This window comes from Zootoca vivipara, chromosome 9 (genome assembly GCF_965207765.1).
Source record: "Zootoca vivipara chromosome 9, rZooViv2.hap1.1, whole genome shotgun sequence".
NCBI classification, from domain to species: domain Eukaryota; kingdom Metazoa; phylum Chordata; class Lepidosauria; order Squamata; family Lacertidae; genus Zootoca; species Zootoca vivipara.
This window is the reverse complement of record NC_142592.1, coordinates 51,196,591-51,267,377: the sequence shown is the minus strand read 5'-3', so window position 1 is coordinate 51,267,377 and position 70,787 is coordinate 51,196,591. Positions and strand designations below refer to the sequence as shown.

The window sequence follows — 70,787 nt, the reverse complement described above, 5'->3', positions numbered from 1 at the left end:
TACTTTAGAAGCAACGGGGAAGTGTGGGTGTAAGCTTGAGACTTTAAAATGCGGAGGGCAGTCTTGAGAGAACAAACTGAGGGGAATGTGGAGACCTTGAACTGTGCTGCGGAATAGAAAGTATCACTTTAGACAATACATTCCCCTCAAAGCACACTGCCAGAAGGTGCTTAGATTGTGAATTGATGAAAAAGAAACCAGTAAACTGGGTCGAAACGCACATTGTTCAGAACCTCGAACAGAGTGAACCACAGATGCCAGCAATGGGTGTTTTAATTCTGGTTGCACTCTCTTCTCAACGATATAACTGATTACATCAGGCCTGCACAACTCAAATCTCACCAAGTCTAGCTCATCTTACCAGCTATGTTATTGTGACTAATAGCCAAGCCACATGTTTCCTAAATTGCCAAGACTGGGGCCAGAGGAAAAACGGTAGGGATTTTTTAATTTATTTATTACAAACTGCTCCATATGCCTCTTGATTTGCTTTACTGTGCATTCCTACAATAAATAAAGCTGCAACCCTAAAGCCACTTACCTGGGAGTAAGCCCTATTGAATTCAGTGGGACTTACTTCTGAGTAGACATGTACACGCTTGCACTATTAACACAGGCAACATTGCATAAAGTGTTCTATTGAAAAGCAAATGTTACTGGCCCTGCTGAGTAGTGCTAATAATATAGTTGTTCTAGACAGGTATGTTTGACTCCTCGGTTTTATGTTTCATTCATTTTAAAACCTGTACATCATTTCTCACCAGACCATTAGTTTGGGGGTCCCTGGAACTTGCTGTGTAATATTCTTAAATCTGTACAATGAAGCAACATTCTTAAACAGAGGAACAATAACACTATCTGTTCTTACTGGCCGAGGTATATCATGTCTTGCAAAAAAATAAATAGGGGGCTTAGTTTTAAGGATGAATTGTTTAGCTTTAGTACAACACAGTTTTAATACCTCCAGATTGTGAGCAGTAATCCAGAACTAATAAATAATAATGTCCCATAAATCTGTACCCACTTTTGACTGCAGCGCCACAAATTCTGTATTAATGGTCACAGGTTGCTTAATCTGAAAATGCCTGTAATTTTGTAAATGGCTGTACAGAATGTCAGGGTTAAAAACTGATGTCTCTTTCACACAAGGCAAATAATATCAGTTACAAACTCTGTATCCCCCCCCCCCGGTACATTGGTGACCCTCTTTAACATTTCTTGCCTTAAACAATGGGGAGTTGTGTGGCTGGCTTTTTAACACTCGTCTGTCAATAATAGAGCTTGCACAAATCTGGCGCATAGGCTGGTTATGCTATCTTTCAAAGACTTCATAACTACCTATAGCATCTCTGACTCGCTTTGTAGCAAGAGATAGGCATTTCCACAATTGTTCAGAAACAAGAATTTTGTCCCCATTAACATGAATCTGATCAAACTTTTCCTGTTTCTTATTATCAAATGTCCTAGAAGATGTATCAGCCAATACCAGGATTTCATGGCTGAGAGCATAATATATGATCAAATGTTTGCAGATAAGCCCCCAACCCTACAGCCATTGGTTATGATGGCAAGTTGTTGGCCAAATTCTCATGGCAACACTGACCAAAGGTCTGTGATTGGTAGGGTAAAAAACAAAACAAAACCCCACTTCCTATATGTAAGCAAGACATTTTTGCAAGCATTGACCAATGCTAATGCCTCCTTTTTTATTTGGCACACTGGTAGGGTTGCCAGACTCAATAGAGGACAGGACTTCTGTGCCTCTAATTGCCCTGCTCTCTTTTGAGTCTGGAAACCTTAAAGAGAAACCAGCAGACCCTTTGTTTAATTTCCAAGCAAAGGGTCTGCTGGTTTCTCTTTAAGGTTTCCAGACTCAAAAGAGAGCAGGGCAATTAAAGGCACAGAAGTCCTGTCCTCTATTGAGTTTGGCAACCCTACACACTGGCATTCCATTTTAGCCCTAGATGCATATACAACTCATCCCCAGTTTTTGTTACCTTTTTTTTTTGGTAGCAGTGTATCTCAAACACTTGTTTATCGCAGACCCAATGCTACTTCTGTTGACTTTTCAGAGCAACAGTATTTCAAAAGAGGTGCAGTCCTTATCATTTTAAAAAGATTCACGACCTCCCTTTGATCCTCAGAACTCCAGTTCTGTTTGTTATGTTGACATACATAATGAAGAGCTTAAGTGTGCTTTGTCTCTGCCGGATTCGGAATATAGTTTCCCACAATATTTATTAAACATTCACATAAATTTATGAAATAGTTCCTTCTCTGTTGGCTCAAAGTGGGCAACTTCAGGATTATCAAAGTGATTAATGGGACCATTGTTTGCAGAAGATTTTTAGTATCTGATATTTACGTTTGCTATTGTAGAAAGGAGGTGATAATAAGACTGGAACCTCAGTCTTAAACCCACTTTCCTGGGGGGTAAGCCTCATTGAACACAAATAGGACTTACATCTGAGTAGACAGGTAAAGGCCTGTGGACTTAGCGTAACTTTAATAGAACAGTGTTTGGTTGAGCTGCGATAGCTGCAAATATTATCACCTCCTCACTGCAACTAAAAATGTCAGATCTTGCTACAAGGAAAAACCAAATTCTGAGCGCAGGCACCTCGTATTTTGCTTTTCAAAATATATTACACAGTTGCACAAACTAGTTCATCTTACCCAGTCATGACCAAAACCTTCAGAAATTATTTTTAAATAAAAGTGCTCATGATGGAACCTTTGGAGCAGAAAAGCGATCAAGGGACAGAAAAGACCCGGGTTGCTCCTCCACACAGTGGAAGCTCTCAGATTCTGCGGAAACTGGATGGGTTCTACCAGTTGCTATGTAAATGATACCATTCTGCTCCATTTTGCAAAAAGGGAAGCAGTTGCAGAATCCCCAGGGCCTTGCATATGGAGAGAGACCACAGTTTGATAGGACCCTGGCAGTGCAGGATGGCAGAATAAGGGCCGTGGGCACAAGCCAGGTCACTATTATGCTCCGCTGAATGGAATTAAGTCACAACTAACGGACCTCGTTTCGAAGTCCGGCAAGATCAAGGGGTAACCACACCACATTGGGTTGCTGTGTGTGTATATGCTGCACAATGTGCATTTCAATCCCTTGTGAAAAGAAACTCCCTGCATCTAGAAAAGTAGCACATCAGTAGAGCTTAGCCTTTTCCCTGGTATGCTATTTTTCTGCATGCAAGGGAGGCAGTGGGGGCTGGTGTCCACTGAGACTGGTTGGGTGGAAAGGAGGCAGGAAGACAGTAAGTAGAGCCAGAGCCAATGATAAGCAGAGCCACCTGATGCTAACTTTGCACCCATCCTCTTCCTCCCTGTTAGAACAACTCTGAGTCTAAGGAGGAGGAAGCTGACTGGCAGTGCCAACCTTTGGAGTGCTTCTAAGTAGGCAGGGCCAGTGGGGTCTGGCTAGGGATAGGCATATCTGTCAGTTTTCGTTTTTCTCAGTTTTTCGTTTTTCCAATCACATTGCCATATCAGTCTGCTATTTTTCCTTAAAAATAATCCTTTAAGTGTGGATTTTCCCCCTAATGTACATATATTTGTATGTAATTTTGCCTAATATACATATTTTTTGCAGTCACCCCCCAATATAATGGATTTTCACTAAATGCATGCATTTTAATGCACACTTTACTCTGGTATGTGCGTTTTTATACACATTACTTAGAAACCCGCACAGCAAAATTTGAAGACGCTCAAGTCTCTGAGGATGGCTGTGTTTTGGTTTGCAGATCGTGTGACTTGGGTAGGCTCACCTTGAAATGTATCAGATTTCTCCCCCATTCCATGGGCATTCGCCCAAATGGGTCAGCTTCCATGGAAGGGGGGGGGGTGTCCTCTTCCCTATGAAGAAGCAACCACACAAAGTCTTCTTATTAACAGCCTGAAGTTGGGCAAACCAGAAATAGATGAACCTCTTGATTCTGCCAGACCTTTACGCATCTTTGCTTTCAACGGGCCTTAGAGCTGAATCTTATACAGGGCTGTGAAATGGTGGTTCTCCTGTAACTACCATTGTATGTCATGTAGGAATGCTGAAATCACATAGGATGGATAACTAAGAAGTGGATTAGGGGGTAGTATTCATGGTATTCTTCCCGGTGTGACGCCTTCCATCTGGTTGCTACATTATTTGAGGGGCAGGAGCTCTGGAGGCTAGCCCATTGGGGCAAATGGGGCAGTGCCCCAACAACTCCACCTGCCTGTCTTCTTACTTGCAACCAATTGGGGTGGCTCTGCCTCTCATCTGCTCTGACATCAGCTGCTGTTGGTCCCCTTGCCTGTCACCCTTACCAGTTCCGGGGGTGGGGAGGTGTGGGATGGTGCTGTGGGAGGGCCCAGGAATGTATAAGAATATGGCTTTAAATGGCAATTAACTGCTGGACTATGCCATATGGCTTCTGAAAGGAGCGGACGCATGCAGTCTTCTGCTAAAGGAGGAGGAGAATCGAACCGGTTTTAAAAGATATACCGAACTCCATTTGTTGTTGCTTAGTCAGGCAGCCTCGTAAGGTCACTTGCTGGAGAAATAAATGACGACAGAACCCTTTTGGTGAGCATGAATCTTGGCCAAGGTCAGAGCAGTTGATGAAGGATAATAACCCAACAGGAGCAGCTGCTTAGAGCCGCTGGTAGGAATAGGATAGTAAAACAATTTGTTGGAAAGAACCACTTTGCCTCTCCTCACTTTCTCCCCAATAAACTTTTATGACATTGACTTTATTATGACACAGAGACCTTACAAGCCTTTCAGAGACAGGGATTTCGCCCCCCCACCCCTTTGACAGCAATACATGCAAACAATTTGCTTAGAACCAGTGACTTCTACAGTAATAGGAACGACGACAGAGGCTTCGATGCTCTTGATCTCCCTTGCCCTTCTGAAAAAGAGGGAGAATCAGCGAGGCAGTTTCAGGGGTGGTCTCGAAAAAATCCCTTAGGAAATGATGAGGCATCTTTGAACTCACTTTAAGAGTGAATCCCCCCTCCCCTCCAGTTCACAATTTATAGTTTGTACACCCTCCCCCTTTTTTTCTTTTTCTTTTTTACAGGCAGCTGGATCCAAAAACAGTCACACGTGAAAGGTGCCGGTATGAAAATGGAGCTTATGGAACAGAAGCTCTTCCATTTATAGAAAATATTTTAGGAGGAAAGAGAGACAAGAAGAGAGAGGGGGAGGGAGGGAGGAGATGCAGCGCAGGAGAAAGAGTGGGAGAAAGACTCACCTTTTTCTGTACTATATGAACAGGGGAAAGTCACAAGATGAGTCCAGAAAGATGAGAAAACATCTGCAGGGACCCTCCTGCCATAGTTGCCAAGTTTTCCCTTTTCTCGCGAGGAAGCCTATTCAGCATAAGGGAAAATCCCTTTAAAAAAGGGATAACTTGGCAGCTATGCCTCCTGCTGCCCCATGCACTGTGCAAAAGCACCAGAGCTGCTGCTGGTAGCTGCCTATGTGTGTGTGAAGGCAATGCCTTTGCAGACAATGCCCGGTGCATTTGAGCTGCAGCATGCTCCTGATGCTGGTGTGTGGTGGTGCTGCAGCTGCTGCTGCGGGTTGCAAAGCTATCAGGGCTCAAGTCTGCAGCAGGTCCTGAACTCAGCCATGACACTTATCAGAGGAGGAAGCAGCAGCAGCAGGGAGATCAGCTTAGAGAAACTCCAAAACCTCAATAGGCCAGAGCAGGAGACATGGCCAGGATGAACCTCAACACAAGAGCTTCCAAGTCTGCTTTGCACCTTTGGTCTGAACAACAAAATGGCTTGGTTTGCTTCTGCTTCCTGGAGTCAGTTTACTTCGCCTTTGCCTCACTTCATCCCACCTCGCCTCTGCCACTGACTCGCTACGTTCCACCCTGTTCATTAATACCACTTGCCTGGCAGGATCTGGCTCTGACAAACCTGTAAATCCCTCCTCTATCTCTCTTATTAAATCTCATTTTCTAGTGGAGGCTGATTTCAGGCCACCACCCTCCAGCAATGAGTACAGGTTTTGCCCAAGTTCACTTTCTGCAGGATGCTATTGCCCATGGCTCTGCTAGTCTGGTCTGCTGACCTCGATTCAAGACCAGCTTACCAAAAATGCCTGGAGGCATTGGCGTCTCTAAAGCAATGATCCCCTTGCCACAGCAGTATTGAACGCCTGTGCCAGCTCCTATTCCCAAGTGTCTCATCAAGATAGTTGCCCAGTTGCCCAAATGCTATTTAAAGAAATACTGTTCTTTAAATTTGCTATTGGGTAGTGGGCTGCTGGGCTGCACCCGAGAGAGAGAAAACTGTATCTCTAAATCCCCCAGTGCTATGGGAAAGAAGCTGATCCTTCATCTACTCAGGTCACATCCGCACCAAATCATGTGGTAAGCTATATGACTGCTAAAGTGGTATACTGTAAATGTGTTTAAATGTATGGTGTGGATGTGATCTCAATCCTTCTGATCTTATCTAGGGCTGTGTGTCTCCCCCCCCCAAAAAAAACCCCATTGGTCATCAACTCACAAAAAAAGAAATTACATTTGATAATGATCAAAGGGGGAGAGAAATTATCATGGATAGTGAAGAGTTTTTGAGGTACTTATCTCACTTTTGAGGTTGCTTGGGTGTGTGTTTTGAGTGCCTTTAAAAATTCATTCTGCAAGTTCCCCATCCCTGCTTTAGAGGGTGGTACCTGATGGGACAGAGAATGTCTGATGTCCATCAAGAGTCACAAGAGTCTCCTGCTGTCTTTTCTCTATTTAGGTTGTGAGCTGGACCATAAAGAAGGCTAATTGCTGAAGAATTGATGCTTTTGAATTATGGTGCTGGAGGAGACTCTTGAGAGTCCCATGGACTGCAAGAAGATCAAACCTGTCCATTCTGAAGGAAATCAGGCCTGAGTGCTCACTGGAAGGACAGATCCTGAAGCCGAGGCTCTAATACTTTGGCCACCTCATGAGAAGAGAAGACTCGCTGGAAAAGACCCTGATGCTGGGAAAGATTGAGAGCACAAGGAGAAGGGGATAACAGGGGACGAGATGGTTGGACAGTGTTCTTGAAGCTACTAACATGAGTTTGACCAAACTGCGGGAGGCAGTGGAAGACAAGAGGGCCTGGCATGCTCTGGTCCATGGGGTCACGAAGAGTCGGACACGACTAAATGACTAAACAACAACAAGCTGCAGGACCCTGAGATTTCATCAGGGCCATGGGCTGAGGGAAGTACTTAACTCCCCCTTGCCCTGAACTGTTTCCTCGACTTAAAAACTGCTACTAGCCATGGAAGAGAAACAAGATGGGTACTGTAGCTTTATTTGTAACCCTCCACATTTAGCAGGAGCTCCAAATGATGCATTTTGAACTGGGGTCAGGATGGTATCTCTAATAAAGTGCTGCAGTCCTTGTCCAATTCAGTCTCCCCTGCCATTTTCAGGTTTTTTTAAAAAGGCTTTGGAAGATCTGATGTTTCTTTACTGCCATCGTTGCATCCAGATGAAATTACGGCAGCTGGATTTCACAGGCAGCAGTGAGGGTGAGGGCGGGGGTGGGGGGTAGCTGCTGTCATTGTAAGAGTGGCTGGATTTGACTTCCTGCTGAAGCCTGTAATTGATCAGTTAGTATTAATCAAGTAGGTACAGATTGAAAGTATGGGTTTTTTTTTAAAAAAGACACAGAGTCGTGCCCTATGGATTGGACCTCTGGGCAAGCGGCCTTGCTGAAAACCATCGATGCATGTACAATAATGCAGGCAATTTCCAAATGATAAATCATCTGTCTTAAATGCTTAGTCCAGAGAAACTGTTGTCTTCATTAGAAGATGCTCAGCACCCACCCAACCCCCTGGTCTGAAGTGCTGCAGTATTCCATCCAATTAAAAGCCAGATCATATAAGAAAACACCCTGCCTTGCATCCTGAATTAAGGCAGATGGGGCAGCCATTTTGACTCCAGGACAGAAATACTTCTGGCGCCACCCAGCAAAGAAGAAGAAGAGTTTGGATTTGATATCCCGCTTTATCACTACCCGAAGGAGTCTCAAAGCGGCTAACATTCTCCTTTCCCTTCCTCCCCCACATCAAACACTCTGTGAGGTGCGTGGGGCTGAGAGACTTCAGAAAAGTGTGGCTAGCCCAAGGTCACCCAGCAGCTGCATGTGGAGGAGTGGAGACGCGAACCCGGCTCCCCAGATTATGAGTCTACCGCTCTTAACCACTACACCACACTGGCTCTCTCAAAGGATCCATTTTGGGGAATCAGAAGTTCACCACAATTTTTTTAAAAATATTCTGGCAGGTTTTTGTTTTTGTGTCAGGCATTCTGTGCCTCAGTTTCAAACTAGTCTAGGTAGCACAAATCCACTGGTATTCTTCACAAATTTACATATATATATAATCTATTCACATATCTACACAACAGGAGTTTGCTGAGTTTCAGCTTGCCATTGTGATACTCCTGTTACAAGGAATGTCTGCCTGGAACTACCCTTAGCAGGGCACAACACTAGGTGGCGCCATAGTGCAACACTCCCAATGGGGCAGGAGAAGGAAGAATGGGATATGCTTTGCCAGCATGGCTTTGAAATCCAGGTATCTTACTTCTTGGAGGTGCAGGAAGGATAGAAGCAATGCAGAGGCAAAGCTGAGGACCCCAAGGGCAGGTGTGAGACATGCCCAACTGGAAAGCGTATGCCACTTTGACTGGGGAGTTGATGTTAACTGGGAAATTCCTAAACCTACAGCTGGGCAGTTTTCCTTATGAACCAATCTGGCATCATTTGCTTTCAATGGTAGCTGGTGCCTATGGTAGGGTGGAATGAAGGGAGCCGGACAGTAGGGGGAGCCAGAGCCGATGACAAGCAGAGACAATTTGCTGTAGTTTCCACCCTGTCCTTCTGAGTTCTGCAAGGGCCACACTGAGACTAAGGAGGAGGAAGCTGCCAGTGCAATTCACTGGTAGGAAGAAAGTGGGCAGGTTCGGGGGGGACGGGGACGGACGGACGACTAAGGTTGGTGAGTGCCCTATTCATGCAAATGGACTTGCCTCCACTATCGACATTTACGGTTATTGGAGAGACTAGTGAAGAAGGGAGTCCAGGGGGTTATAGAAGGTCAAAAACACAGAGTAATGGTTTTATGTTAGGAAAGTCAGGGCAGGAATTGGAGGCAGAGGTTCTGGGTCCCACCCAGCAGAATGAGCAAGAGGACCCCCAAATGGGCTGGCTGACCACACTTTGAAATGTCAAGCAATGCAGATTAACAGCTAAAGCAGACCCTCCAAGTGTCCCTATTTTCCAGGGACATTCCTGATTTAGAGAAGCCGTCCCGGTTTCTGATTTGATCCCTGCTTTTCCTTAGGATATCCCTATTTTCATTGGAAAAATGCTGGAGGGTAGGGAATTATCTGTCCCCCAAGTCACTGGAAGGCAATCCTGTATAAGGAAGGCATTTCCCCCGGGATGAGCCAGGGTGGAGGGAGGAGGGGCAGAATACGTCATGGATTGGGATGGGGCGGGGGGATCACAGGAAAGAACCATAGCAACGCGTGGCCGGGTCAGCTAGTACTTAATATTTTTATATACTTATGTTGGAAGCTGTCCAGAGTGGCTGGGACAACCCATTGAGATATGTGGGGTATAAATAGTAAAATTATAATTATGGAACGGGACGCCTCTATTATCATCAGAGAAATGTTGCAGGGTATGCTGCCCTGTAACAATATTAAGTGCAGGGTTTAAAATTACTTAACTGCAGTACCGTATGTTTGATTCAGTTTAGCCAGCTATGTTTTTGCGGTGTGGTTTTTATAGATTTTCAGTTGCCTTGGGATTCTTGTTTTAAGGTAAAAGGGCAGAATAACGCCAGTATTAATAACATAGGAATGAGAAAACCCTAGCATTTAGGGCAAAACCCCCAGCATGTGTGGACCAGTGGTGCTTGGGAGGCATCTTAGTCTTCTACATGCAATGCCCAAATGTCTAAAGCAAATGCTGGACACAGTAGCTGCTGGAGGTCAATGGATTTTGTGAGCTTTAAGTGAGATTAAACCAATGGTGGGTCATCGCAGACCATTGAGTAACTACTTTCGCATGTACATAAGCAGAGTGTAATTCTGCAGATTTAGCTAAGCAAAAAAGCATTGCTTTCAATAGGTGGAAATGAAGTCAGAGTTTTGACTTCCCTGCAAAATGCCAATCCCATTTCCAAAGAGTTTTGTAGGACTGGATTTCACCATATAACATGAACTGTGCGTGTATGTATGTATGTATGTATGTATGTATATATATATATATATATATATATATATATATATATATATATAGTGTTACATATTACAGTTGCCACATTTAGACCTTATAATAGAGTAATTTAAGTCACTGCAGCAAAAGAAATCCTCAACAGTCCCCTGGTTTTTACTATTTCATATCAGAAGAGAGAGCAGAAAATTTGTAGAAGATCAAATGACAAATCCACAAAGAAAGACACTAAAGCGATGGAAATTGCTCTGTAAAAATAGTAATGGTTCAAATTAGGTGTCTGAGCTTCCGCTCGGCTCCCGAGAGCTATAAATAATTCAGATCATCCAAACGGGAGGCGTTCTGCAGGTGTGGGGTGGAGGAATCCAGTCTTTTCCCCATACACCCTGCATTGCCACGCAACATTTGTCTGATGAAAGCGCAGCTTTACGCCACAAGCCAGATAAAACCGGCTTCGTCTTACTCTATCCTGTAGTTGTTATTGCTGGATCAATGAGACATTCTTACAAGAGGAAAACGTAGCAGAATTATGTGAAAAGAAAAGTCGCCGCTACCAAGCTTATCGTTCTTTAGTTCTGAGGGCTGGGCCAGAAGATCTTTTCTTGCCTGGGGGAAAGGAGAAGTTGGTGTCCACGTACGGAAGCTGATCTGATTGGCAGGGGGCTCTGAATTCAGTACTGATGATGGGGCAGTTTCCTCTTGACAGCAACAAGCTGGTTTAGGGCAGGGCTGGGGAACCTGTACACCCCCCAACATTTCTCTGATGAATATAAGTAAAGGTAAAGGGACCCCTGACCATTAGGTCCAGTCGTGACTGACTCTGGGGTTGCGGCACTCATCTCGCGCTATTGGCCGAGGGAGCCGGCGTACAGCTTCCAGGTCATGTGGCCAGCATGACTAAGCCGCTTCTGGCGAACCAAAGCAGCGCACGTAAATGCCGTTTACCTTCCCACCGGATTGTTACCTATTTATCTACTTGCACTTTGACGTGCTTTCAAACTGCTAGGTTGGCAGGAGCTAGGGCCAAGCAACGGGAGCTCACCCCGTTGCGGGGATTCGAACCGCCAACCTTCTGATTGGCAGGCCCTAGGCTCTGTGGTTTAGACCACAGTACCACCCACGCACCTCTGATGAATATAGGGACATCCTATTCCACCACATCATCATCTTACTATTTATAACCCACCCATTTGACTGGGTTGTTCCAGCCACTTTGGGAGGCTTCCAACACAGGGGCAGAAAATAAGCTAAGTCACTTGGACTTTTATTCCTCATGATTTTCACGGAACTCACTTTCTATAAAGAACAGCTCAGACATGAGCGTTCATCCCTTGGGGAGGCTGAATGTGGGAATGGGCCATTACAGATCACAGACAAAATGCTCATATTTACTGAAGGCATCTCAAATCATTGCATTTGACAAGTCATGAATGATGGGAGTTAATGAAGGCATGGATTATGGGAGCTGTAGTCCAACAACATCCAGAGGGTGCCATAGGACGAAGATACAGTAAAAATTTACACACTGGGAAAGTTCTGTGCAATTCAATACCTACTATTGCTGGTCTCTGGTAATTGTAGTATTTTATTATTCTGTGGAGTTTTAACTGTTTTGTTCTTCATGATTCTAATTTGCCCTTTCATGTTTGGGGGGGGGGGGAGAGAATAGCAAAAACCTCATTTGTTGGATGCAGTCTACGTACTCTGCAACATACTCAACCTATTCATTAATTCAGCCTCATTTCAACAAAATCCACAGAAAACAAAACCTTTTTTCCCTCCGATTGTCAAGAAATAACTGACCTTTGGTCAACAGACAATAAACTCTTACACTAGCACTATGTCTTGATATTCTCTGTCTCAAAATGGACTAATAATAAGGTTTTGGGACTGACTTAGAGGAAGAGAAAGGGGGGGGGAAGAGAAGGATCTTAACAAGATTGAAATTCCAGCACACCCATTAACACCCATTCCAAAATTAAGGAATGGAGTCATTTCATTCCCCTGCTCCTTCTTTAATCACTAGTCTGCTGATAACCTTTATAATTGTCCATCCTCACAGGTTTGTATTGGCACAAATCAATGAGCTGACAACTTGGGAGAGGGATATTAATTCAGCTGGGGTGGCAGCATTTTTTAATTGTTGAAAAGTAAACAAAATGAGAGTGGCAAGCAACCTTAGATGGATCTCTAAGACTGTGCAATCGATGGGTAGAAAATATGCAAGTGCTGCACCTACCATCTGAAAATCTGAAACCCCAAAGTCCCACCAAGTCTTCTGCTATGTCCTTTACACATATCATATGCGTAGATAGGCCTTGAGGAAGCTGACATCAAGAAGATGCTGCAATCTTTGTAAATTGGTTCAAAATACTTGGGGGGAAAAGCTGGCTCGTGCATCTTTGTTACTGATTTTTTTAAAAAATGAATATTCGCTAATGACTTTTTAACTCTAGTTGATATGAACTTAAATGATTGAAACGGGCTAGGTTTGCTCCTCCTTGCAGACCCATCCAGAGATGTTGCACTGTGTCAAAGCATGGGGACCCTCAGGCTCAGGGGCCAAATGTGGCCCTCCAGACCTCTCTGCCTGGCCCTTTATTCTCTCCCCAGGCCATGCCCCCCTCTATTAGCCCCACCTCCGACAGCTCCATGTCCTCTCCAGGCTCTGCTGCTTGGCTGGAATATATTCTTGAACTGTGGTTGCCTGGATGGAGAAGTGTGTATATGTGTATCTCAGGTCTGTAGCTCCACCCACTTTTGCCTCTGGCCACACCCACTTTTGACATCTGACAACCTTCCACTGGGGGATGTAGTGCTTGGAAGGTTGGCCAAGAAGGAAGGAAACCCTTGAGATGTAAAAAGTTCCCCGCCTCCACACTACATCTTCCTGTACAGTTCATCACTCAATGGATGCCCCTAGGCTAGCCGTACTTCTGCCTTTCTTTTCCCTAGTCTGCCACCTTGTATTGGGATGATTCAGATCTCAGGTCATCTCCCCCACTGCCTCCCCCATGTATCATGTTGCTCCTTTTACTATGAAAATCATTCAGAAATTTATCCCAGATCTTTGGTATGGATGATGAGAGGGACCAAGCACAGAGAGAGAAAGGAAGGAAAGTAAGCAAAGGGGAGGGAGGAAGTAAAGAAGAACAGGCGGAGGGGGGGGGAGGAAGAGAGGTGTCCAATTGTAGAGTCACAACACACCAGACAACCTTTGAGATTATGGGTAAATGGATTTTCATTCTCAGCCTCCAACCTCTTCCACCCCATATGTGTGGAGGAGAGGTTTTCTTGCAAGGAGATATCTGGTGACATAGGGTAGCTTCTGATGGCAATGTATGAAGCATCTTATTTTGATGAACATGAACATAGCAAGAGCCACCCCCCCTCAACATGACCAACACTCCTTCAGAATTCCCCACCTCTCCCCCACAACGGCTTCTTTACCCCATTGTTTTTCATTGACAAAATGGCGGCAACAACAACGAAATCTCCACCAAAGTTCCTCCTGCACAATCACCCCAAAGTTCAACCAACCGCAAAGGCCTGTATCTCCCCTCACCCAACGCTACCCACAATGCCTTCCATCCAGCCCGTGGGTGGAAAATCTCCTGCTGTTCCATAAGCAAAGGGGAAACATTCGCAGAACAAAATCCGGCCAATGAGACTCAGAGAACAGACACATTTTCCTCATACATCCACAAGTCTTGATGCCTTGAGTCACAAACACAGAGAGGATGAGCTGGCAGATGAGCACATTGCAATGTTTGAATTGGCTTTCCTTTTTTAAAAAAACAACAAAAACAAAAAGGAGAGGGGGAGTTATACACACATGTATCACAGCATTTTAGCGAGGTGTTCTCCTGTGATTTTTCCCGCTAGCAGTTCAGCTCTCTCTGTTACGCCTGGATGTAAGGCAGCTGGAAGTTGAAAGCAGCATCACTGGAGCGTCCTCGGTCGCAGTTGTGTTCCGCAAGGTTCTTGATAATTTGCCTTGTTGCTTAAAGTTTAGCGAGGAAAGGGAACCTTTTTTTTTTAATAAAAAAAAAGATGTTCTAGTTCACCCCCTTTTATTGGTAAGTCAGACAAAATTAACAGGCAAGATTTTTTTGTTGTTGTTTAAAAAGAGGAGAGTGTGCAGGAAAAAGGGGGAGGGATTCTGAAGATGGCCTTGAGGAGGTTACATTTTAGAGAGAGGTAACACAAATGTTTGATTTCTGTTTCCCCAATTTGCAACAGGCAAGATTCTGTGTGTGTGTGTGTGTGTGTGTGTGTGTGTGTGTGTGTGTTAGCTTCCTATACAAACTCAGTCATCACATACCCCAAGAAACATCCCTTTCCCAAGCCCTACTGTAACCCACCCCTAACCAGCAGTAGTCAGATGAAACAATATGTTCACTTGACTTTGGGAACTGGGATGCTGAAGATGTGTGTTTTTGTTTGTTTTTAAAGAACTAGATGGAAGAGCAATGGTGCAGAAAAGCTATTTCCACCTCCAGGAGAAAGAACAAGAGCGACACGAAGTCTGTAGAGGAGACGTAGGCGCCATATTGGACTCCACTCTACATTGGCACTGGCATCCGTTTGAGATCTATATATGATATATGTTTATGTATATATATATATATTTATAATATGTATATTGATAGGTTTGTTTGTATCTGTTTTAGCACACTGTCCCATTCTCAGGTCTCGATTTAGGGCAGTTGGTCCTGGGGACAGGTTGAACAGAAGGGGCCAAGGTGCAGAAGAAGCCGGAGATCAGAGTGAGGCCCAGGCCTCCCCATGCGCAAAACATGGACCAGCCGTAGCCATGGCTGATGTCGTCCGGAAGTCCATACAGGTACCGGGGGTATCGGGAGAGCTCAAAGTTGATCCCAGCCACGCAGGTGCACAGCGAAATGATGCAGAAGGTTCCTGCAGAAGGAGAAGAAAAGGAGAAGAGGGGAAGGAAGGAAGGAAGGAAGGAAGGAAGGAAGGAAGGAAGGAAGGAAGGAAGGAAGGAAGGAAGGAAGGGGGAAGAGAAGGATGGAGATGGGTTAGACTTATAAAAAGCAACCAGCTTAATTTGAAGTGTCTTGGTTTGTTATTTTCCTCTCTTTATGTGTCTTCTACTCTCCGTTATTTTGTACCCCATTCCCTGAACCTGCAATATAAAACAGATTTTGTTGTTGCTGCTATACTTACCTGATATGATCCCTGAAGATTACCATATACATTTTTTTAAAAAATACTTGCTTAGTGATTGTTCTTTGTTTGCATTTGTTTTTTCTTCATTCCTTATGATGACACAATGGTTTGACTTGGTTATGCCAATTACTGTTATTAAGCAATTGATCCGATGTTTAGGATGTATTAAAAATCAATAAAAGTGTACCAAAAAAGTGAAGAGCAATCGGTTGTCCACCATGTGAAAAAAGAAAGGAGTTAGGTGAAGCGGCTAGGGAAGCCACACCAGTGTGGAATAGCAGGTAGAGTGTTGAACTACATGGGAGACCAGGGTTCAAATCCCCACTTGCCCATGAAGCTTACTGGGTGACCTTGGACCAGTTACGAGTCACAGTCACACCATAATTTAAAGCACATTCAACACAAAATGCCCCCCCCCAAGAATCCTGGGGAAACTGCAGTTTGCCCCTCACAGGGCTAAAGTTGCCATCACCCTTAACAAACACAGTTCCCAGGAATCTTTGCGGGAAGCCATGCACTTTAAATATCTGAATGCAGGTTTTTAATTTTGTCACTTCTCCATTTGAAGCTTGTTATACAAATGGCACTTACAAAAAAAAATATCAAGGGGGAAAAAACTTGAACCAAATATACCAGAACGTGAGTTGTTGTTTTTTCAGAGCCACAACAGCCAAGGAAGAAAGGCAAGGAGGATTCTCGGCTTTTAAAAAACCGTTACATGGGAGAAGCCAGCTGGGGTTACAAGTTTCCAACAGTCATCCATGAAATAAGGGGTTTTGGGGTAGGGGGTTTAAGGGGTTTTAAATATATGGACTACATGTGACCACAATCTAAAATACCTCTTTGTGGGTGTTGTGAGGATACCATGGAGATAGGGGTGAACCATGTAGTCCACCTTGAGATCCTTGGATGGAAATAAGATATAAATGTAATAATGAACAAACAAACAAACAGACACACAAACAAACAAACAAACACACACACTGAATTTCACTGCAGAAACCCACTAAGATCAGTGAGGTTGATGGGCAAAAGGCACAGAGCCTTCTCTGTGGTGGCCCCATGGCTCTGGTGCTCTGTGCTAATGGATAGCTGGAAGGCTGTCATACTTTGATCATCCCAGAAGACCATGGAGCAGTAGCGGTGGTTAGCCAGTCCCTGGCTACAGAAGCAGGGTTGGATTACCCTTTGCCCTGTTCCCAGTCCCAATTTATGACCATCCCTGACTCTAGCAAGTGTTTTGCCTTTTGTGAGCTATGAAAGCCCCTAATCTGCTTGGCTCTGCTCGGCTGGCTGTTATTTCCCAAATTTAATTTTCACTTGTGGTCCACCCTCGCAAATGAAATCGTAAGTCAACAAAAATATGATTCAGAGATGCTTAGGCTGGTAGCTAGAAGTTCTGACTCCAGGCTCCAGAGACCTGCCTAATTCTCTGCTCCCTGTTGATAGTCTGGGTACATCAGTTTTGCTGTGATAAGGTCCATTGCTTTGTGACTCTGCTCCTAAATGAGAATGCCAGCTCTTTTTCTATCCCCAAAGAGCAGAGGCTGGGATTCCTTTCAATTCCAATTCCCCCAAAGATTTTAGTGAAGGATTGCAGCAAGTAAAATATAAGAAGGAGATAAGGAGCTCTCTTATTAAATCAGGCCAGAATTTCCCCCCATTTGCGGTATACATTCAAGGCAGTATCATGCCACTTTAAACAGTCTTCGCTTCCCGCAATGAATCCTGGGAACTGTAGTTTGTTGAGAGTGCTGAGAGTTGTTTGGATACCCCTTTGCAGAGCTACAATTCCCTGAGTACATTGGGAAGAGGAATTGGTTGTTAAACTTCTCTGGGAACAGAAACCAATGTCATAGAATCATAGAATCATAGAGTTGGAAGAGACCACAAGGGCCATCCAGTCCAACCCCCTGCCGAGCAGGAAACACCATCAAAGCATTCCTGACATATGCCTGTCAAGCCTCTGCTTAAAGACCTCCAAAGAAGGAGACTCCACCACACTCCTTGGTAGCAAATTCCACCACCAAACAGCTCTTACTGTCAGGAAGTCAGGTCGACTGATTTCAGCAGGGCTGCTCTGAAGAGGAGTAGGTTTCACCCTAGACTTGTTTACGGAGTTTTCATTCTGGTTTCTTTATGAGGAGGTTATGTGATGTCGTGTCAAGCAATTATCTCAAGTGTTGGCTTGGTTGGTAGAGCATGAGATTCTTCATCTCAGGGTCATGGGTTTGAGCCCCACATTGGGCAAAAGATTCCTGCATTGTTGAGGTTTGGATTAGATGACCCTCGTGGTCCCTTCCAACTCTACAATTCTATTATTCTAATTGTTATGCCACACTTTCCAGTGCATTTCTCCATCTATCTTTACTGAAAAAGTCCAATTTTGCTGGATCTGTCTGTCTATCTATCTGTCTGTCCGTCCATCTGTCCGTTTGTCTGTCTGGTTTTCGATGCTCCTGTATATATTTCAACAGGTAGACCCAATGCTCCTTCACCAACCAGTTTCTATCCACACTCCCCAGCCCCCAAATATGTGCAAGACAATCCAACATCGTGCACATGGACCTGGCCCAAGAAATTCAGCATCCTTATTAGCTTCTTAAATTATTCCGCAGCCTTATCAAAATTATTGAAGAATAAAACTCCACTCCCTCCCTGCTGCGTGGTGACAAGACCCATTCTGCCAGAGCAGCTCTGAAGCAAGCGCCTTCTGTGTGCGGATTAAACGCCTCAGCAGCACAAGGCTCTCGAGAACGCTTCATTGTTTGGCACGCACTTGCATGGAATATAAATGATTGTTTAATTACACACTGTAGCCTCATCATCGGCTAACAGACGGGCGTGTGGCAGATAGGGTTTAGTTTAAATCTGCCCTTATTTATGAAAATGCCTTGGAAAAGAGGAAGCAGCCCGATTGGCTGATGCAGGGGCTGTGCTATGTGAGATCACAAATCCTCCTGGATTAGAATATAGACACACACACACACACAACTCTAGGAGCCAGAATCACAATAGACTGACTGAGATTATTTTAATGTGGTGAATTTGGGCCAGTTCAACACAGGTTCCCCAGCAACACGAGCAGCTGTGTCCCTCCCTCAGCCAAGCACACACCCCAAAATCATGTGTGGGAACCTTTGTGTGACCAAGGCTGAACGCCGACACAGCTTTGTCTGTTTCCATGTTTGTGGCAGCGGAGAGGGTGAGGAAAAAACTGAGAAGGCAAAAATGGCTGCTTGCTGTCTTGCTAAAACAGCTTGGCAGATGGTAATCCGGACATGTACAAGGTGTGATTCTCCAAAGCTTGCTGCTATTGTGTGGCTGTCCGTCAAGCCTCCTGGCTTTGCTGCCTGTCTCAATACTGAACAAACAGAGTGTGTGCGAGAGAGGAGAAGGGTTGTAGCATGGTGGCAGAGCATCTGCTTGGCATGTAGAAGGTCCCAGGTTCAATCCTTGGCAGCTCCAGCTAGGGCTGGGAAAGACCCCAGTCTGAATCCCTGGAAAGCCACTGCCAGTCAGTGTAGACTGGGGGTGGGGAACCTCAGGCCTGGGGGCCAAATACAGCTCTTCAAATCTCTATGTCTGACCTGTCTGAGACTAGTCCATACCACCTGCCCAGCCATACCACCTGCCCAGCCATACCTCCTACTGACTCAGCTTTCATAGCCTCCAACATTTTTGCAGTGAAAACAGGGACATTCTATTCCATGGCCTCCAATATTTCTCCAATGAAAATAGGGACTTCCTATTCCATACCCGTCAATATTTTTCTGATGAAATTTGAGACATCCCCTCCAACATGGGACATCCTAAAGAAAAGCGGGTGGTGCTGTGGGTTAAACCACAGAGCCTAGGGCTTGCCAGTCAGAAGGTCGGTGGTTCGAATCCCCACAGTGGGGTGAACTCCCATTGCTCGGTCCCAGCTTCTGCCAACCTAGCAGTTCGAAAGCAAAGTAGATAAATAAGTACCACTAAAGCGGGAAGGTAAATGGCGTTTCCGTGCGCTGCTCTGGTTCGCCAGAAGTGGCTTTGTCATGCTGGCCACATGACTTGGAAGCTGTACGCTGGCTCCCTCGACCAATAATGTGAGATGAGCACCTCAACCGCAGACCTAATGGCCAGGGGTCCCTTTACCTTTACCTAAGGAAAAGCGGGATATTGTGGGATCAAATCAGAAACCGGGACGGCTTCTGTAAATCCAGAACTGTCCCTGGAAAACAGGGACACCTGGAGCGCCTGAGATTTGCACCCCATTTGAGGGTATTTGCCTGGCTGGAATGACACTGCCTTTTCTTTTCCTGGCTGGAAGACAGAGAGGGATGTGTGAATGTGTATAGAAACTAGCTGGCTGTGTGAAGGTGAAATTGTAGACAATACTGCTCTAGATGGACTAATGAACCGATTCAGTATAAGGCAGCTTCCTAAGGCCACATTCACTCTAACCATTAAAAGCTATATGATACCACTTTAAACAGGCATGGCTTCCCCCAAAGAATTCTGGGAGCTTTAATTTGTTAAGGGTGTGAAGAGTTGTTAGGAGATCCCTATTCCCCTCAGAGAGCTACAGTTCCCAGAGTGGTTTAACAATCAGTCCCTCTTCACCGGGAATTCTGAGAATTGTGGCTCAATGAGGGGAATAGGGGTTGCATAACAACTCTCAGCACCCTTAACAAATTGCAGCTCCCAGAATTCTTTGGTGGTGGTGGGAAAGCCATGCCTGTTTAAAGATATCATAGCACTGTAACTACATGGTGAGAACGCAGCACGGAACTTATACTGAGGCTTTGAACCTGAGGTCTTCCATCTCCAAGCATAATGCCCATTAGAGTTTCAACCTTGGTAGTAGCCCATCTCCAACTTCATCAAGACCTCTGTTATAATTTGAGCTGACCTTCATTATTGGAGAGAAGGACTCAACAGCTTCCAGAGCAATAAAGGGACTTTAAACACCCTTTCTTTTTTGACCTCACCGCAGCACAACCCATTCATCCATTCTATGGGATATGTATAATAGCCCCATTTCTAAGCTTAAAAAGGAGATTGGTATCTCTGAATCTGACTTTGGCTTTTATTTTTAAAGTGATACTTGAGGGTAACTGAAATCTGTCAGTTTGCAACCTTGGAAACGAGAGAACTCTGCCTTATCTGTGTAGAACAGAGAGATAAGAAGACCAACTTCTACTGGTGAGGACGTGCAGGTTTAGGAGTTTTGCAGACTTTTTCCTTTCTCCTTTCCCCTCTTCTTCTGAAGAGTCCTGTGGTACTTGAAAGTTTACTCAAACATCCTACCCCCCCCCCAAATACTAGTGTACAAAAATGTATTCAGGGAGCCAAACCATTAATACTAATACAACAAATTCTGGTGCAAGTTCAAATGTGTCAGGATTTGTTTTGGTTCAGGCCATGAAAGAATTGGTATGGTTAACTGAGTTGAAAAGTTATTGTCCTGCCATAGAATAAATCAAATTAAACATATTGGCATTATAATATTGAACTACATTACAACTGCTGTTGCTACTACTACTACAATTAGGATCTGCATAAAAACATTGCAATGTGGAGTGCTCCTTTCAGGGTGCCAACCAACCAGCCACACCCAGGATAGCTTACTCTATCCCATTTCCCATTCCTTCCTGTTTTCCATTCCTCCAATAGCCATCTAGCATTCCATGCCCACCGAGCATGCTCAGTCCTCACTGGGTGCATTGACCCTGGAGTCAGCTGATACCAACAGTTTCTTCTGGACACACGACCATTAAAAAGCTGGGCAAAGCTCCACAACTTCCACAAGGTGTTTCACAATTTTTAGGCTAAAATAAGCCCTCCTCTCAGTGGCTGTCCAGAATTAAGTTTGAACCAAATTGGGCACTGGACTTCAAGAAGTTTTCAGTCTTTACTGCATTGTCATTTTCCTGACTCATTCAAACATAATGGACCCCCCCCCCCTCTGCAATTATCTGTAATGTTACCAGACATAATAATAACAATAATAATAATAATGAAATACTTTTATTCTTAGATTCTGCTGGTCTCATTTTAGTTCCACTGTTGCATGTTTCTAAGGCCTCTGGTTGATGCTTCAGATTTTTCCTCCTCCTTAGTCTTAATGGTTCTATTCTTTGAAAATAGCACCCAATGCAATGCCTGGTGGTAGTACAGTGGTGCCTCGGTTTATGAACACAATTGGTTCCAGAAGTCTGTTCATAAACTGAAGCGTTCATAAACTGAAGCGAACTTTCCCATTGAAAGTAATGGAAAGTGAATTAATCCGTTCCAGATGGGTCCGCGGCATTCGTAAACCGAAAATTTGTAAACCGAGGTGTTCATAAACCGAGGTTCCACTGTATTAAAGGTAAAGGGGCCCCTGACCATCAGGTCCAGTCGTGTCTGACTCTGGGGGTGCGGCGCTCATCTCGCTCTATAGGCCGAGGGAGCCGGCGTTTGTCCGCAGACAGCTTCCGGGTCACGTGGCCAGCATAACAAAGCTGCTTCTGGCGAACCAGAGCAGTGCACGGAAACACCATTTACCTTCCCTATTTATCTACTTGCACTTTGATGTGCTTTCGAACTGCTAGGTGGGACCGAGCAACGGGAGCTCACCCCGTTGCAGGGATTCGAACTGCTGACATTCCGATCAGCAAGCCCTAGACTCTGTGGTTTAACCCACAGCCCCACCTGGGTCCCTCTACTCCACTGTATTAGCAAGGAGCATAAATTGATAGTAGTCCCATTATTTGCTTTCCATGACTTTCTTTTTTAGTGTCCCCAGAAGAATACATTCCGCTCATTTTGGCCTGGAACCGCCACTTCCCAAGAAGAAGGACATGCATCAGAATCACCTCCCCACAGTAAAAAATGCTATGTGGGTCTCAAGTCAAAGATATGATAGTACAGGAGAGAGCAACACAAAATAATGATTGACCTTCCTCATCCCTCCAGAGATCTGAGTGTCGCAACCATGGCCTGAGTTTACTGGTGTGGTCAAAAACTGGCCCTAGCCGCATTGTGGAGGGAAATGCACTCTATCTGCCCTCACAGTTATGCAGCCATGTGGTCGTTATGCTGCTTGCCTGGATCAATTTTCAGCCTCTGCTGAGGCGTGGGGAAAATTACTCTGCTCAACCCATAGTGAAGAATTAGTGTGGCCACTCAACAAATTAATCAGGTGACCATTTCTTGTAGCCTGCAGTGCATGCAGCTCACAAATGAGTTTTGACACTGTGAACTGGAGAACACAGGAAGCTGCCTTATACAGAGTCCAATCATTACTCCATCTAGCTTGGTGTTTGTACATTGACTGCCAGCAAGTTCAGACAGAAGTCTTTCCTGGTCCTGGATTCCCCAAATCTAATTCCCCAGGATTCTTTGGGGGGAGCTATGACTGTTAAAGTGGTATAAGAGTGTTATAAAATTTACAGTGTGGATCTGATCATTGACAAGAAGCCTACAACAGCAAGTCAGAAGTTACAGCACCACGGAGAGCTCCAAGGAAGGAACTTGCTCCAATCAAGTCCACAACAGGACTGAAGCTTTTTAATGCTTCACCCCTCCAAGGCTCCAATGCTTCTTGAGGAGCGGAAAGGCTTAATCGGGGGCCCAGCACACCATCTCATATTAGACAACATCATCCCAGCTCATTGCCTGTACTGGAGGGCTGGCATGGGGATGTGTAGGAGTCTCTGGTGCAGAGGAGAACAGTTTCTCAAGAGGTTTAGGTTACAAATATAATGATTCACAGTCAGTTGGCTCAAGTACCCCTCAATCTGATGAGTAAAGCCAGAGCTTAGGCCTGGTTGTGATGCTGAGGCCTGGACCAGCTTCTGGCCCCTCTTCATCTAGTGCTATAGGTCCAATGTATCTGGCTGCACACCCACACCCACCCTGCATCTGAATAGCAGCCTAGTCTGCTGCTCAGGGATAGTCCCGACATAGGAACTGGTGAAGTGGGATGCCATTCAATTGTCTGTAGTACATCCTCTATACCAGTGTTTCCCAACTTGGGTTTCCAGCTGTTGTTGGACTACAACTCCCATAATCCCTAACTAGCAGGACCAGTGGTCAGGGATGATGGGAATTGTAGTAAAAAAAACACTGCTGGAGACCCAAGTTTGGGACACACTGCTGTATACCATAAGTTAACCTGGTGCCCTGTAGAAGTTTTGGGCTACAACTTCCATTGTCCATCACCATTGGCCAAACTCTGGGACTGATGGGAACACCTGGAAAGCACTCGGTTGGAGAAGGCTGCCAAGCATTATGTAAGCATTGCAAAAAAAGATAAAGCTGTGGGCTGGTTCACACATGATAGATCTCCAACATGGAAGATGTATCCATGCAGGAAATCCCTGGAAACTGGCATTGATTGTAAAGTGTGACAATCCTACAGATGAATAATCCTACACATAGTAAGGAACACAGCTGCACAAACATAACACATGGCTTTTCCAAATATTAATAATGAAATGACAGTCCCCTTGCCCCTCCCACTCCAATCTGCTCTGGACATCCTTGAAATCTTTGCCTCTGTGTAAAAGGGTGCAATGAAATATATCTTAGCAGAGGAAGGGCTGTTAGCTTAAAAAAACCCAAACAAATCTGGAATTAACAATCATCTTTCTCTTTTTTATCAGTAATTTTTATTGTTTTCTCATAAATAAACATAAATTAACAGTCATCTCAGCATAACTTGCACTATCTTTGGTCAGTGACAAATTATGCTCCAGCTTCTTACATCTTTGGACCGAAGATCCTTCTGCCTTCTGTTCCTGAAAGGTAGCATTGATGCAGTTGCTACGATTTACTGGCTGTGGAGAGGGACCAGCACTGTGTGAGATGCCCCCCCCCCTTTGTGTGTCTGTCTGTCTAGCAACAGCAAAAAAAGAACAAATAGCATTTGAAGTTTTTCCTTCTGAATGTTTCTGCGACAGTAAAATGCTGAAGAACTGCCAAGGATTGCAACCGGGGAATCACCGTTTTCCTTCAAATATTTTAACTGCTGCTTGACAGGCAGAAATCCAACAAACATAGCTTCTCCATCCTGGCTTCACTTAGCTGGGAAAATCTGTACCTGTGGAATTTCTTCCTGTCCCAAACGTGTGAGAGTTGCAAAGTCTCTGTCAGGGGCTGGGGAAAAGGTGGCAGCATTACTGCTTGGCAATTCATACTTGTTTTACGCAATTTGACTTATTGATTGTCTGCAAGGAACCTCCCTGTGATCTAGGTTTTGTGACGCAGAACCAAGATCAGATCAGTCAGATTTGCCTGATCAAGTGCATCTTCCATTTCCTGTGAGTCAGTTCATAGCTCACATCCCATGTGGAGGCCAGAGAGATGGTGGTTGTTTTACATCCATTTACAATGAAAGGGGGTCGCAGTGAAATCCAGAATAATTGGGGGTGGGTGAAGAAGAAGAAAAGATTTATCATGCATTTCAGCCCAAGAATAAAACAGGATATGATTGAGAAAAAGGAATTGTATGAGTTCAACTTCTGTACTTTCTTGTCAGTTACTATCAATGTACATATAGTCCACCCTGGAGTTTGACAACAGAAGTCGTTACAGGTAGGTAGTCATGTTGGTCTGACGTAGTCAAAACAAAATAATAATAATAATAATAATAATAATAATAATAAAAATTCCTTCCAGTAGCACCTTAGAGACCAACTAAGTTTGTCATAGGTATGAGCTTTCGTGTGCATGCACACTTCTTCAGATACCTGAATATCTGAAGAAGTATCTGAAGAAGTGTGCATGCACACGAAAGCTCATACCTATGACAAACTTAGTTGGTCTCTAAGGTGCTACAACAGAAGTCAGTTTTGATCCAACTTAAGGTAGTAACAAAGGGCAGTAACACTGGGTACTTAAAGGACTCAGTGCACTATATGTTACAGATATCTCAGGGCAGATTAAGATGGTGAGTGGCTGGGACCTCATTAAAGCTGTGTTTTGCAGTGCTGTCAGCTGTAAACTTAACTAAACTAAACTACCATGTGGTGCTTTTGTGAGAATGAAATGGAGGTAGCAGAACCACATACACCACCACAACTGAGCTCAAACAGCATCAGATTTGGATTTCCCACAGTATTAGAGTGACCACTTCAGCATCACCTAATATGATTTGCAGGAAAATTACATTTGATAATTAATATAGAGAGATGCAAATGAATAACTAATTACTAATCAGTCGTACCTTGGAAGTCAAATAGAATCCATTCTGGAAGTCTGTTCGACTTCCAAAACATTCGGAAACCAAAGCACAGCTTCTGATTGGCTGCAGGAAGCTCCTGCAGCCAATCAGAAGCCGCAGAAGCCATGCCGGATGTTTGGCTTCCGATAATCGTTCAAAAACCAGAACATTCACTTCCAGGTTTCGATTGTTCGGGAGCCGATTTGTTTGGGAGTCAAGGCGTTTGAAATCCAAGGTACGACTGTGGTTTAAATAGAAACACAAAACATATCACCATAGTGGGGGAGGTAGTGATCGGGTGACCTACGTGCCTATTTAGTCTTCTGTTTGGGTGCTTTTGATGGGCTGTCTCAAGCTCACTGCTCCTCTTCATTCTTTGGGTTCTTTCCTTTTAGATTTGGACCAGGCAGTCCTTTACACAAAGCAGGGCATTGGACACCCTAAACAGCATGTTTATGTGGAAGTAAGTCCCACAATGTTCCAAAGGGCTTATTGTTTTGTCAAGATGTCCTGTAACGGTGGGGTGGCAGCAGCACTCACATGATCCTTCCATCCCTTTCCACTTCCCCTTCTACCTCCTGGTGTTGTTGTTGTTGTTGTTTAGTCGTTTAGTCGTGTCCGACTCTTCGTGACCCCATGGACCATAGCACGCCAGGCACTCCTGTCTTCCACTGCCTCCCGCAGTTTGGTCAAACTCATGTTCGTAGCTTTGAGAACACTGCCCAACCATCTCGTCCTCTGTCGTCCCCTTCTCCTAGTGCCCTCCATCTTTCCCAACATCAGGGTCTTTTCCAAGGATTCTTCTCTTCTCATGAGGTGGCCAAAGTATTGGAGCCTCAGCTTCACGATCTGTCCTTCCAGTGAGCACTCAGGGCTGATTTCCTTAAGAATTGATAGGTTTGATCTTCTTGCAGTCCATGGGACTCTCAAGAGTCTCCTCCAGCACCACTACCTCCTGGTAAGTAGCAGCAATATGGGTGACAGGTCAACCAACCAACACCGGCAACAGAAGGTCAACCAAACAACAGGGGCAACAGGAAGTCAACCTGCCCTGCCAACTGCTGCTTGTTTAGGATTGCAGCCTATGAATCAGGAAGTCCCCTGGTTAGGATCTTGTTTTTGCCACACACTTACTAAGTGGCCCTAAGGAAGCCATCACTTCTCAACTTTATCCCACTCAATTGCAATATGGGGACAACAATACCCAATGCCTTTACAGGGTTGTTACAAGGCAGAGGTGAGGGATCTGTGGCTCTGCAGATGTTGATTGACTCTAACTCCCCCCATCAGCCCCAGTCAGCATGGCCACTGGTCAAGGATGGTGGGAGTTATAGTCCAGCAACAAAAGCTAAAGGTTCCCCACTCCTGTTTAAAGGCCACAACAAGATTATTTACATGGAGTGTTCTAAACACTTGAAAACACAAATGCTAAATATTATTACTTTATAACTTTATTTCCACCCCACCTGGTTATCTCTGCACATTAACTAGGTAAAGGTAAAGGGAACCCTGACCGTTAAGTCCAGTCGCGGACGACTCTGGGCTTGTGGCGCTCATCTCACTTTACTGGCCGAGGGAGCTAGCGTTTGTCCGCAGACAGCTTCCGGGTCATATGGCCAGCATGACTAAGCCACTTCCGGCAAACCAGAGCAGTGCACGGAAACACTGTTTACCTTCCCGCCAGAGCGGTACCTATTTATCTACAGTACTTGCACTTTGATGTGCTTTCGAACTGCTAGGTTGGCAGGAGCAGGGACCGAACAATGGGAGCTCACCCCGTCACGGGGATTCAAACTGCCGACCTTCTAATCGGCAAGCCCTAGGCTCTGTGGTTTAGACCACTGCGCTACCCGCGTCCCTTGCACATTGACTAACATGCACCAAATCCAGAACTCCACTCATGTTTACTATGGGGACTGGAATATCTGAATGCTTATGAAGGCAAACAACCTCCACACAGCCCATGATGAAAATTGCAGAGCTATGGATGCCTAACACTATACAAGACTGCAGCTTAAATCATTTCGCTGAGTCATTCAGCATTTCATAGAATTCTTTTGTTTGCTGAGCCCTTCCCTGTAGCAAGGCTTCTTCTTTTCTTTTCCTTTTGCACAAACCCATGAAGGGTTCAAAGCAACTTAACTCTGAGACCCAGATGATTCAACATAAGGTACACATCCACGGGGTACTTTACATGCACACTTCATTTGCCACTTAACTGCATGGCTCCTCAGTTTACGCATAGGGAACCTGAGCTTCACTGCCTTGCCTCTTGAAGGACAACCTCTCCATGGCAGGGCAGGGCAAAGAGGGTTAGTTTATACATTACAGATCTCCAGAAAGAAAGTATTTCTCTGTAGAGAATCATAGGAAACGCACAGGTCGCTTGTAAGGTATGACATGCCTCCACGTGAATTTCCATTGCATGAAGAGGCTTTGAGAAGAAACAACACGTATATCACATGCAACAGTCTCCATGTGAGTTTCTGCTAAATCTAAAATACAATAAAAAGCACCCTAACAAAGCTCATTGCTAGGCTTACTTCACTGGGGCTGACTTCCAAGTATGTGTGCACAGGGCTTCAGCTGAGCAGCCTGTTCCTATGCAAAGCTAGGTGTGCTTAAGCACATTAATTTTGACAGGCTTAGTCACGCTCAGCTATGCTTAGGATTGGTCTGATTGTTGCTTGAATCCAGCATCCTTCTATTATCTCTGCGTTCATGTAAAAAATGAGGAACTCCTAATTGATTTGAGCATCTGATGTTTGCTGTTCCCGCCTACCACCATTCTGGTTGTTGATATTGGTCTGGTTATTTAAAAAAACATCCCAGCCAGCTATACTCCTTCTCTCACACAAGACACTTTTCTTTTGAATGGCCTATTATTGAAATCATCATGGCAATCGGAGGTTGTGTAGTGATTCATCTCCAAAACTTGTTAGCTCTGTTTTTAGTTGGGGGTTGGAATAACTGGTTGGGCGAGTATGGTCTAGGCCAGGGGTCAGCAAAGTTTTTCAGTAGGGGGCCGGTCCACTGTCCGTCAAACCTTGTGGGGGGCCGGACTATATTTTGAAAAAAAATATGAACAAATTCCTATGCCCCACAAATAACCCAGAGATGGATTTTAAATAAAAGGACACATTCTACTCATGTAGAAACACCTGGCAGGCCCCACAAATAACCCAGAGATGCATTTTAAATAAAAGGACACATTCTACTCATGTAAAAACATGCTGATTCCCATACCATCCGCGGGCCGGATTTAGAAAGCAATTGGGTCGCATCCGGCCCCCGGGCCTTAGTTTGGGGACCCCTGGTCTAGGCACATTTGACCACTACCTTGCTGAAGTGAAACAACATGCCCAGCACGAGGTGTCAAACAGTTTGGTCATCAGCAGAAGGCCCCAGCAGCTCAGAAGAGCCGCTCACCAGCCCTGACCTAGCTGTGTCACCTTACTGTCCTCCTAGCCAGGCCTCTGGGAGACTTATTTATTTATTACAACAAGCTTAAGGTTTTAAAAAGTAAAAATAAAAAAACCCAACAACAACAACCAGAACAATAATAGTTACAAACAAAACAAACAAAACAAACGAGTGTTCTGTGAGTTGTGGGAGGATGAAAAATTTCCTCAGACTTAGTTATATGCAATAAATTTGTAACATAGGGCACAAAATTTATCTGCTTCTGGACCATATCTTTCAGCCTTTACTTTAAATGTAGCCTTTCCCATCAGAGCAGTTCACCACATTTCCTTATACTGCAGACTCAGGAAGAAGAAGAAGAGGAGGAGGAGGAGGAGGAAGAAGAAGAAGAAGAAGAAGAAGAAGAAGAAGAAGAGTTTGGATTTGATATCGCACTTTATCACTATCTGAAGGAGTCTCAAAGCGGCTAACATTCTCCTTTCCCTTCCTCTCCTACAACAAACACTCTGTGAGTTGGGTGGGGCTGAGAGACTTTAGAGAAGTGTGACTAGCCCAAGGTCACCCAGCAGCTGCATGTGGAAGAGCGGAGATGCGAACCCGGTTCCCCAGATTACGAGTCTACCGCTCTTAACCACTACACCACACTGGTGACTGATTGCAGTGCGACTGATTCCAGAATCTGGCGATTATTAATCTAGCTGCCACAACAAGGAAAAGTATTAGCTCTTTAAAAAGAATATTTTGAGAATTGTGAAAAAAATAGACAACAATGCCAATTGAGGGCTCATTAAATATATATTGGCCAGTTATTTGGTTAGTTTCATTAAAAATCTCCAACCAGAATGTGAATGTTTCTTTGCATGGCCACCACATATGGAAACATGTACCAATTTCACCGCAATTTCTCCTGGGAGACTGTATTAGCACTGGGCAGATGGCAATGTCGCTTTGGAATGGAAGCCAAATGGCCTCCACTTGCAGCAGCTGCCCTGGAGCAATGGTGTGTGCAGGGGTGTTGAGGGTGGGCACCCACTGGTGGCACAGTGCCAAGGACCCCCGAAGTCTGGCACTATGCCTTGGACTGACAGTTGCTGGGAATTTCAGGTGGAGAGGGTGCTGTTGTGCTCAGGTCCTGATAATGGGCTTCCCATGGGCATCCAGTTGGCCGCTATAAGAGCACAGTGCGGAACAAGATGGCCCAATGGCCCAATGGCCCAATCCAGCAGACTCTTCGTATGTCCTTGTGTTCATCCAGTACCTCAGGGAACAACACACAGCCAGTTGCCTTGCCTGTGCTGCAGTGATGTCATCAGGCTGCGCCAAGAAGTTGCAGCTTACCAGAAGCCCATACGGAGCAGTTGGGGGGAGGGGGGGTGCTCAGCAGCAAGTAACGAGGAATGATAAGCTATACTGTAACTGTGCCGTCTGAACTACAGAGCTTCAGGCCTGTGGAAGCTTAGGAGAGAAATAGCATGGATAAAGTTCCCTGGGGCTGTAATTCTCAACACACTTGCTCACAGGACATAATGGGACTTAATGCTCAGTAAACATGTCTAGGTTTGTGCTGCGAGTGGCCTATTGTAAGGAATGAAACAGGATAATGCCACTTATGCCTCCCTTTGCTTTTTGGTGGATCGGACCTCATCGCTTAACCCTAGGAACTCTGCATCGGTTTTGTGTGGCGTTTAGGGACATCAACTTGCCCCCACATTGGAGGGGGTGCATAATGTGACACGTCACGTGATGTCACATGAAGCGTCACGAGATGCGTCTGCCCAGTGGGATATGCTGCGGGGAGAAGGAGGCGGAGCGTGGTGCTGCTTCACTCTGCCTCCTCCTCCTCCCCGTGGCCTGCGCCTGGGAGGGGGGGCGCAGATGGCAATCTTGCCTGTCTCAGCCCCCTCCTGTCTCCCTGGTGGGGGCTGGGTTGTTGGTGGGGGATGTCAGCCCCCTCAATATTGGGGGGGGCTCCATCCCCCTGACTCAAAATATTGAGGGGGTTGGAGGGTCAAGCACCCCTTATATCTGGCGTCGGTGGTGGCATTCCACAGACAACATCATGACAAGCAGAAGCGAATTATCCACCTTGCCGTGTGTTTTTGACAATGCTGGCTTCCAGGTTTTGATTAAGTGATCAGTTACATAATCCAGTTATATCCATCTTGAATCCCCATTAAACTAGCCGTTGACAGGATCCACCTCCACTCTCTCACCTCAGTGAAAATGTGAAGTTGGTATCTTTCTCTCCATCTCACTCTTTTTTTATTAAATAGCACAGTCAGGAACTGTTCTGGAGTATTATGAGTCCTTCTTCCCACTCCTAGACCTTCTCCAAGGGCCAGGGAGCACTCAATATTAAGGAAATACAGTATCATGCATGTTGCAAAATTTGGTCAGATTTTTTTTAAGGTAAGAAATGCTCTTGTTTTGCAAATCTATATAAATAAAAATGTAAAATGCCAGGTTGTGTGTGCTCAGCTTGCTCCGAAACCGCCTGACCGCTTGAGTTGAAATTCTGACACAACGTTGCGGTCCAATACGGGAGTGTTTGTATAAACTTAGATTGCACAAATGTCACACCTGTCACAGGTGAAAACATTATTTTTTTTGGAAACACCAGAAAAACAGGAACAGGAAAGGTTGCAAAACATCGCTTTCTAGCGGCGACTCCACTGGTACTGCAGCTAGAAAAGCTTCCCTTTCCTAAACAGCTTAGCTCAGGTTTACAGGAGGTGGGGACTTGCCTGGGTTGGGGGTGGAGGCAGGACAGGATCAGGACGGGTCATGGGTCGGGACGGAGTGGGGTGGGGTGGGGGGAGTCACAGGGATGAGCCACAGCAACGCGTGGCTGGGTACAGCTAGTTGGAAATAAAACGCCAAATATTGTACCTGACTTAAACACATTCCTTCCGCCTTTTAAAGAATAGCTTCTTTGAAATGGAGCTGATTGTTTGTGCAAAATGTCCAACTCAAATGAATCAGCACTGGGTGAATCAGCAGTGGGTGACAAACAGCGCTTGTTCTTTGCTGCTGTCCTGCACAACCTGTTTTACACACGTCATAGGACAAATGTGGGTTTGCAACAAGCATATAATTTTAAAGGGGCTGCAGCCAGACCTGGCACCCCTCCTGACAACTTTACCTGCACAACCCCAATTGTTTTTAAACAGATTTGTTGCATTTAAATCTTAACGCCTAAGGTGAAGTATAATGCTTGAAAAGACCCTTGCTTGTACTCAGCTAATAGCCAAGGGCTGTATGTGCTAAAGTTTTGCATGGAAAACTGGATGACTTTTCAATCTTGTTTAAATTATGAAAATAGAAGAAATGGTTGCAATTCTTCTTTTTGTTATTTTGCATCATTTGCTTTGGTTTTGGTAGTCATGCATGTAGACGCTAAAGCGCCCCCCCCAAACCGCTGGAAATTTTATTCAGTCATCACTCTGCTTCTAAGATTTTGGCAGGTGTTGCTTGCAGCCATAAGGATTAGAAACATGCTTTTTGATGAAAAATGGCAGGTTATCAGAAAGATGAATTCTGTGTCCAATACCACACCAGGCACCACAGGATAATAAAGCTATGCTATGTGTTATAATAATGCTTTTTTCCAAAACAGGCTCTGCATCTTAGGCAAATATTGAGGTAGCAACAGCATTGAATTTCTATAGGATAAGAGCCGCAGGAAAACTGGCCCATGATAAGGAACCTAGGAAAAGTCTCCGCTGCCACTCTTTTCTCCACCACAGGTCAGATATTGACAAGGAAAGACTGGCTGGAGACAAAGCAGTGTATTCTGGAGGATCAAGAAGTTGCTAGACAAAGTCACCCCAAAATCCCAGTAAGCTTTTCAACCACGCAAGACTGTCATTTCTAAGAAGTGAGCTTCCAGGTGACCTAAGAGCTGAGCTACCAGGCGAGACCCATGGTGATGTATTTTTGGACAAACAAAACAAATTGTGCAGTAGGAAATTGAACTAATAAGCTAGCAGAAAAGACATGGAGACTGAAATGATATTGATAACCCGGATAAGGCACACAGAGGGTTCAAGGAACTCAGCATGCCAGCAAAAAAGTGGAGGTTTTGCAAAGAAAGGACGTCTGTCTCTACCTATAGCACTGGTAATGGCAGATCATAAAGAGGCAAGGGAAAGAGCAGGGGCTTACTTTGTTTTCAGAAGAAAACCTTTAGATTGGCTGGCATTTAGTGTTGCCCATTTAACACTATCACAGGGTATGGAATCTGTGGCCCTCCAGATGTTATTGGACTCCAACTCCCATCAGCTTCATTCCAGATGGCCAATGTTCAGGGATGATGGGAGTTGTAGTCCAACGTCATCTGGAGGGCCACAGGTTTCCCATCTCTGATCCAAAGAGTCATGGCCAAGGCCAATGGACGTCTGCAGATCAAACGAGCGTTTGGGATGGAGTGCAACAGGGCAAGCTTCACAGCTGGTTTTGTCACATGGTCACTATTGCCACGTGGATATAATACGGTGAGCAGCAACACTGGAGCAGCCACTATTTTCCAAAGCAGTGTTTTATGTAGCATGTACAAAAAGGAGATGGGGAGAGGGGATAAGGGAGAAAGCAAGATGGGAACCTATTCACCCATGTGGATTCTTCCACTTTGAAGCAGTTTAGCCGTCATAATTTAGCCATTCATAGTGATGCAACTATGCACCCCTAATATTTGTTAGTTGTTTTCATTGATATGTTGGACTAGGTGGGCTGGGCTAGATGGACTAGGTCTTTGGTCTCATCCATCAGGGCTCTCCTTATGTTCTTACGAAATATGCCTGTGCTCTTATGGGTAACGTTGCTTTAAGCAGAGTCATAGCTAAGGGACAGTGCATATGCTACGCATGCAGAATATCCCAAATTCAATCCATGGAATTGCTAGTCTAAAGGATCAGATAGTGCAGGCTTCCTCAACCTCGGCCCTCCAGATGTTTTTGGCCTACAACTCCCATGATCCCTAGCTAGCAGGACCAGTGGTCAGGGATGCTGGGAAGTGTAGTCTCAAAACATCTGGAGGGCCGAGGTTGAGGAAGAATGAGCTAGTGGGTGATGGGCCAGATCAGGCAATGCTTTGACTCAGGCAAAGCCCACTTGGCTGGATTGAATTTGTTCTCTTCTGTTGGCACAGCACATTTTTTAGGAAAGGGATTTCATAGGAGAAAGACTTCTCCGGTGCAAATGCTCCTATAAATAGAGAAAGCCAGTGAGATTCATGCAGCTTTGACCTCACCTTGGGGCATGTCACTCTGGTAGCGGGTGGCTAATGGCAAAAGCCTGCAGACAACAGGTATGAGCATAAAAGCTTTTAGGGGGCTGCTGGAGACAAAAGGTCAGCAAAAGCAGAGTTTTGGGAGAAATGAAATGGTGTCATAAAACTGCATAGCAGAGAAATGGCGCAAGGCAATAATGTACTCTGTCCCTTGTGAATTGAAATGCATAATGCTGCCGGGGGTGGGGAGCCAGTGTATGCATTTGTGTTCCTGCTCTCTTTTGTCAGTAGATGACAATGGTTGCAGAAGGAGCTTAACTTGTGGGGGGAAGGGCATGGAAGAAAATGACAAGGGCTGGGTGGGAAAGAAGTTGGACCTCTCGGAAGGCCTTTCTAGGCACTCATCTCCTTCCAAGGAAACTGTACAGGTGTTGCAAACCTGCCCTTTACATGTTGTACTACAGCTCTCATCACCCCCGACCATTAGGCATGCTGGCTGGGCCTGATGGGAGTGGGACCCCAACAGTATCATGAAGGCATCACGTCAGCATCACCCTGGCATTATACCAGCAAGGTTTCTGGAGAATCAAATATGCAAGTTTGTCTTCACAGAAGCTGCTTGTACAGCACTGATTGGAGGGAACCAGTGACATCATAAACACATCCTCCCCGGGGGTGATTTCTCAACCTTTTAGAATTGTGTGTTAAAAACTGAAGGGAACCCATGCACATTTAATAAAATAAATAATGAAGGCAGAACTGGGAGAGATCCCTTTGTCTGAAGCCCTGGAGAGACACTGGCATTCAAGCGTTGACAGCACTGAAGTAGATGGACCAAGGGGTCAACTCGAAATAAGGCCACTTCCTGCACACCTATGTTATAGTGTGAAGCATGTGCTGTAAAAGCAAAAGAAGACCGCAAAACATCAACGGGAACCAATTGAGGGACCTGTCCACTTACTGCCCAAGGCTGTAATTTGAATGAAAGAGGAAATATTACTTGGACAATTATTTTCGAACCTCACTGCAAACACACTTTTGAGTTACAATATACAATGCATCCTAAAGCGCTGTTTCCTCACCATGGGATTCTAGATGTGAGAGTACAAGATAATAGTCCACAAATGATTCATTTTGACAAATCCCTTGATGTAATCAGATTCAACATTCAATTCAAATCCTTGTTATGCTGAGTAATAGGAGCTGGCAGGAAAAGGGGGGGGGGAAACACCGGTGATAAAGAGCTGCATTTCTTAAATAGCACAGGGATCCCTGAGGCAGACCTTTCAACTCTGCAGCTTTGAGAAATAGGCTACTAATAAGGTTGCCAACTGACCAGAAAATCCCCCAGCCTAGCCTAGTCTGCTCTTCTGCTTGGTGTGCAAAAATGAGCAAGTGACACTTTCCACAACATGGAGTTAAGCATGATCACATACCAGTGTCTGAAGATCAAGCTGCTATTAAAAGCACAGCTACTGTGGTTGGCTACAAAGTTGGCACTCCTCTGTGCCAATATTAAGGTTTATCTACCACGTATATAAGGGACCCAGGTGGCGCTGTGGTTAAACCACTGAGCCTAGGGCTTGCTGATCAGAAGGTCGGCGGTTCGAATCCCTGTGACGGGGTGAGCTCCCGTTGCTTGGTCCCAGCTCCTGCCAACCTAGCAGTTCGAAAGCACGTCAAAATGCAAGTAGATAAATAGGAACCGCTACAGCGGGAAGGTAAACGGCGTTTCCATGTGTTGCTCTGGTTTGCCAGAAGCGGCTTTGTCATGCTGGCTACATGACCTGGAAGCTATACGCCGGCTCCCTCGGCCAATAATGCGAGATGAGCGCGCAACCCCAGAGTCGGTCACGACTGGACCTAATGGTCAGGGGTCCCTTTACCTTTACCACGTATATACATATAGGTATAGGGGTGTATTTAACTTATATGCAGAATTCATCATGCGAAAGGCTGGACTGGATGAATCCCAAGCCGGAATTAAGATTGCCGGAAGAAATATCAACAACCTCAGATATGCAGATGACACAACCTTGATGGCAGAAAGCGAGGAGGAATGAAAGAACCTTTTAACGACGGTGAAAGAGGAGAGCGCAAAATATGGTCTGAAGCTCAACATCAAAAAAACCAAGATCATGGCCACTGGGCCCGTCACCTCCTGGCAAATAGAAGGGGAAGAAATGGAGGCAGTGAGAGATTTTACTTTCTTGGCTTCCATGATCACTGCAGATGGTGACAGCAGTCACGAAATTAAAAGACGCCTGCTTCTTGGGAGAAATGACAAACCTAGACAGCATCTGAAAAAGCAGAGACATCACCTTGTCTACAAAGGTCCGTATAGTTAAAGCTATGGTTTTCCAGTAGTGATGTATGGAAGTGAGAGCTGGACCATAAAGAAGGCTGGTCGCCGAAGAATTGATGCTTTTGAATTATGGTGCTGGAGGAGACTCTTGAGAGTCCCATGGACTGCAAGAAGATCAAACCTATCCATTCTTAAGGAAATCAGCCCTGAGTGCTCACTGGAAGGACAAATCCTGAACCTGAAGCTGAGGCTCCAATACTTTGGCCACCTCATGAGAAGAGAAGACTCCCTGGGAAAGACCCTGATGTTGGGAAAGTTTGAGGGCACAAGGAGAAGGGAACGATACAGGATGAGATGGTTGGACAGTGTTCTCAAAGCCGCCAACATGAGTCTGACCAAACTGTAGGAGGCAGTGGAAGACAGGAGTGCCTGGCGTGCTCTGGTCCATGGGGGTCATGAAGAGTTGGACACGACTAAACAACAACAACAACAACATAGGTGTGTGTGTGTGTGTGTGTGTGTGTGTGTGTGTGTGTGTGTGTGCACATACACAGAGGGAGGAAAAAGTGAACCAGTATTATCCAAGCTGGTTCAAAATGTTTATTTCTTTTCTGAAGTTTCCCAAATCAAAATTGCTACCAAATTAAGGTAAAATAAGCTTCACAAGAGCTTGGTCTATTAGGACAAGACAAAGTATATTCTGAGATTTGGGCTGCTTCAAATGAAGATGAGCAGAATAGATTTCTCAAAGCCTGACCAATAAGCAGTTAATATATAATTTTCACACGCACTGAAGTGACATACGCAGAGGACTCACCATATGTATATTTATTCACCCCCTTGTTGCAGTTGGGAGTGAAGGAGGAGGCTTAATCGAGAGCTTCCTGGAATAGGTGGCTTTGCGAAGGGACTTGACGAAAGAGGTTATAAGCTCACCATAATGTAGGCCTGCAAATTTCTCAAATCAAGGTAATCAGAGGTCCTGAGCATTGGCTGCCTGGAAAATCCCAGAGGCTTGATGGCTTGCCTGGCTAGTGGTGTCCTCACATTGCTCAGCTTGATAGAGTGACCAGATGCAACAGAGTCTTCTGCACATTCAACATTTGCATGGAAAAAGAGGGAACATTGGCAGGAGAGGGTTGTCACTCAGACAGTGGAGGCTGGTGCCCATTGGGACTGGTAGGGCAGAAGACAGGGAGACCAAGACTACGTAGGTGCAGCCAGAGCCAATGACAGGCAGAGGCACCCACTGAAGAAAGCAGACAGGTGGGGGCTGGTCAAGGATAGACTGAGGTTGGTGGGGCAGTGCCCTATTTGCCCTTCTGCGCCAGCCTCCACCGCATGCAGAGAAGGAGGTAAATTGCACCTGCTGAACTTCCTCATCCCCCCAATTACTAAAAGCCACCATTGGACTCCTTTGCCATCTAGTCATGCTATAGGTTTGCACTCCTTGGGGCTGGATTCAATGAATCTGTTCTGCTAGCACCCACAAGCCCCCACTCCCAAATCTGCTTGGAGGGTCAGGAGGACCCCCAGAACAGTGTGCAGGAGGAGGAGGAGAGGGGAGATTGTTTTGTCAGGTGAGCAGAAATCCTTGTGCAGATGAAACCACCTCCTTGGCACTATGCTGAATTCCACCCCTTAAATCCATTGTTCCAGTGTCAGCAACAGACTCCCAGTCAAGATGGTGACAGGGCAGCCAGCTAGCTCTGAAGCTCTGTAGAAACGCAATTTTAATTGAGTTTTAATGGGTTTTAATCTCTTTTAAAACTTACGTTTTTGGTGTCAGCCGCACAACTGTTCCATACCAAATATCCATGCAAGGCCACTTAACTTACATATAATTGGTAAAGAACTCTATAAATGAAGTTTCTGGGTCTACCTAACAGTGCATTCAGAATGGCCAGTCAGTTGTCTTCAGTTGAAAGAGAGTGAAATATATTACGTTCCAAACAAGGCATAGCAGCAAGTCTGTTAATGTGACCAGTCATCTGTAGCAATGCCATATGTCAAAACCAACCCTGAGGGGTGCTCCTGGAGGATTGTCACAAGAGGCAAATAAACTGAACGCAAGGAAAACATTGGCTTTTGTGCCTGTTCATTTGATATAGGGCTGGCAGCAATCTTATCTGTCCAAGAATACCCTGGATGCTGGTAACCCTGTCCTTGTTTAAGTCTTCCTCAAACGGTCAACATAATAAGTTCAGCTCTGATGAAAGAGGCTCCAAATCATTGGCTTTTTCTGGCTTCTGCAGAAAGAGCCAGGAAATCAACTGAGCAAAAGGAATCAATTTTTCAAAAGCTGTCTGCTTTGAGATTTGAAGTCGATTTGGCTATGATCACCTCACATGGTGTGTGTGTGTGTGTGTGTGTGTGTGTGTGTGTGTGTGTGTGTCATTGCACCAATCCAAAACAAAGCAGCCTCTATGTGATCTGGAAGCCAGCAAAGCCCAGAGATGGCAGCTGCTGACAGATGTTGAGCATTTTAACCTTCATTCTGAAAACGTTGGCTTGAGTGCTGAAGGAATTATCCATTCTAATTCACAGAGAGTCCTAAGATTGGGATCCCTTTTTCTGGTAGGGCATCTTTGCTTTTCAAAGCTGAGCAGCAGAATTTTGAGGGCTGAGTCCTACAAAAAAAACCCCTTCCTAAGCAGGAAGCAAGGGGCAGAAGAGAGGATCACACACAAACCCCTCCACACATTGAATGAAGGTGTTGGGGGGGGGGGCACAGAGCTGTGCAGTTTTTCCCAGCTCACCGCAGCATGAAGTGCTGCTGCCCACTGCCATAGCTACTGCAAGAACATAATAAGATCCTGCTGGATCAGGCCAGTGACCAACTAGATACCTACGGGAAGCCCATAAGCAGGGCACGAGGACAAGGGCACTCTCCCTTTCTATGGTTTCCAGCAGTCGGTGTTCAGAAGCATTACCTCCTCCAACCATTGAGGTAGAGCATAGCCATCATGGCTAGTAGCCACTGACACCCTTCTCCTCCGTGAATTTGTCGAATCCTCTTTTAAAGAAGGATACTGACAAGCTGGAACGTGTCTGGAAGAGGGCAACCAAAATGGTCAAAGGCCTGGAAACGATGCCTTATGAGGAGTGGCTTAGGGAGCTGGGTATGTTTGGCCTGGAGAAGAGAAGGTTAAGGGGTGATATGATAGCCATGTTCAAATATATCAAAGGATGTCATATAAAGGAGGGAGAAAGGTTGTTTTCTGCTGCTCCAGAGAAGCAGACACGGAGCAATGGATTCAAGCTACAAGAAAGAAGATTCTACCTAAACATTAGGAAGAACTTCCTGACAGTACGAGCTGTTCAACAGTGGAATTTGCTACCAAGGAGTGTGGTGGAGTCTCCTTCTTTGGGGGTCTTTAAGCAGAGGCTTGACAGGCATATGTCAAGAATGCTTTGATGGTGTTTCCTGCTTGGCAGGGAGTTGGACTGGATGGCCCTTGTAGTCTCTTTCAGCTCTATGATTCTATGATTCTAAAGCCATCTAGGTCAGTGGCCATCCTTTTCCTGTGCTGAATCTTCCAACATGTCCATGGTTTTTAGTGTTATGAGGGGAGGAGGAGAACTCTCTCTCTCCACTTTCTCCATGCCATGCATCCTTTTATGAATTTCTATCCCACCGCCTCTTGCACGCCTTTTCTCTAAACTAAAAAAATCTCAGCAGCTGCAAGCTTTCCTCATAGGAGAGTTGCTTCGTAGGAGAGTCACTCCAAATAAAATTCAGATATATGCAAGGAGGTATCCTGACCAAGGGTACACCTCCCCCCAGCAGATGGTGGAACTCCACCTCTGTATGTGAGTGGAACTCCTCTCAACATCCATTGGATGTGTGCATATGGAGAAAGTGTGGTGGTGTGCCCCAACAGCAGTGAGCAGGGGTGAGCCACATGGCAAGGGAGTTCAATAACCCAGCCCCTCTGGCCCCTCTACATCCTTTTGGTAACATGGAAGGGTCCATGTGATAATGTTGTTGGCTCCAGAGACAATGGAGTGCGCCTCCGGGGGTGAAGGCAGGCTGTATTGAGAAACAATATATATGATAAGAATAATATTGGAGAAAACTGGGTATTGAAACTTGCTTAATCTAAATCATATATCCCAGTTTTCAGTGGCCCTTTAAAGTACGCTTCACACAGAGTATACGCAGTCAGAAGTCGACCTGGCTAAGAAAACACCACCAAGAGCATAGGGAATTATCTCCCTTAAATGAAACCCCTTACTAGCTGTGCGCTTGTAAAAGCATACAGAAGAAAATACAAACTGTTGGGTTTCTTTAACTGAAAAACAAACTGACTCTAAAGAGACTTTACACTAAAGATAAATGCTTTCTCTCTTAGCAATGTTATCTACCCACTTTCCAAACCTCCCACAAAACTCCCATTAAACTACCCAAGAATTAACAGTAAACTAGCTTTATAACTAAGCAACTCTCATACTAAGATTCAACTGAGGAATCTGAAGTATCTGAAGAAGTGTGCATGCACACGAAAGCTCATACCAAAATAAAAACTTAGTTGGTCTTTAAGGTGCTACTGAAGGAATTTTTTTATTTTACTTCGACCCAGACCAACACGGCTACCTACCTGTAACCTGAAAGATCTAACTAAGAGATGCAGAAGGCTTTCTGGCAGAGCCTTATATACAAGAAGCAGAGCCCACGCCTGTGAGCAATTACCAGAAACACCGGCACCTGTTTCTCTTAAACAGACAGTATTTACATTAGACCGGCTCTAAAGTAACTTGACTATTCAAAAAATCCAACAGGCTGCTGCATTGGCGGCACTGAAGTGTCCTCCCCAGGGCACAATCCATGTGAACACACCCAGTATCGGTGCTTGGAGAGAGGTGCCTAATGGTAGGGTTGCCAAGTTCTAGCTGTGGGCCTAGAACACCTTTACTAACAGTAGGGATTGTAGGGTGCCCCGAACAACCTTCCAAACGCCTGCCTCTGTCTCCGACAGGAGACAGCTAATGAGGTTATGTATATGATTCCTGATGATGTGTCTATCATCACCATTAGTTTCACATTATGCTAATTCTCTAAGTGGCTGTCTGCATTCTAATAGGCCTTCATTTCCAGTGCTAGAAGGGACACCAAGCAATGGATAGCCCCATCAAGATGAAGAGCCAATTCTGGTCAAAGACAAATGCTTGAAGCGGAGAATTCTGCTTCAGTGCATTTAAACCTTCAACATGAGCTGTGACCTGTAGATGGAGGCCTCAGAAAATGTGCAGAGAGAGGTTGGGAAACTGAGGCTACTTCTAGAGGTATTCATGGGGGTAGGTTTTCATTAGGATGAAGCTGTAGGGGTATTCATGTTTGTGCGTATGCACACACAAGCCCAAGTCTTGTTCTTGCTCTTTGTCATATGTGTGTGGAATCAATCCTCTATCCTTGGCTAATTTCTCCAAATTGGTATCTCTGGGACTTGGCCATTGAGGTAACTGTAATGTCTCAACTTCTGCTACAGATCTGTGGTTCACATGAGATGTACCCAATCACTGAATGGCCATTGCATTCTTTGCTGCTCTTAGCCCAACTTTCGTGCTATATTAAAATCCCCGCTCCTTGAATTTGAGAAGCTCACTTAACAACTCAATTCATTTTGTAGAATTGACATTGTTGTCATTCTTTGCCATCCCACCACTCCCTGCGTTTATTATCTGCAATGATTTTCTATTTTCTTCCAGACGGCTGGCAAGGATATTGAATAGCTCTGGGTCAAGGATTGAGGTCTGTGCAACATTTCCATTTAATGATAATTTCCCTGTTAACAGTTACATTTGGGAACCTACCATTTACCCAATTTCTAATTCATTTGACTTGTATTCTTATTGATCTTTGTGATCTCCCATCACAAGTTCTAAATCAAATACATCACTGAAGTCTTAAACATATTATGTAGTTCACAATGGTACAATTCCCCCACTACATAGCAACCTATGCATCTCTCACTAAGGGGAAACTCTCCCAATTCTTACTTCCTGGCTCATCTTGGGCTGTTGAAATGTACCAATGGCCCATCTCTCTGCATATGCAAGTGCTGTAGCTCAGTGGTAGAGCATCTGCTTTGCATGCAAAAGGTCCCAGGTTCAATCCCCAGCATCTCTAGGTAGGGTTGGGAGCGACTCCTGCATGAAATTCTGGAGAATTAGTGTCAGTCAGTGAGACAATGGGATAAGGCCACTGTCTTTTGACATGAGGGACTGTGATGATACTTGTGAATTGGAAATGGTTGAGTACTATTGCTTAATTGCACACTGAACTGGAGAATGCCTGCATATGTATTGCTGAAGGTTTAACACAGGGAAATTCGATTGGGCTATACTGAAGCCCTCTCTGAGCTCTAACAGGTTGATAGTTAACTGTTGGTGTTCTCTGCCAGCTCTCATGTGGTGTTTAACTTTAGACCACATGAGGGTATTCCATTGCAGGTCTCCATCTTGAAGGGAGTTGCCTTTGAGTCTTTCTCTGGAATCCACAGAAAACAAGGATGTGATAAGGATGCCTGTCCAGGAGCAAATAGCCTTTATCTGGAATACAGGCTATGGGAGAGACAGAGCTTTGATTTTTTTGCTCTGATCATAATTATGTTACGTATTTAAGAAGAAGAACCTATGCTTGAATATACATGCATTTTTCACAACTTTCTGGATGTATCATTGATTGTTTTGTACCTGTTGTACCCAAAGAAGTTCTAGTTAGTAAAGCTTTGAATCATAATTATGGATCTGGTCAATTTCTATTTCCAAAAGGAGCCAGTTTTCTATGCAACCAATTGCTTCAAGCTTCACAATATTAATAGCTGCAGTACAGATGTCTCAGTTATTGCCTGGTTTAGCATTATTTTTAAAATCATTACAGTATTTGACCCCTGCGCTTTGGGCTCTAGAGTTAGAGTGAACTGAGAGGTGGTGGAAATAAAATTCGGTGTCAGAGGCTAGTGACAGCTCCACAACAGGAGGCAATTTCCAGAGTTGCCTTTCAAACGAAGGGGCTGCGTAGTTTATGAAGATCTCCGGGCGAGATTGGGCGAGACATTTCTTTATTTGAATTCCATAGTGGAATCATAGAATTGTAGAGTTGGAAGGGACCCTGAGGAGCATCTAGTCCAACCCCCTGCAATGCAGGAATATGCAGCTGCCCCATATGGGGATCAAACCTGCACCTTGGCATCAGCAGTCCCCCCCCCACTCACAGCAGTGCTTCCAAAGCAAGTTGTGCAAATCAGCAGTAAAGAAGGCAGAGTCTGAGCAAATAGTTTACAAAGCACAAAAAGGACAAGAGTGATCAAGCTGAGATATAGTTCTGGTGGCCTGTTTTGATGCCCCATTTGTACGAATGACTGCTCAGGTTAGCAGTCTGCTCATGTGAGCAAGGAAACATGCTCAAGGAACCAGAGGAGAGCATTACTTCCAGAAATGCAGTGGTAGCATCCACAATCAAGGTGGAAGTTCCTGCTTGTGGGTGTATGCTGATACTCATCTAATACCTCTCTCAGGACTGTGTCTGCTTACACACAGACACATACAGAGAGAGATGGATCCAGATTCTGTACAAAGAATCACACACAGCTGAATATTGTGGCTTGAGCATTATTCAACTTGAGCCAATTTGCATAACCCAGTCCACTCCCCCCACCCCTTATTTTATACCATTTATTCTGTTCCTTTCCTACTCGTCAGGGCGGGTAAGAAACTATACAAAGCACCAAAGCCCTATCTCCAACTCCAAGCACTAGAAATTTTGCACAGTCGTGCCTGCGGAGCCTGAGATTTTGCCAGGCATCGCCCACACATTTTCAAGCATATCTTGGCAACCACAGGAGCCGGAAGCCTGCTTATAAAATTAATATTAAGAATAGAAGCTTAGATTGTCATGAAGCTGGATTCTGCCACCAGTGCCATGTCCTGACAGCAGGGCAAGCAGGAAATGTTGCTCACTCAAGTGCACAGCTTGCGCGAGCAACTTTTTGTAGTGATGAGGGGAAAGTTTGAATGGGAAGAGTTCAGAACGCAAACCTTCCTCATTCAAAAAGCCTCAACCCCCCACCCCTACCCCCTGCAAATTGGGTCTAGATTCCTTTAGGTCAAGTTCACAGTGAAATTAACTCCTATTTAGGGAATGGGCTAATCTGTCAATTTCTTTTTCTCACCCCCCCCTTAAGAGGTTGCAATTTTTTTAAAAAAATAAAATGAAATGAAAACTTATTATTTATCTTCATGAAATTCATCAGCATGACTTTATCCTTGTTTGTGTGCAATTTTGCCCAATGCACACATTTTTGCAGAGCAACTTTACTTAATGTAGTACTGCATCTTTATATGTTTACCCTGGCACATGCGTTCTTGTACACATTGCTTTGCTGGATAACAACACTGCAAAATTCAGAGACGTGCAAAGTTTGAAATGTTTGCTTACGCTCTCTTTGTTTCATAAAGTGCAGATTAGGTAGGTTTGCCTTTAATTGCAAACTGAATAAAAATGATCTCCCATCCCTACCCCTGGTACGGTACTACCTACCCAGTCCTCTAAACTAGAAATCAGACCTTTCCTAATCTGGAAATTAAAGGTGCATAATTACCTTCTGGGGAGAATGGGATTTGTAGTTTCCTCTGGCTTCTAATTCAGTTCAGAAGGCAGAAGGAACAACAGATCCCATGCTCCCCAGCATGAAATGACAGTAAGAACTATCATATCCCTAGTGAACCCTCTCTGCCACCATTCACTGACCCCCCCCTTTGTCTCAAGGGTAAGAGTTTTGAGCTTGGGAAAGAAGGAGAACTGGTGGACGGGACATTCATCCTCTTTTCCTCCCTAATTCTCCTTATGAATACTTTAAAATGACTTCACAGGGTTTTTCTGAGCACTCAGAAGGAAAGCTTGCAAAAACTGAGATAAGCTAAGGAGAGTTCACTCCTCATTAGCTATTTATGCAAATGAAGTGTCAAAACTGCCCAATCAGGACTGCAAGCTTTAATACAAGAATTAAAAAGGATGCTGGTTATTCAAATTACTGCACTTTGGAGCAAGCTCCCTTTGGTTCTCCAGAAAGTAATTTTGTTCAGACCAAGAATACTTTGTGTACTCTATTCCCTGCCAAACGTTTCTGCAGAGGTACTACGGCAGTAGAAAAAGCACTATTGATAATTGTGAACAAGGTGTCGTGCGCATCTTTGGACTGGTGGGTTTAAAAATTTCATTGAACAACTTAGGTTAGTTTTTTTGGGGGATTATAGTACTGTCACCTTTACTTGTTTCAAAAGTTTCTCTAAGATATCTTAGAGAAACACAGCGTTGCCTGTTTCACAAGTTACCGGTAAGAAAATAAAGATAAGCGATGAGGAGAAGATTGTTTGCTTCAAGACAAATCCCAATAAGAAACTGTCACCTATAGTCAAGATCCTTAGAAAAAGCATGATTACTGCGGCACAGCAATATGTGATTAGTTGATTAAGTAGTAAAAAGCCAGACAGTTAATCGATTAAAAGATCTTTATCCAGTTGCCGGCTGTTGTTTAAACATAAAAGTGCAGCTTAAATTTGGTCTTATTATAAAACTACTCAGAGCTACAAATGAAGGATCACTTTCAACTTTCTTTCACAATGTTCTGAAGGCCTCATTTCTCACAATACCTTTTTGTGGCATGCCAGCTTGTCTTACAACACCAAAAAGTGAATGACAGCCCATTTTAATTAAAACACACACACAACCCCCCCCCCCACCTCAAAATGTCTCGTTTCAACCTAGTTCAGTTATAGATGATTTAGGCTGCCATCCTATATGCTTACGTGAGACTGTGTTCCATTGAAATCAACCAACTTAAACCAGTTTTAAATCAATTTGTCGTGGCTTTTCTTGAGTAGTCAAGGAAATGGTAGTTTTGTGAGGATGCTAAACAGAAGTGCATCCTCTTCCTTAAGGGTTTTTTTAAAACAACAACAACAACAACAACAACAACAACAACAACAACAACATCCATTTCAACATAATGTCAACATGCCCTTGTTTAAATCCAAATCCTTCATCTCTAAGTCACAACCCACCCATCTGTCACTTGGAAATGATAATACAAATATACTGAGTAGAATCCAGTGTATGGCATGCCCAACTGGATCCCATCCGAAGCCCAAGACAGCAATTTGGAACAGCCCTGATTTAACCCATGATGAGCCAGGGCCAGCCTACCCTGGATCTAGGCCCCTAACTGAATTTGGGTGTTGGGTTTTAAACATGTGGCCGGGAGCAGAAGAGGGGGAGAGAAGGAAACACACAGAGGCTTGACTGGTAAGTAACTTGTAGTAGATTGAAAAAGGTCTCTGAATCCCAGTTGTTTAGCAATACTGTCAAGATAAAGCTTTATTTGTTTTCCAAATCAGACCGCTGGCAGGAGGGAAACTTAGGTGGAAAATAAGGTGTGGATTTAGGGTATACTGAACTTAGCCCTCGTCCTACAAACTCCTGTATAGAGAATATGCCCAGGGGTGCCCTGTTCCTTAATTCTGACATGCCCGCCACCCTTACCCCAAACATCTGAGTCACTATATTGCAACTGCCTGTGGTGGATGGATCTTGTAAGCAACAACCACAACATGGATCCAACAGGCTTGAAGTCTACCTAGCCCTGCTTCAGACGACCTTGTAAGGATGACTGAGATAATGCAAGTGAATAAAGCCCTTAGGAAAAGCGCTCTATAAATTCAAGAATTGCTTGTGGTGCCAGATTTTTAACAAGTTGCTGCTGATTGGCATTAATGCTATGGCAGAACTGGAGCCCAGTCCCCTTTGAAATGAAGCAGCTCCTACAAAATCTTACCTTCCAAGTCCCGGACTGCAGAATCCGGGACCGGCAGCCATGTATGGGCACCAAAAATGGCCGCCGCCGACACCGGAAGTCGCTTCTATGCACTTCCGGACATGCGTAGATGCGACTTTTGAAGCCGGCGGTGGCCATTTTTGGTGCCCATAGAAGGGCAAATCGGAAAGAAAAAAAAAGGCCGCCGACAGGAGAAAATAACGGAGAAAAACGGGAGACGAAGTGATATGGGGGACCACCGGGAAAAGGTAAGTAAAAACGGGGGTTTCCCGGGGAAAACAGGGTACTTGGCAGCTATGCAAAATGAAGACGTAGAGAGGCAAAATGGCATTTCATGGCAACCTCTTTCCCCCTTACCTCCCATGAGGAAGAGAAGTCCTGCCACATACTGCATAAGGCCTCGATCCCAGCAGCAGCCCAGCACCCCGATAATCCATCCGAAGAGGATGATGGCCACAGCCATGCCCATGAAGCCTGCTGTCATTCTGCGCAAGTCTGCAACATGAAAAAGAGACATCTTGTTAATAGCGCTCATGGTTTGTCTCATTGCTGTTGAGGGAACTAAAGATCCCAGTCTTGCTGTGAGCAGCTGCAACCTACTAAAGTCAAGTTGCCCCCAACCACCCGCCGTACAGTTTTGACTAGAGATCGGTTGTTGGGTTGGTTTTAAAGATGGGGAGATGCAAAATCTGTTCTTTTCAAGTTAGACAGAGCTCTTTTGGAGACAGGAAGGGAAAAAAATACACGAGGAAGGCGTTTCTTATTTAGCACCACGGAGAAAAGTTGATTACTTCTGCAAAAGAAAACCATTTCAGAGAGATAACTGGAAAATGACTTTATCACTATCATTGCTTGCTCATCTACCCCAAGTCTTTGAGCAGTGAAAATTCCAGAAGTGCACATTTCCTTGGAATGGAGGATACTGGAAACTGGCTGGAACTTTGTGATATATGATTTATTCACATGTTGAGCATAGGTGGAGGTTTTGCCTCTTAAAGCCACTCCAATACATACTGCTTCCCTATCAGATTTTTAGGGTGGTAAGATGGTGCCTTCAGATTGTTGCAGGGTCTGATGTTCTGTGCCTGATGTTTTCAGTCCCACCCTAAGAAGCTAAAGGCTTGTACTTGTGGTTACTGCTTCCAGACAGACCTCACTTGCCCCCTGTCATGTGTGTACAGTATGTGTGTGTGTGTTGGGGAGAATGAGTAATTTCCACCTATTGTATTTAAACAAATCTCTAAGTAGTTTACAACATAGGTTGCGAACATCTTGAATAAAAGGCATATGCCATAAAAAAAAACAACCTCCCCTCACCCCCGATAATTATAATATCCTATAAAATGCAATAAACAATTTAACAATGAACAACTAAACTGTGACGTCGGGGTATAGGGCGGTATATAAATTAAACAAATAAAAATAATAAAATAAATAAACAGAGCATCTTTCTTAACATCAAAATAAAACACCACACTTGAAAGAACTAAATTGCGAGGCGGAACTTGAAAGCGGAAAACCTCCTGGAGGGAAGGAGGGAAGTCGCGCGCTCAGCAGTTTTGTGTGTGTGTTATTGTATTGTTGAAAATATTGTTTAAGGAAAAAAGAATAAAAATATTTTTTTTAAAAAAAAAACAATAAAACAAAACAAAACACCACACATAAAAATCTCCTACCAAATCACAAGGGAAATTCCACATTGTAAAATATAGTAAGCAGCTAAACAAAATGCCCCCTGAACAACAGGGAATAAAATACAACTGAAAAGCAACTAAAATGTATAAAAGCCAGTTTTAATAATAATAATAATAATAATAATAATAATAATAAGATTGACAATTGCTCAAAAGAAAAAACCAAGTCTCTATTCCCAACCACCTCATGGTCTAAGTCTTCTTGGATCATCTCAGCTCCCAGTGAGACACATCACCTGGCTATTATAGGCTATCCATCTTTCAACAGGTCTTAAGGGGTATTTATTGCTCCATTTACAAAAAGATTGGGGGTGGGGGTGGCAAGTAACAACATATTGCCTCCCTATGCCAAATGCTTTATTTATAAGTATTCATTTTAAATAAACAAATTAATGATCAGGCATGCCAGGAAGAGAATCTTTCTGTTTGTTGCCGTTTCCTGGCCTGACGTAGCCGCTGCCGAGGGCAGTGCTTGCAAATGGCAGTGGTGTGAAAGAGGGGTTGTGAGCTGCTTGTCTGAATTGCTCTTACTTGTCGGATGCAATCTGGCCAGCCTTCCTCCCATGTCATAACAGCCCGCTCAGAAATGTCAGCGCTGAGGATGAGTCTATTCAGAGCAATTCCTCCAATGGGAAATGAACGTGTATGTACAGCAGCAGCGCAGTGCTGAATCAGCACCCTACAGCTATTTAGGAAGAAGGAGGTCAGACTAGAAAAGAAGTGTGCCTTCTCCGCTAACATGGCATCGCAGGGCTTGGAGAAATCCCGTGGGTCTCTCAGCCAAGAAGTCCCAATGCAGTTTAATCAGCACTTCCTGTTTCCAGCTGAACACAGCAGTTTGAGTGGTGACTGGGGCAAGGAAGACAAGGAGACGCCCCGTCAGGATGCAGAGTTAGAGCAGCTCCTCTTAGCTGTTTGAAGGTCTCCCCTCCGTCACTAACTTGTGGCTTCTGCTACCCTCATGATTTAATCCAGGGTTTCCCAGACATCTGAGTCCCTTGGCTCCTTGATGAGCTGTTGTCATATAGACTCCAGACCAAATGAAATAAAGTCAAGAAATAGCACCTGCCTCCTGCCTGGGGTTCCTAGGGAATTCTAAGAACCAAAACATTGGTGCTGTTTTGAAATCAGTGGTTAAAATCAGTGCAGTTTTGAAAAGTCCAGTCCGCCATCTTAATTCAAAATGGCATCGAGTTGTATCCAACCATAGATGTAAAACTGTTCCTTGATCTCACAAACCATTGTGTAGAATGTGGTTATGGTATCTTGGGAGTTGTCCAAATGCATAGCTAGTCTTCTACCCACTTTGGAGCTCCTCAGGGACAGCTCCCCACATTGGTGCATCAGAAGAGCACATCCTCTACAAGCAGATGTATCCTAGTGTATCCAGATTACAAATCAGATAGCAGCCTGTGTGTGAGAGCGCTCTACCTGAGGACAAATGCATAGCTGCCAAGTTATCCCCTTTTTTTAAGGGATTTTCCCTTATGCTGAATAGGCTTCCTCACGAGAAAAGGGAAAACTTGGCAGCTATGCAAATGGGAGCTGGAAATCCTTGCCAACCTACTATAAATAATCTCATTCAGCTCCATATTGTCAGGAGTATGGGCAGGAGTCAAGCTCTGGGGCATGTAGTGCTTTGCAGGACTGGGGCCTGCCTCAGCTTGTGCTGGAGAAGCAAGGAGTGGCCACTCAGGTGAAGACCTCAGCTTGTGCTGGAGAGGCAAGGAGTGGTCACTCAGGTGAGGCCACTTGATACCTCACTGCACCTGGTGGCAGGAGCTGGGAGGGATAAAAGCTCAGCATTTCCCTTCAGCTCTTTGCCACAGCAACGCTACCCCTGCCTGGTTGCCTCTGGCCTCTTGCTCCTTGGACCCTTGCCTTGCCGACACCTTGATCCTCGACCCTTGGACCCTTGCCTTGCCGCCGCCTTGTTCCTTGGACCCCTGGCTCGCCAACGCCTTGCTCCGTGGACCCTTGCCTTGCCGACACCTTGATCCTCGACCCTTGGACTTTCGCCTTGCAGACGTCTTGCTCCTTAACTCCCAGATCTTCGCCTCTGCCTTGCTCCTTGACCCTGCGACTGCCTGCTGCTGGACCCTCAGCCCTGTGCCTGTTCCTGCTTCTACACCACCATCTTGCCTCTGGCCCTGACGTCCTCAGCCAGGGCTTCAACCGGACCATGACACATATAGCTAATGGGTACATTTGGAAGTATGAGTGAGCATGGTAGGCACCAGCCACAAAATGGTTGCCAGGGTGAGCCTGTTCCCTAAAACAAAAGGGCCACCATGTGTGTGTGGCTTAATACAACATGGCTGCCATGGTGTGTGGCGTAATGGCCTCCAAGTCTAAAAGAGTAGTAAAGGGGATAAGGCCATAAAATTGCTTGGGCATCTCCCAAACAGAAACTGAGAAGGAGGAGCACAGAGTCTTTTATGCATTGAAAAGTTTTGAGGAGATGCTTATTGAGACCATTCCTGGGCACCGTAGGAGGTATTGGTGGGCACACTGGCCCCCACGGGTGCCACATTGGTCAGCCATGAGCTAGTGATCGATCCGTAGATCTCAATTCACATTCTTCCCTCACTCTGCCCTACACCTTTATCAACTTAAATCTCTCTGCTTGCCAGAAACAGCCCAAGTCATTTTGTTGCCTGAGGCAAAGGCCAAGAGGGCACCTTCTTCACCATTTGAATCCTGACAAGACAGAAGTACTGTTCTTGGGGGACAGGGGGCGGGCTGGTACGGAGGACTCCCTGGTCCTGAATGGGGTAACTGTGCCCCTGAAGGACCAGGTGCGCAGCCTGGGAGTCATTTTGGACTCACAGCTGTCCATGGAGGCACAGGTCAATTCTGTGTCCAGGGCAGCTGTCTATCAGCTCCATCTGGTACACAGGCTGAAACCCTACCTGCCTGCAGACTGTGTCGCCAGAGTAGTGCATACTCTGGTTATCTCCCGCTTGGACTACTGCAATGCGCTCTACGTGGGGCTACATTTGAAGGTGACCCAGAAACTACAACTAATCCAGAATGCGGCAGCTAGACTGGTGACTGGGGGCGGCCGCCGAGACCATATAACACCGGTCCTGAAAGACCTACATTGGCTCCCAGACTAGCAGATGGGTCTTACTTTGGCACAGCTGATGGGATGGCATCCTCTATTACAATTGAGGGCAGCAGGCTAGCCAAGGGCGACACAGGGCAGACACACTGTCTTCCAACATCTTACTGCCACTGCCAACCCACTCAGTATTTCCTTCCAAGGCAGCCACCTCCCTCTGCCTAATGGTAGGGCCTGAGCTGTGGAGTTGCCTTTAATCAAGGGAAGTTTTGGCAAGTCTGTGTGAGCAAATATTCTCTTATCTCCCTCCTACCAGAACATTATGCTGCATCAACCTCAAAATAATCATATAGAGCTTTAGGAACAGCTATTTTATGATGAATGGGCTGTTAAGGAACAAGCTAGAGATTGAAGGATGAGATCTCTGCGTTATCAGCCCCTCAGGTCTCTGCTCAGGCCTCCTGCAGACTCTGGCATTAAGCACTTTAATTTAGGCATTTCCAAAGGTACATTCTTATTTTAATTTGTGTGTGCGTGTGAAGACCATTTAATACAGGGGCGGCTGCCAGTGGGAGTACAGGGAAAGAAGGGCCAGCATAGAAATATATTAACTACAGCAAGGAAGTGATCTTTCTCACAAAGATCTTTTTTTATTATTATTTTCAAGTTTACTCTTCTATTAACATTTAAATTGAAAGCCCCTGCTTCCAAGCTCCACGCACGAAATCTGCATTTAAATCGATGCCATTTAAAAGTGAGAAGAAATGTATAGCAATGTGAAATGCATCTCCATTTGCTTTGTCCAACAAATGATGGAATGTATTTTTCTTCAAAAAGAGAGAGTGATGCAATTAGAAGTGTATTAAAATCGACATGGAAAAGAGAAGAGCGACATGGGAAGCAACACAATTGTCAAGAGTTTTAAACTGCAGTCCTGTTCACATTAACTAGGGTTGCCATGCGTTAGCAGAAATCGGCAAAATATCGGGAAATCTGGATGTACGGCAAGCCGTGTTGGCGGTGTCATTTTTGCCATTTTTTTAAAAAATAGCTCAAAAACGGCACTTTTTGAAATATGGCAACCCTACATTAACCTGGGAGTAAGGCTGCAACCCTAAACATATGGGCTATTGTTTGAGCATTCATCCTGATTTGTTTGCAAGGAGATCAAAGTACATCAGCTACACAATGATCATTAATCTGGGTTGTTGTTGTTGTTGTTGTTTGCAGGTAGGCTAAATGATGTTGCATCAAAGCAAGTGTATCTCCCCTTTACTTTCCTTACTGCAGAAGAGTCTGGTATTTTGGGGAACTGCTGTGCAATGACTTCTCATCAACTATAATTGTGCAACCTGAATTTTTCAGTATGCAACTGAATGCCACACAAAAACAGCAACCATCTATGAACAGCTCTATCCCCCAGGCAAGTGAAGTAAGACTTACAGCCATAGTTCCATTGAACTCTATGGAACTTATGAGTAAACATGCATAGGATTGCACTACCAGGATGCTATAAAGAAGGGGACATTATTCAGTAAATAGCAGTAAAGGATTAAATCTATGGCTTCTCTGTGGTTGCCCCAACTACAGAATGACCTTCCAACGGAGGTACGTTTGGAACCTACCGTACTCTGTATTTTTCTTGGCACCAGGTTAAGACTTTCTTTCTTTTCCCAGGCATTTTAGATTATGCTATTTTGAGCCGCTCGGATGGTTTCATTCCTCTTAACACAACTGCATTGTTGGTCTGGGTTTGCAATGTTTTCGTAATTGTAAACTTCTTGGTATACTGCTGCCCCGAAATCCATTTTGCGATGAAGGGTGATTTATACATTTTCCATCGATAAATCCATAAATCAAGAGAACGAGCCTTTGGCTTCAATATTTGGGCACTTTCCCTCTGGCCTTTGCCCGCGGCAATAAGCATTGTTCTTTGTTGTAAAAAAAACATTATTGCTTTATTGCTGTTGGGAAAGCGTCACAGCTCAACAGTAGCACTAATGCTTTACGTGCAGGAAATTATCTCCAGTTAAGTGGATCAGAGAGGTGATGAGAAAGTCCTCTGTCCGATACTCCAGAGAACTGCTGCAAGTTAGAGAAGTGGGCTAGATGAATAGTTGTTCTGACCTGGCAAAAAGCTGCTTCATATATATCCCAGGTCAAAACTTTCTACAACCTACCTGTTGTGAAGGACAAAGGGAAGCAATCCTAACCCTCAAACGGAGGTGGCGGTGATAGGGAATGACATACCCTCCAATTTGACATTAGGGGAAACCGAGATGCCATCTTCCAGGGCTGCACTTCTATATGAGTCATGTGACCTGCCCAAAGTGCTTTTTGGGTGCATTGTGCCCAATAAACACACATTTTGGGACACCGTGTGAAATCACAGCCCCCCCCCCAAAAAAAACCTGGCTGCCATGCTCTCATGAGGAAAAATGGGATGTGCCCCCCATTTTTCTGGGACAGTTCTGGGGTTTGGAATGGGCAGAGATGTCCCGCTTCATGGCTTTGCTTGTGGCGGGCTCCACGCCAAGAAAGCCTCTCTTGTGCCCACCAAAAGGCATAGGCTATTGGGGAGCTGCTACTGATTGTGTTCCCACCAGTGGCAGCTGGAACAAGACCCCCAAATGGCAGAATATGGGAGGAGCAGGGTTGCCCAAGGATCTTAAGTTGGCTCATTGATGGGCACATGCCAGGACCCTATGCTTTGCCAGTCTTGAGCTGGGGAGGGAAGGAGGAGAAGAGAGAGACTGCACCCCTCCACCTTCCAATTTGGCAACAGCCATCTAGCCATTGGATGTGTTGATGACTCAGCCACTCCGATTCTCCCCAGGGCTGAGTGGCCCTGGATTCAGATTCCCTTGCCTGCTAGGGCCTGCCTGCTATGAGCACAAATCCTTTAGTTTATAAGGTAGCGGGGAGAGGGGACTTTCATACATTGATACCAATATGGCAGGGTTGCCATATTTCAGGAAGTAAAAATCTGGAAACGCAAGTTGTTGACCTTTTCGGAGGGCAAATCGCCCAAAAGTTGATGATCTTTTCTGGGCGAATTCCCAGACAAGAGTGATGCTCAAACACACACTTCCTTGTTCTGTTGGCAAAAACCTGGACATTTTGCCATTTTTTTTTTGGGGAAATCCCACCCCCCTCCCCAAGATGCTAATTTCAGGAAATTCCAGATGTATGGCAACCCTACAATATGGTTCCTACAAAGTATATATATATGAAAAGACACAAATGCAGCAACATGCAAGTGCCCATTTTGCAATGCAAAAATAAAAAAAGGACAGAGAGTTCATTTGATGGATATTTTAAATAAAAACTAAGGCTGCTTCTTTAACTCTCTTTTAGATAGCATCCAGTGCCGGCTCTAGGTATAGTCCCGGTGGCCTGGGGCATCAGGCCAGTAGGCGGGGCGCTGCGCGGCAAAGCCACGCGGAAGCCATGCTGCGCGCTGCGATGGCGGCAGCGCTGGTGCGATCTCTGCGCCTCAGCGCCAGGGCGCCCGACCTGCTCGAGACTGCCCTGATAGCATCCCTAATGAATGATCATCCAGCCTCTTTCCTGATACAGTAAAAAGGTAAAGGGACCCCTGACCATTAGGTCCAGTTGTGACCGACTCTGGGGTTGCGGCGCTCATCTCGCATTATTGGCCGAGGGAGCTGGCGTACAGTTTCCAGGTCATGTGGCCAGCATGACAAAGCCGCTTCTGGTGAACCAGAGCAGCACACGGAAATGCCGTTTACCTTCCCACTGTAAGGTAAAGGTAAAGGGACCCCTGACCATTAGGTCCAGTCATGACCAACTCTGGGGTTGCGCGCTCATCTCGCATTATTGGCCGAGGGAGCCGGCGTATAGCTTCCAGGTCATGTGGCCAGCATGACAAAGCCGCTTCGGGCAAACCAGAGCAGCACATGGAAACGCCGTTTACCTTCCCACTGTAGCGGTTCCTATTTATCTACTTGCACTTAGACGTGCTTTCGAACTGCTAGGTTGGCAGGAGCTGGGACCAAGCAACGGGAGCTCACCCCGTCACAGGGATTCGAACCGCCGACCTTCTGATCAGCAAGCCCTAGGCTCAGTGGTTTAACCACAGCGCCACCTGGGTCCCATCCTTCCCACTGTAGTGGTACCTATTTATCTACTTGCACTTTGACGTGCTTTTGAACTGCCACAGTACTTGCAGGCTAATCAGGATTGAGGAAGACTCTGAGAGCTGAGGTTTCAAATACACACAAACCCTAGTCTGCGTACACAACTATACATTTAAAGCACACATCTGCCGAAGAATCCTGAGAGCTGTAGTTTAAGGGTGCTGGGAACTGCAGCTCTGTGAGGGGTATAATCTACAGCTCCCAGGTTGCTTGGGAGAACTAATGTGCTTTAAATAGATGGTATGAACACATCCCTGTTCTCAGGCAACTCACGAGAAGGAGAAAGGTGTCTGTATTAACAGGCAAGGCTTGTTTCTGGACTGAATTGTCCTCCATCTCATATGCATCCCCTGCCATTTGACACTTTCCTGCCTGCTTGACTGAACACCTGATCTGCCTGCCATTTCTCCACCAGTGACACAAACCTGCACACATCTATATTTTCATTTTTTTCACCTCCTCACACCTGGCTTTAAAAAAAAAGAGAGAGAAAATTTGAAATGGAGGGGTTTCTGACCACTTTTGAAGGGGATCATTCCCCACTTATTTTCTTGGAACTCTTCAGCAGAATCCCCTGCTGGTTTTTGTTTCGGACAGCAAAATTAAGTGACTCTGATTGGGGGGTGGGGGGGAACCAACCACACAGGGTTAACCAAAGGCTACCTGCCTGTGTGATGTTCGCTCTAATTCTGCCACACAAGAGATTCCATCTCCACTGGAGAAACCCCTGGGGGAAATCCAATCATTAATTGTCTTCATCTTCCCCCACCCCCACCTTATTTCCCATTCCTATAGAGCAGGAAAAGGGATACACACATTTTGTCCCCGAGCAGTGAATTAACCAGGAGCCTCAATGGCCTTGGCTGCCATTTCGGAAAATAAAGTGGGTTGGGAATAGGATGCCCCAGGGGAACAAGTAATGGGCTCTGGTGTCTCCCACCTCTAGGTCAGTGATTAGAATGTAGGTCAGATTGAATGCTGCAAGCTGACAGCAATACATTTTGTGGCCTTTACCTCCGGGTTCACTGTCGAGCTCTTAATTGAACAAGAGTCTCCATCAGACTTGGGCAGGCTCCACAGGGAGAAAAGTGCACAAGATTAACTCTTGGGCAACCTTAGAGCATGGGACGCGGGCGGCGCTGTGGGTTAAACCACAAAGCCTAGGGCTTGCCGATCAGAAGGTCGGCGGTTCGAATCCCCACGATGGGGTGAGCTCCCATTGCTCGGTCCCAGCTCCTGCCAACCTAGCAGTTCGAAAGCACGTCAAAGTATAGGTAGATAAATAGGTACCGCTCCAAGCAGTAAACGGAGTTTCCGTGCGCTGTTCTGGTTCGCCAGAAGCAGCTTTGTCATGCTGGCCACATGACCTGGAAGCTGTACGCTGGCTCCCTTGGACAATAATGCGAGATGAGCGCCGCAACCCCAGAGTCGGTCATGACTGGACCTAATGGTCAGGGGTCCCTTTACCTTTACCTTTTAACCTTAGAGCAGATCGAGTTGTAGAGGTGCAATCATGTGATGCCAGCATGCTATGGTTTTTTCCCATTCCTTGATTGTTTGGGGGTTCAATTCAAATTCTTAGTTCTCACTTTGAAAGCCCTCCATGGGTCGAGACCGGGGTACTAATTTTATTTAGCATGGGTGGTCTTCAACTTTGCTTGAGTCAGACCCACTGCAATTAACAGACCTAACTTTGTCATTCTTGTCCATTTCAGTGGACAGAGGTCATTTTCAGGGCAGAGCAACCAGTTCGGATGCACAGGGCTGGGATGACCCAAAGGACTGCCTTTCTTTACAAGTGCCTATTCAGATCAGTAGCAGGCAGAGTGGTGAGGCAAAAGCACTCACCTGGCCTCCTGACAACTGAGTCACTGCTCCTTACAGGGAAGGGGGGGAAGAGGCAATGGGGAGGTCATTGCTGTGCAGACAAGCCGGTGGAGCAAATCTGGCACTCCTGTTGGTGGATTTGGACTGACCTCCCCATTGCTTTGCTCCTCTCCCTCTACTTCTCGGTTGAGAGCAGTTACTCAGCTGTCTGGAGGTGAGGTAAATGCTATTGCCCCACTACTGCAGAAGATCTGTATTGCAGACTATTTTCTAAGAGCCCCAGCTAGATATGGTAAACAGCATGTGGTCACTGGGACCAAAAGCCTTTTCAATGGTGGCACACCAATTATTGAATGCTCTGCCCAACGAGGTTTGTCTGGAGCCTACTTTAAGTTGATTTTAGTGCCTAGAAAAAGATATTCACACACACACACACACATGGATTTTAATCTGTTTTCACTTCCGTCTGATGTTTTATTGCCACCGGGTGATTTGGATTGCTTCCACATGAAGCGTATCTTGAACAACCCTCCTGATTCCGTTTTCATACCATTTGCAGAAAGGTTATACGGCATTTGCACTCTGCTGAAAAATGAGGCCTGCATGAAATCCTCAAGCATCTTGGCTTGTGATTTGCTTTTCTAAAAGGTCACGATGACATGGCACATACATTCCACTTGGAGCATACGAGTGTTTTTCTAATGCGGAAACTCCAAGCCAAGTTGAAGACCAAGGCGCCATGGTCAAATGGGAAACTTACACACCCACTTCTAAAAGTTCAAGTTGGCTTCAACCATCAGCAAGCACATGCCAACCAAACACCAGCCCAGCAGCTCTTTCCTGCTGTTGTTGGAAGCAGTTCCAGCTGGTGGAAACCACTGGAAGGAGAGAGTGCCCTTGTGCTTGCGTCCTACTTTCAGGTTTCTCACAAGCCTCTGGTTGGCCACTGTGAGAACAGGATGCTGGTCTAGAAGGGCCACTGGCCTGATCAAGCAGGCTCCCAGTACGTTTCCAACCACAATTCAAAGTGTTGGGGCTGACCTTTAAAGCCCTAAACAGCCTTGGTCCTGCATACCTGAAGGAGCATCTCCACCCACACCGTTCAGCCCAGACACTGAGGTCCAGCTCCGAGGGCCTTCTGGCGGTTCCCTCCCTGCGAGAAGAGAGGTCACAGGGAACCAGGCAGAGGGCCTTCTCAGTAGTGGCACCTGCCCTGTGGAACGCCCTCCCATCAGATGTCAAGGAAATATACAACTATCTGACTTTTAGAAGACATCTGAAGGCAATCCTGTTTAGGGAAGTATTTAATGTTTGATGTTTTATCATGTTTTTAATTTTCTGTTGTGAGCCACCCAGAGGGGCTGGGGAAACCCAGCCAGATGGGCGGGGTATAAATATATTATTATTATTATTATTATTATTATTATTGACTTCCTGAAAACAGTGGTAAGTGCACTGCATATTCCCAGTGGAGAACTGTTTACCAGCCATCAGTGGCTGGCCAGAACAGTACAGTACCGATGAGCACCTTTAAAAGTAAGTAAAAGTAAGAGTGCTGGGAACTGTAGCTCTGTGAGGGGTCATCTACAGTTCCCAAGATTATTTGGGGGAAGCCAGGATTGTTAACATGGTCCAATGTGCTTTAAATGTATGGTATGGTTGTGCCTGTGCATTTCATGGTCCAAAAGCACATCCAATGCACTTTGGATGCCTTTGGGAAAACTGTGGACATGCCTTCAGGCTTCTGGAACTGATGCTCTGACTGAAAGGCCATCTACGCATGCACCTGGAATTCCAAGGTGAAATCAGGTGCCACCTTGCTACACTTGTTTGAATCTAGACTTCCCTAGAGCAAGACGTATCTTCCCGCCCCACAGCAAGCTGAATTCAGTCTTCTTTACTTGCTTATCCAGCTAGCCAACTAAGTTCAGCCCATAGGAACTCCCGCACCATGCCCCTCCCCCCTTGAGCTGGGTAAGCAGCTATATACAAAGGGAGCTATTCCATCAGCATAAGGATATCCCTGGAGAACCAGAATGAGACAGATGATGATGAGATATAAACAAAAGCAGCAAGAGCCTTTTTATTTTTATGCATCCCCAGAACAGCCAGAACTTCAAGGGGAGCTTCATTATTATGGATTTATTGCATCATCAGAAAGAAAGAACAAGAGGAATTCTGGGCATTTCACCCCTGCTTTCTCAGCCGGGATTCTCCCCCTGCCATCCTACTTGTTTCTGTCCCTCTTCTAAGTCAATCTGGACATTGTGTGATGTCCGGTCATTGTGTGATGTGCTGTCCTGCCTCCCAGTACCAATCTTTCCTACTTGCTAGATCAGAACTGGGGAACCTATGGCCCCCCCTTCCAGATGTTGTTGGAGTCCAACTCCCATCTGCCCCATCCAGCATGGCCAAGGATCCGGGACAATGGGAACTGTGGTCCATCAAAGGTCCAGAGATGATTAGGTTCTTATCCTTGTGCTAGATGGTTTGAATAGATTGGAATTGTTATTAAAATAGTTTTATTGACCGTTGTTCGCCAGCTTAAGCTCCTTTGAAAGGAAGGGCAGAATATAAATTCAACCAATCAATTAATCAACCAACAGTTTGAATGCCATTGGCATAACCCATTCCTGAAACCACAGTGGGAGGAGCAGGGGGGGGGTGTTACATGACCCAGTTATGCAACTCTAGACCAACTACATTCCAAGTCTGTTGATTTCCCTCTTCTTCTTTTGGATGGGTACAAGTTCCTCGGCCAAGAGACCCTTCATCTTGTTCCTAGCTTTGATACGTGAAAAGGCTTCAAGCCATTCACTGTTCCCTTGCCAGTAGTTCTTTAATTGCCTAAGGCTGCAAAAGAGAGTCATTATTACTGAGCCCACATGCAGTGAGCAGGCCGGTCCTACCATTAGGCAGATTGAGGCAACTGCCTCAGGTGGCATATGCTGGGAGGCGGTGTTGCCCCTCAGCTCTTCCTCCTGAGCTCCCTGGCCATACCCTTCTGTTGGAGAAGAGAGCTGTGCATCATGCACCTTGCCCTTCACTTTTATAACTACCCCACTGATCTATAACTACCCTGTTGCTACTATTGAAGTAGGATTTGCTACTATATATGGAATGGGCGTGGACCATTTTGTCCTTTGCCTCAGGCAGCAAAATGTCTTGAGCTGGCCTTGGCAAAGCATTATTCCATCAGCATAAGACCTAGAATGAGACAGATGAAGATGAGATATAAACAAAAGCAGCAAGAGCCTTTTTTTATGCATCCCCAGAGCAGTCAGAACTTTAAGCGGAGCTTTCACCAGCCACCCTCTTTCCCCTTGAATGTGGGATAAACAGAGAGAGCAGCTCTTCTTCCCAGATCCTGAGCAAGACCAACTTGACCCTCTTTCTGCTTTCTGTACATGAATGCCCTTTATAGAAATATCTGCTCCCATTTAGGGGGAGAGGCTGTAACTCAGTGGTACAGCATCTGCTTTATTTCCAGAATATCCCAGGCAGGACTAGGAATGCCCCCTTCCTGAAATCTGAGAGAGCCACTTCCAGTCAGTGTAGACTACTAGCTTCCCGTGCTCTAATTTTCTCTCCCTTTTCAAATGCATGAAAGCAAGATTGCAGCGTTGTGTTTCATTCTGGTCCAGATTGTCACCACGCAAATGTCAGTTTCCTCTGAATTTATAGGTGTCAAGGAAAGATGTACAATGTGAGTCACAGGCGTGTGGGGAATGGGCTTGCCATTGCTCTCCACCACTCCCCATCTCCCAAACCCAATCATTTCCCTGATAATAAACTTTCTGGCTACAGCGCAGTGCTAACCTTTTGTGATCGATGCTGGTGGCATTTTGATAGTCCCAAACATGATAGTCTGCCAGAAGCGGACAGAATGTAGAATCGTAAGTGCCAGGCCAAGAGACAAATCCATTATAATCGGGGAAAGGTGGAGCAGGGCAGGAGGGAACCCCACTATCAAGAACTACCACCACCAATAGTAAAAAATATCCCAGCATAGATGTTTTATACAGCAAGAAGGAAAAAAAGAAATGAGAAGGGCAACCTCATTGTGCATAGCTGATGGTCATAGCTGCCAAGTCTCCCGTATTCACCGGGAAATCCCCGTTTTTCCAGCTGTTCCTTGCTGAAAAAATAGATTTTTTTGTTTTCCCCCAGTTTATTCTGGCGCGACAGCCATTTTGGAACTGGGCGGAGCATGCTCAGAAGCGACTTTTGATGCTGCTCTGCCCAGTTCCAAAATGGCTGCAGCGCGACTTCTGGCGCGGCGGCCATTTTGGAACTGGGCAAAGCAGCATCAAAAGTCACTTCTGAGCATGCTCCGCCCAGTTCCAAAATGGTGGCAGCGCTACTTCCGGTCTGCTACTTCCGCCCGGTCCCTTATTTCTCCGACAGCATCTTGGCAGGTATGCTGATGGTCCTCTGCAAAGGCAGGCTTGGAAAGGAAGTCCTTTCTCAGCAGCTGTAGCTGTAGGGTGGTCAGCAACTCTTGACCAAAAGAAAGGGAGTGAGTGTTCACATAAGCTCCTGCAAGAGCCTTGCTCTGGATTCGCATCTGATCAAGTCAGATCAGATGTATCGTAGGACCGTAGTAGTAAACTCATCAGGTTCTGCATGGCCTAACACTACTACTAGGAGGGGATCTCTCCAAGGACTTGCAAGTCAACACTTGTTGTGTGCACTATTACCCACAAATGGATGCCAACTAGCAGCGAGTCATTTAAGAGGAGGGAACTTTTTCCAAAGGGTTTGCTAGGGGGGCACATGCACCGGGGGGGGGGGCGACTACACCCAGGCTATGTAATTTCATAAACCATGCAATTCCAGGACCACAGGAAGGGAAATCTTGGTGTCTTAGTCTTGTGATCTAGGATTAAGACATTTTAATTTTTTTTAAAGATAACCCACCCCCAAACAGGTCATGGAAAGCCTGCAGCCCAATATCTGACATTTTACATTCAAAGCAACATTTGACCACCCTCATCTCTGCAGCTCCCAGTCCTGCAGATATCTCCCCATTCTCTCTCCCTCGCTTCCCCTCAGAGTTCTGCCTTTGACCATTCTCTCCTTCCATTCTCCTGCACCATGCCCAGCGCTGGCCAAATCTGCCAATTTCACTTTCTCTCTGTCTCTCATTTTTGTTAAGTTCAGTTCTCCATATCCGTTTGTGTGTGTTTTTGTTGTTTGTTTGTTTTAAATTCTCTGTGAAAGATCACCAGCATTCTAGTGTGAATTTCTCCAATGTTTTGTATGCAATTTTCACCAATATATTCATTTATACACACACTTTACTCTTGTACGTGCATTTCTGTACAGCTTACTTGGCAGGAGAATTGCATTGCATAATTTGGAAAAGTGCATATTTTGAAGGATGGCTGTGTTTCAGTTCTCATATCATTTTGGAAGGTGTGAATTACACAGATTCTCCTTTAAATGCAAACTGAATTGAGTTTCTCTTCCATCCCTAACTAGGCCAGCACTCCTTTGCTAGGTCCTCATGCTACCCTGGGTCTGATGGCTCCCTCCTTATTTCTTTCCTAGATATTAAAAAAACTTTCCTTCTCCTGCCTTCTACACCAACTGCTCATCTCTAGGATTTAACCAGCTTAACCAGCAGAAGCCAGAGCTCTTTCTGCCTGCCAAAGTCCTCTGTGACATTTGGGCAGCTCAATCGTTGCTGGAGGCATCAGCATCATCACCCCTACAGAACCTCTTTGTGCAGCAGTTACCAACCTGGAGCCCCCTGGAAGTTTTGGAGTACCATTCCTATCAGCCCCATCCAGCGCGGGAGCTTGGTGGATTGATTTGTTGTTGTTGTTGTTTAGTCGTTTAGTCATGTCCGACTCTTCGTGACCCCATGGACCATAGCACGCCAGGCACTCCTGTCTTGCACTGCCTCCCGCAGTTTGGTCAAACTCATGTCCGTAGCTTCGAGAACACTGTCCAACCATCTCGTCCTCTGTCATCCCCTTCTCCTAGTGCCCTCAATCTTTCCCAACATCAGGGTCTTTTCCAAGGATTCTTCTCTTCTCATGAGGTGGCCAAAGTAGATGTATTTATAATCCACACTAGATGCAGATGGTGACAGCAGTCACGGAATTAAAAGATGTCTGCTTCTTGGGAGAAAAGCAATGACAAACCTAGACAGCATCTGAAAAAGCAGAGACATCACCTTCCTGACAAATGTCCGTATAGTTAAAGCTATGGTTTTCCCAGTAGTGATGTATGGAAGTGAGAGCTAGACCATAAAGAAGGCTGATCGCCGAAGAATTGATGCTTTTGAATTATGGTGCTGGAGGAGACTCTTGAGAGTCCCATGGACTGCAAGAAGATCAAACCTATCCATTCTGAAGGAAATCAGCCCTGAGTGCTCACTGGAAGGACAGGTCCTGAAGCTGTGGCTCCAATACTTTGGCCACCTCATGAGAAGACTCCCTGGAAAAGACCCTGATGTTGGGAAAGATGGAAGGCACAAGGAGAAGGGGACGACAGATGATGAGATGGTTGGACAGTGTTCTCGAAGCTACGAACATGAGTTTGACCAAACTGCAGGAGGCAGTGGAAGACAGGAGTGCCTGGCGTGCTCTGGTCCATGGGGTCACGAAGAGTCGGACACGACTAAATGACTAAACAACTAAACAACAACAAAATAATCCGCACTGCCATAACAGTATATCAATGTGGCATGAGATTTAGAACATTAAAATAACACCAGCAGAGCATCCATAAAGACTTCATTAAAAACCATCCACAAAACACCAGCAAATACTAGTTGGTTAAAAAGAGAGAGATTCATGTTGCAAAGGGCCGTTCCTGCTGCCCTTCTATTGGCAGGGAGTTCCACAGGGCAAGGCCTGCCACACTAAAGGCTCAGTCACTAGAGAAGACCAACAGAAGACCAAAGTTCCCCCATCAGTGGTTGAGGTGGATTATAAGCCATATATATTACTTTGGGCCCAAATGACCTGAGATTCCTGCATTGGGAGGGGGTTGGGCTAGATGACCCTTGGGGTTCCCTTCCAACTCCACAATTCTATGGTTCTAAGTTGTTTAGGGTTTTGTGAGATGGCAGAAGTACCTTGAACCTGGCCTGGCAGCAGAGGGGCAGATGGACCGCCCAACTCTGCATTAAGGAGTTGGGGAAATGGACAGTGTTTCAAAATTCAGTGTTTCCCACTGGATCCCACACCCTGGATTTATTCTTACATGGAATATCATATATAACGATTTATGGCTGTCCTTCCCCATCACAGCAAGGGGACAACAGTCCATGTTTGTGTTCAGTTCCATCTGCGTCTATCTAGCTTGGGCTGATGCATTCAGACACTTGCTTCCTTCGAAAACAAAATGACGGGATCCAACTTGGCATGTGGCTTTAGCAGATCTCCTGGGCTAAGCAAGGTGGCTCTGAGCAGGTAGCATCCTTATGCAGATCCAAGCACATCCTGAATCTGACGTGTCCTCTTTAAGGACACACCGCACTGCCTGTGGGAACATTGTGGGTGGTAGGAGAGGATATATTGATTGAATATTATCTCTCCTAGTGAGCTGGTAGCAGAGTACATTCCCCCCAGAATATTGCAGGAAACTAGTTGGTAGATTCGTTAGAACCCCTAGAGTTAAGCAATCCAGTCTGGCTTGTCCAGATTGGATTTGTTCCCTCTTAAAAAGAATAAAGACACAACAGTCTTCTCTTAAAAGTAACAAGAAGTTTACTCACATTCAGTTCACAGTATGAACCTGAAGGTAGGCTTTAGCTTGTAGTTACAGAAGGGAGTGTGGATTCATCCCATATGGGGATTGAGCCCATGTGCTGAGAGCCAGCACACAGCAAAAGCATCAAGGTGGCATAAAGTGAAAAAGGGTCGAGAGAGAAGGGAAGATGGGTGCGTAACCAGCCCCTTTATGGTGTCTCAGAGGGTCACACCCATCTACCTGGTCACATGCAGGGGGAGGATGCTCCAGACCAGGTGTGACAGGAAGTCCTCTTGGCTGGACCAACATTCACCTGCATGCAGGGGCGAAGGAAGGTGTCGTGACACCCAGGGCGGGGGTTGCTATGTAGGGCGCATGTGCAGCGTTGCTACATGCACCGTACGTAGCGACGCTGCACATGCGCTGTATAGCGCTTTGCCGGCAGCGGCACTCCAGTGCCGTACAGACGGTGCCGGGATCCTCTGCTGGTGGCTGCAGCCGCAAACGGAGGATCCTCCGTTCGCAGCTGTAGCGGCGATGGAGGGATCCCGGCACCGTCCATACGATGCTGGAGCGGCGCTGCCGGCAAAGCGCTACACAGCCCATGTGTGGCGTCGCTACGGTGGCGTCGCCGGACGGTGCCGGGATCCTCTGCTCGTGGCTGCAGTCACGAACAGAGGATCCTTCACATGCGGCTGTGGTGTCGTGATGGCTGCTTGCGCCGTCGCGAGCCCCCACAGGGTGACTTCTTGTCACCCCCGCAGACATGGCACCTGGGGCGCACCAGCCCCCTCACCCCCTGTTGCTATGCCACTGCCTGCAAGTCCACTCTGGGCAAACAGGAAATGTTGTACTTGACTGCTTATGTTACATCCCACACTGCCCTCCAGCCATAGCGTTATGGGTGGCCCAAAATGATGAAATGCAATGCTGCTGCCCTTGTTTAGAAGATAAGATCACACTCTTATCTTATCTATAGATCTCAAACCCATGTCCAAAGATTCATGGAATGTATAGCTGACTCAGGTTAGCACATAGATCTGTTTTGGACAGGATTCGAGGTTCTTCTCCCAAAATTTTGCTGTGCGCTTATTTTCTCTTTAAGAAATATGTGGTTTGAGAAGTGCATTTAATAAATGCCAATTTGGGGTAGGGGAAGGACGATGTTTTCAGTACAGTTGTTGGCACTTAGAGGAAAAAAACATTGAGAAATAATTAGACATGTATCTAATTACATGTGGTGGTCCCCCATGGCTCAGATGCCTGACTTCTAACAACTTAAATCCCTGCATTCAGCATAGTGGGCCCAAACCTGCGGCCCTCCCTCCCAACTGAGATTAGACGAGCACCGCCTTGCTCAACTTCAGGCGCATGACTGAGACTTCCTTGTTCCAGCAGGCATTTTAAAGTAGTTTTTGATTTATGATTTTTAAAAAGTGTTTTATTGTCCCATTTTCTGTGGATTGTTTTTCCACACACCCACCACTTGGAAATGCAAATAATGAAGCAGTATATCTTTAATACCGGTAAATTAAATTAAATTAACACAGGATAAAACGGGGCCATGCAGATGAAAAATGTGTACATCCTCTTTAAGGAAAGCAAAGGGGCCCAGAGAATAGCTCAGATGTTTAATCTCAGGGTTGTAGGTTCGATCCCCGCATTGGATGAGATTCTTGCATTGCAGGGGTTTGGACTAGATGATCCTTGAAATATTCATACAATTTTAACCTTTTCTCACATCTGGGTAATGTGTGAACTGCTCCTTAGACCAGTGAAGGAGAGTCTATTTGGGCAAACAAGGCACTGTTTGACCAACCTCTGTCTGCCTCTGGGCAGTCCCCTCCCACCTTCTTACTTACAACCAATCAGCAGGATTGCTCTACCTCGCCTTGACTCCACCTACTGCTGGTCTCTGTTCCTTCTGCCTTACTGGTCCCCCTACTGCCTTAATCACTCCATCGCCCAGCCCTCCTCCCCCTTCTGTTGAGCCTCACAGCTCTGGACCTCTCACATGACCTCTGTTTACCTAGCACCGAGCGGCAGCACTTTTTATTACAGCTGCAATCTCACTGCAGAAGTGGGTGCTCCAACTTGGCTTCAGCGCAGCAGGCCTCCCAAAGTCATGAGACAAACAACTTGAGCTTCTCCAAGGGCAACCAAGACAAAACACATCGGAGTCAGTAAGCAGAGTTCAATCTTTTCCCAGGCGCAGGGCCAGGCTAATTAAAGATTTAGATAAATCCATGGAGGTCAAGGCAGCTCTATCAATGCCCATTGGATGGGATAGCTAAATCGAACCTCCAGGTCCAAAGGAAGCACACCTCGGACTAGAAGACGGATGCACAGCTTCCCACCACCCCAATATTAATGGTACATTCCTAGAATTAGAGAAGCCATCCCGGCTTTTGATCTGATTCCAGAATGTCCCAGGGATGAGCCAGTGCTTACAGCTGTTGCTGGTTGCTCTGGCGAGTCAGTTGACTTGCGTAAGAGTGTGGCATCAAAAGATGTGCATCTTTTGGTGCTGCCCTCTTGCATCCCAATTTTCATCAGGAAAATGATGGAGGGTATGCAGATGCTGGGGGCAAATGGCAAGGAAATACTGTTATATCCCCCTCCATCATTCAGCTCAGATGCCAAGATCCAGCTCCAAGATCTACTTATCCCTGTGATAAGTTAATCAGGGGGAAACCTTCTCGGTAGTGGTGCCCTCCCTGTGGAACACCCTCCCATCTGATGCCAAGGAGATAAATGCCATAAAACTTCTAGAAAACACCTGAAAGCAGCCCTGTATTGGGATGTCTTTAATGCTTGATGTTTTATCCTGCTTTTATATATATATATCTAAAATCCTTCCACTAGCACCTTAGAGACCAACTAAGTTTGTCATAGGTATGAGCTTTCGTGTGCATGCACACTTCTTCAGATACACTGCATGCACACGAAAGCTCATACCTATGACAAACTTAGTTGGTCTCTAAGGTGCTACTGGAAGGATTTTATTATTATTATTATTTGCTTCAACTACGTCAGACCAACACGGCTACCTACCTGTAACTCGTGCTTTTATATGTGTTGGAAGCCAACCAGTGGCTGGAGCAATGCAGTCAGATGGACAGGGTCCAAACAAAAACAAACAAACAATCCCATGCCCTGTGGCCCTCCAAATGTTGTTGGACTCCAGCTCCCTTCAGCCCCTGCCAGACTAGCCAATGCTAGATGATGGGAGTTGCAGTCCAACAGCATCTTGTTCCTCTTCTCTACCCTCTCCTGTTTATGAGTTACCAGCGGCATCTGATGTCCCATTGGACTTTAGAAGTCCCTCAGTCCGGTGCAGCAAGGCCTCTCTTATATGCTTAAGTATGAAGAAAGGAGTCTGGCAAACCTGACAGAAACGCACGGAAACGCCGTTTACCTTCCCGCCACAGCAGTACCTATTTATTTACTTGCACTGGCATGCTTTCGAACTGCTAAGTTGGCAAAAGCTGGGACAGAGCAACTGGGAGCTCAGCCCTTTGCAGGGATTCGAACTGCCAACCTTCTGGTCAGCAAGCCCAAGAGGCTCAGTGGTTTAGATCAGTGGTCCTCAACCCCCGGGCCATGGACCGGTACCGGTCCGTGGATCAATTGGTACCGGGCCACCCAAGGAACATTAAATACAATTAAATTAAAATTATTAAATCAAACAATCTAAATAAAATATAAACAATCAACGTCCCCCCCTAAGCGGGCCGCAGTAAAATTATCAAACGTTGACTGGTCCACGATGATACAAAGGTTGGGGAGCACTGGTTTAGATGATATTTCTAAGACATTGCAGACCCTGCCACTCCTCCAAAGGAGCACAGACCCTGGCTGAGTGGCAAGACCCCTTGGAATCTCGTGTCCCGCTTGGCAGAGATTGGGGTGGCCAATGACAACGGATTTGCTGCAGTTTCCAACATTTTTTCTCTTTGCAAAAAGGGTCATATACTGAGTGACAAATTGCCCCCTGCCCCGAATGGGTGCTCCAGTAAATTCTGTAGAGAAAGAGTTGCTGTTTTAGGCTTGGGTGGGAAGGGCACCCTAGTGACGGGTGCCAATGTGCCCTTTAGGTGGCAAAGGCTTCAGAACCTGGATAAATTGGTGGATGTAAAATGAGCCCGGGCCCAGTTTAGTGACTAAAGACGCAGAGTGTTAATTAAGGGACTTGTGATTTGCCAATGAAAGCACAGCAGGGCATCTCTCTGCCTGATCAAAGGCTCAACTTTCTGATGGGATCTTAAGTGCATGAGCCATGAAATTGCTTTTCACAAAAAAGATGGGGGAGGAGGGGGAGGGGAGGGGAGGGGGAGAGGAGCAGACAGCAGAGGGAGAGAAAGGGAAAGCATGTCTTGGAGGAAGAATGGTCTCCTCTGGAATTCAGCTGCAGTGGGATAAGACTGGAGGAGAGGACTCACTAGAACCAGTGGAGCCGAGACAGAAGTAATCAACAACCCGCCTCATGAATATGGAGCATCCTTAAGGCTGTCCTTGAGAATATAGGGAGAGGAAGTAACTAAGTCTGCCCTCCTACGGGCAGGCGGAAGCTTCCTCAGAAATAAGACCTGGACTATGCATAGGAGGGATATTTAAAGTTCACATTTAAAGGGCAACTTAACCTAATTTGCACTTTCCAGAACAATAGGTGAACTAAAATGCAGCTGGCCTTTGAAATTTGCACCTTTCTGAATTTGGCAACACAATTCTCCAGCTGAGTGATATGTACAAAAATGCACATAGTAGGGTAAAGCGTGCGTATAAAGGCCTATCTTAGCGGAAACGCTTTTTGCAAAAATTTGTATATTGAGAGGCATTTGATGATAAGAAGGATCACAAGCTGATATGAAAGCTTGGAGACCTTTATTTAAGATGGGGGAAGAAATGA

At 45.5% G+C, this 70,787-nt stretch overlaps 1 protein-coding gene across 1 annotated transcript; it reads right to left on the bottom strand.

Moving 5' to 3' along the window:
• Positions 1 to 14,706: 14,706 nt before the first annotated feature.
• Positions 14,707 to 47,915, bottom strand: TMEM178B (transmembrane protein 178B). The gene is made up of 2 exons (XM_088652246.1): positions 47,784 to 47,915; positions 14,707 to 15,171 (listed from the first exon to the last, which is right to left on the bottom strand). The coding sequence occupies exons 1-2, from the start codon at positions 47,908 to 47,910 to the stop codon at positions 14,921 to 14,923; spliced, it is 378 nt and encodes a 125-aa protein (XP_088508372.1). The 5' UTR covers positions 47,911 to 47,915; the 3' UTR covers positions 14,707 to 14,920.
• Between the last annotated feature and the right edge of the window lie 22,872 nt (positions 47,916 to 70,787).

Excerpts from the sequence above, each read along its gene's own strand:
- TMEM178B (XM_088652246.1), bottom strand. The coding sequence starts at position 47,910 with ATGACAGCAGGCTTCATGGGCATGGCTGTGGCCATCATCCTCTTCGGA. Across the intron at positions 15,172-47,783 it reads ACTTCTCTTCCTCATGGGAG|GAACCTTCTGCATCATTTCG; the intron begins GTAAGGGGGAAA and ends CTCCTTCTGCAG.